The sequence below is a fragment of the Leptosomus discolor genome, chromosome 8 (genome assembly GCF_034619465.1).
Source record: "Leptosomus discolor isolate bLepDis1 chromosome 8, bLepDis1.hap2, whole genome shotgun sequence".
NCBI classification, from domain to species: domain Eukaryota; kingdom Metazoa; phylum Chordata; class Aves; order Leptosomiformes; family Leptosomidae; genus Leptosomus; species Leptosomus discolor.
This window is the reverse complement of record NC_141398.1, coordinates 58,702,621-58,772,312: the sequence shown is the minus strand read 5'-3', so window position 1 is coordinate 58,772,312 and position 69,692 is coordinate 58,702,621. Positions and strand designations below refer to the sequence as shown.

At 50.6% G+C, this 69,692-nt stretch overlaps 4 protein-coding genes across 4 annotated transcripts; 3 read left to right on the top strand and 1 right to left on the bottom strand.

Moving 5' to 3' along the window:
• The first annotated feature begins 1,161 nt into the window (after positions 1-1,161).
• Positions 1,162-4,221, top strand: FOXF1 (forkhead box F1). Its single transcript, XM_086469360.1, has 2 exons — positions 1,162-2,221; positions 4,061-4,221. The coding sequence occupies exons 1-2, from the start codon at positions 1,162-1,164 to the stop codon at positions 4,219-4,221; spliced, it is 1,221 nt and encodes a 406-aa protein (XP_086325486.1).
• Positions 4,222-16,322: 12,101 nt separating this feature from the next.
• MTHFSD (methenyltetrahydrofolate synthetase domain containing) lies at positions 16,323-30,938 on the bottom strand. Its single transcript, XM_086469122.1, has 8 exons — positions 30,911-30,938; positions 30,610-30,713; positions 29,015-29,128; positions 28,464-28,577; positions 26,263-26,353; positions 25,349-25,461; positions 25,035-25,160; positions 16,323-16,964 (listed from the first exon to the last, which is right to left on the bottom strand). Exons 1-8 carry the CDS (start codon positions 30,936-30,938, stop codon positions 16,461-16,463), a joined length of 1,194 nt encoding a protein of 397 aa, XP_086325248.1. The 3' UTR covers positions 16,323-16,460.
• A 6,688-nt stretch (positions 30,939-37,626) lies between these two features.
• On the top strand, positions 37,627-39,141 carry FOXC2 (forkhead box C2). The gene has a single exon (XM_009960715.2). The coding sequence runs from the start codon at positions 37,627-37,629 to the stop codon at positions 39,139-39,141; it is 1,515 nt and encodes a 504-aa protein (XP_009959017.2).
• A 7,398-nt stretch (positions 39,142-46,539) lies between these two features.
• Positions 46,540-47,451, top strand: FOXL1 (forkhead box L1). Its single transcript, XM_009957459.2, has one exon. The coding sequence runs from the start codon at positions 46,540-46,542 to the stop codon at positions 47,449-47,451; it is 912 nt and encodes a 303-aa protein (XP_009955761.2).
• The last annotated feature ends 22,241 nt before the right edge of the window (positions 47,452-69,692 follow it).

Sequence of the window (69,692 nt, the reverse complement as noted above, 5' to 3'; positions counted from 1 at the left end):
TCAAGTGGGTGAAGCTCCGCGCTGCGCCGTCGGTTCAGCGCCTCCGCGGACCTTGCGCCGCCCGCGGAAGCTCCGCGCTGCCCGCGTGGGGCCCTTCCCCTGTGATTTTGAGCTTGGGGGGGGGGGAAGGGGGAGAGAGGGTGGGGGGAGTGTGGCGGCGCCCCCCCCCCCCCACACGCAGCGCCGCGGTCACGCGTGGCACAACCCCGCATATACACGCGTCCGCGTCGTGTCCCCCCTTATCCCGCGGAGGGCAGGGATGCGCGGCGCAGCCCCCGGGGTCGGGCAGGGCGGCGTGGCAAGGGCTCTTTAAAAACTGCCCACCCGCTGGGAGAGGGGAGAGGAGGAGGGGGGACCGGGAGAGGACGGCGGAGGGGCCGCCCGGGAGGGGCGTGGGGGAGCGGGTCGGGGCGGGGATCTCCTCTCCGCGCTTACGTCTGTCCAGGAGCGGCAGCCGCCGCCGCGGCGAGAGATCAAGTAAAAGGCGAAGCGGCGGGACCGGGGACAGACTCGACAGCCACCGCGATGGGCAACAACTCCCCGCAGCACCGGCAACGCCAAACCAGCTAAAGCCGGGGCGGGGGTGGGGGGGGGGTAGGGGCAGGGGGGGGGGAGACCGGGACGACGACAACGGGGGACGGCGGCGGCTCCGGGAGCCCGGCTCGGGGCAGCGGGGCAGGCGGAGGAGGCGGCCGCCGGCTTCTCTCTCGCAGCAGCAGCCGAGCTCAAATCGCTTCCACCCGCTCCCCCCCCCCCTCCCCGCCCCGCCACCCCTCTCCTCCCCATCCCGCCTCCCTACGCGCCCCCCCCCCCCCCCCCCCCCCGGCCGCTCCCGACCCTCCGCCTCTCGCTCGCTTTTTGCAGCCGGACTCGGATTTAGGGATAAAGTAGGAGGAGGAGGGAAAGGAGAGGGGGGGTGGGGGGGTGGGGGGTGTCGTCGCTTCCATTTGTTTATCCACGGAGGGGTGAAGTCTCCCGGTGGAAAGAAACCCTGCCGGGGGGCCGGGAGGAGGTCGGGGGTGGTGTTGGTGGTGTGTGTGTGTAGGGGGTGGTGGGGGGGGTGAGTGGCGGCGAGCCCCCAGCAGCGCGGCCTTTTGGGGGGGCGCGGAGGGGAGGGTGGCGGAGGAGGGCCGGGGCTGGCCGCCGCGGACCTGGCCGTAGATGACTGCAGAAGCGCAGCAGGCTCTGTCCTCTCAGCCCCCTCCTCCTCCGGTGCAGAGCAGCTACGGCCCCATGTCCTCCGTGGCCGAAAAGCAGCCGCAAAGCTCGGCCATGGACGCCGCCTCCGCGGCTCCCGGCGGGGCGACCGGCAGCGCTCCGGGAAACGGCGGAACCCCAGGGAGCGGCGGTCCCAAAGCGAAGAAGAGCAACGCGGGGATCCGGCGGCCGGAGAAACCGCCTTATTCCTACATCGCCCTCATCGTCATGGCCATCCAGAGCTCGCCCTCCAAACGCCTGACCCTCAGCGAGATCTACCAGTTCTTGCAGAGCCGTTTTCCCTTTTTCCGAGGCTCCTACCAGGGCTGGAAAAACTCGGTGCGCCACAACCTCTCGCTGAACGAGTGCTTCATCAAGTTGCCCAAGGGGCTGGGACGCCCGGGTAAGGGCCACTACTGGACCATCGACCCGGCCAGCGAGTTCATGTTCGAGGAGGGGTCGTTTCGCCGCCGACCCCGCGGATTCCGGAGGAAATGCCAGGCGCTGAAGCCCATGTACAGCATGATGAACGGGCTCAGCTTCAACCACCTCCCCGAGAGCTACGGCTTCCAGGGCTCGGCCGGCGGGCTGTCGTGCCCCCCCAACAGCCTCTCCCTCGAAGGGGGTTTGGGGATGATGAACGGGCATTTGTCCAGCAACGTGGAAGGGATGGGCTTGGCGGGACACTCCGTGCCCCACCTGCCCGCCAACGGTGGGCACTCCTACATGGGCAGCTGTACCGGCTCCTCGGCGGGGGACTACCCGCACCACGAGAGCTCCGTGCCCGCCTCCCCGCTGCTCGCCGGCGGCGGCGTGATGGAGCCCCACTCGGTTTACTCCAGCTCGGCCTCGGCGTGGGCACCCTCCGCCTCGGCGGCCTTGAACACCGGCGCATCCTACATCAAGCAACAACCCCTCTCGCCCTGCAACCCCACGGCCAACCCTCTCTCCTCCAGCCTTTCCACGCACTCCCTCGACCAGTCCTACCTGCACCAGAACAGCCACAATACCGCCGAGCTCCAAGGTAAGGAGCGGGACACGCGTGGGAGAGACCCGAGACCACCCCCGCGGGGGGTCGCCCGGGGGCTGCTGGCCAAGCGGGCGAGCACCGCGCGGCCACGCGTGGGTCCCGACCGCCCCGTTTTCGTGGGGAGGGTTTTAATGCACTCCCCAGGGAGGAGGCCACCGTGTGTGGGGACGGTTTTAATGCCACCGGGTGTCCCCGTCCCCGCTCCTCGCCTCCCTTCCCAAGGGCAACCGGGCAACCGTCGGGGCTCTCCGCAGCCGCGGGGCTGGGAACCGCCGGGCCAAGGGCTCCGCTCCCCCCGGGGCGGCTGCTCTGCCACCGGGGCCGCCCTGGGCCTAGGGCCGGTGGGCTCCTGCAGGCGGGGGGGAGCTGCGGGAAAGCCAGGCCGGGGATGGGCCCGAGGGGTCTTCCACCTCCACCGAGGGGTCTTCTTCCACCTCCACCGGGACCCGGAGGACTCCGGAGGGAGAAAAGGCGGGGGGAGGGGGGGATTTTTTTTTTTCCTCACCGGGGTGTCCGCCATCCGTTCCCTCCCATCCTCGGTCCCGTCCCCCGCCGTCAGCTCCTCTCGGGGATGTGTTTTTCCAGGCCCATCGCCTCCCTCCACCCTCCGCTCCTCCGCCAATGCGGAAGTCGGTGGCTCGGGCCCCCCGCGCCCCGAAGCCCCCGCCGGGCCACGGAGCGGCCGGGGGTGGCTTTGCCCCGGCTCCTGGAGCGGGGGGTGGTGGTGATGGTGGAGGGGGGGAGATGGTGTTTTGGCCGGGAGGAGGCCTCGGGAGAGACGAGGCCGGCGCTTGGCTTTATCCCGCGGCCCAAATTCACCTCGGGGTGAGGTGGATGGGGGGCTCGCAGGGTACGGGGGAGCCCTGGGAGCTGTGGCTGGGTGAAAGGGGCAGGGTTTGGGGGTCCTTGCGCATCCCCACGGGTCTTCGGGGGAGCGGGAAGCGCCTGGCAGAAAGGGGTGTGAAACGGGTGAAAAAAAAAAAACCACGAAGCGAAGCGGGGAAAAAGCATCAGCCGGGCCGGGCCGGAGCGGTCGGGCCCGGGGGCAGCGCCCACCCGCGGGCACCCTCCTTGCCCCCCGGTCGGTCGCGGCTGCAGGTGGGTGAGCGCACCCAAATCCGCTGGAAAACGGGGCAAAAATCTATCCCGAGGAGCCACCGGGCCTGTACGCGGCCTTAACCGAAACGCTCCGGATTAACACCCGAATGAAGGGCGGCGGAGCGGCGGGGAGCGCGGTCCCCGGGCGGGCGCTTCTCCCTAGCGTACCCCAAATTTACGGGGGGGGGGGTTATGTCCCGAGGTGACGGGTAGGAACGGCGGGGACAGCCCCGCTCTCGGCGGCGTTTCGCCCTCGGCCTCTCCGCCCGTTCTCTGCCGCCGGCCCCGGTGAACGGAATGTTCCTTCCCCGCTGCGCACCCCGCGGACGTTCCGCGCTGGCGGAGGCGATGGGAAAAAGCAGCCTGCACCTTCAAGAGGGCAAAATGGGGGGGGAAAAAACCCCAACCCCCCCCAAATCCAAACCCAAACCAAACAAACCCTGAGCCCAACCCAAGTCAAATCCCGTTTCCTCGAAGCGTCCTTGGGCCTCGCCGCCCCGGGGCTTTCCTCCGCCGCACCTGTCCGCGCCCGCGGAGCCCCGGGAGCGCGCGCGTGTTTGTCCGCATGCAAAAATACACCCAGTTCCACGCGGCGGCTGCAAGGGGTTTGGGTTGGTTAGTTGTTATTATTATTTTTACCCCAAACGGCGGTTTTCTCCCTCCCGCGCTCACCCTCCTCTACTAAATGTAATTCCGATGGCTGACACTCTTTCCCCCACCCTCCCCGTCCCGCAGGCATCCCGCGGTATCACTCCCAGTCTCCGAGCATGTGCGACAGAAAGGAATTCGTCTTCTCTTTCAACGCCATGGCCTCCTCCTCCATGCATTCGGCGGGCAGCGGCTCCTATTACCACCAACAAGTGACATACCAGGACATCAAGCCGTGCGTTATGTGATACGGGGCGGAAAAAAACACCTCCTGGGGCAGGCAAGGCCTGACCCGGGCACCGAGCCCCCCCGTTCCCCCCGTCCCCAGGACCCTTTCGGTGGCAGGGGGGTCTCTCCAGACTGGTTTTGTTCAGGAGATATAGACAGGAGCCCCGGGGAGCGGCGGGGGACCGGGGCTGAGCCTGCCCCGCAGCTGAGCATCGGCCGGACCCGGCCTCCAACGCGGGTCTTTAATCACAGACGGTCTCTGCCTTCTTCTTCTTCTGCTTCATCGCTTGGGGTTGGGTTGAGAAGAAAGCAAAAGCAGCCCTCCCCACTAAAACTAGGAAAAAAAAAAAAAAAAAAAAGAAAACCCGACTGCGAGTTTGGGTTAAGGGTTTGACAAATGAGGTTTTGATGCTTCTTTAAAACAAAACAAACAAAAAAACAAACAAAAAAATTAAATTACGGATTCAGTTTTGTAATTAGCATTGAGTGATGCCACCACCGCGGTTGGTGGGCGCGGAGTCGGAGGGGGCTGGGGGTGGTTGGGAGGGGGGGGCGTGAAAGGAGCCCGACCCCGAAACCGGCGCATCCCGCGGCCCCTCCGCGCTGCACCGCGGGGAGGAGCGGGCTCGCCGCCGGGGTCCCCCAGCCCCGTCTGTCCCGTCTCACTTCGAGCCCCTTCTTCCGAAATTTTTTTTTTTTTTTTTCTTTTTCCTTTGGCCGGCAAACACCCACCGGGAAAAAAAAAATCTCTCAGAGGGATTATTTTTTTTTTAGCTATTAATATTTTTTGTTTTGCCTGCATAAAGACTGCAGGATCAGACCCTATGCAGAGAGAACAAGGCACTTTGACAAGAGACAGCCATGCTCATTCTGTTATTTATTCTACATTGTTTTTTTGTTGTTGCTAATAATCGAGACACGAGTAGTCTCAGTTGATCAGTATTAAATCGGTGAATCTCTGTTGGCAATATTTGCCATATAGATTTTTTTTTAGTTAACCTTTGTAAATTTTAAACCGATCGTGGTCTCTGTGTAAAGACAATCCTCCATATGTTTTTATAGAAATATATATATAATGAAGGATTATTCCCCTCCCTCCCCCCTCTATATTTTTTTTTTCGCCCTGACTTTGTACAGTTCGGTGACACCTATTTTAATTCTTTCTGCACTGTATAAAATTGTAATTATGTGGGGGTTTTTTTTTCGCCCTGCCCTTTTGTGTACGTTTTGTCCCTAAAGAAAAAAAAAATCGAACCGAAATAAAACATGTATGTTATTTGTACATGGGCTTCACGATTGTATCAGCAGCAAATAAACGAGCATGCGGTGTAACACGCGTAATTATATCTGAGGAGTCTGTGGCCTCCGCCGGGCTCCGCGGAGCGCTCCGCACGGCGCGGAGGGGCCGCGAAGCGCCCGGCCCGGCCGCTCCAAACCTTCGTGGGTTTGATGCAAAAATTCCCCATTTCGGTGCAGACCGAAAAGGGCCTTTTTGGGGTTTGGCTGCGGCTTCCGAGGGGTCCCCGTGTCCCGGGCTGGTTACGCCTTTCGCTGCGCGGAAATATTTAAAATAAGGCTAATGAGACGAGGAGGGAGGAAAACCGGAGGAGATTTTTATTTTTACCTTTTTATTATTAATATTATTTCATTTCCGCCCCCCCCCAAGGAGACGGTGAAAGGCGGCGTTTGCGTCTTACTCGGCGTGTGGCCGCAGGGATGGAGCTGCGGCTCCTTTTCTCTCTTCCTCCACCCCGGGGCTGGGAGGGGACACGGGCATTTTTCGGGCACCCCCGCGGATCCGCACCGCGCTCAGCTCCGCGGAATCTCCGCTGGTAACGGCCGCGCCGAGGAGAGCGCTGCAAGATCCCGCGTTTTGTTTTGCTTTGTTTTTTCCCCCGCGTGGAAAAAAAAAAAAAAAATCATAATAAAAATCTAGCAGATGAACCACACCAGCACCGTCCTGCGCTGGGCAGCGGTAAGTCCGCAGCGAGGGGAGAGCAGGCAGCGGGGACACAAGCCCAGCTGATCTGAAAAAAAAAGGTGGTTTTCTGCAAAGTTTGGGTGTATTTGGTCTAATGAAGGATACTACCATATCCAGGAAATGTTGCTTTAATCCGCGGGGCCGTATGTCTGTATCAACCTCATACAATGAATATACACATACATAAAAAGTAGAGACACACAAATTAAGGTGATGACTTGGCTGTGCTTTTCTGTCTTTATATGGAGAAGGTAGGTTACTGCACCCTCATTAGCCCAGCTGTGTGTAATCAGCTTAATTAAACACAAAGTTAGCTGGTAACAACAACAAAAGAATCTAATTATTCTTTTAATTAAGGCAGGTGGGAAAGGCTTGATCAGAGTTGGTGGAGGCCTTTCTCAGAGAGTGGGTTTTTTGGTTCTCTTTTTTTTTTTTTGGGGGGGGTGGTAGTGTTTTGTTTGGGGGTTTTGTTGTTGTTTTGGGTTTTTTTTTTTTTTTTGAGAGTGGGTCTGTTTAAGCCAGCGGCAATCAACCTGCAGTATGTATTGAGGTTTCCCTGTTTTCACATCTTGATGGGTTGATCCTTCCCTCCATCGCCTGCGCTGCTGCCCAGCCCTGTTGGAGGTGAGCCGCGTCGTGACCGTCCTTTTTACGTACAAGCTGAAGACTGAGGGGTTTTTTTTTGCTCCTGAAGCACATATCTGCGCTAGGTGCGGCTGAGATAAAGGTCCAGGGTTAGGAGTTTGGTCTCTGCCAAGCTGTTCTTCCTTGCTTGAAACCTCCCTGTCACTCCTGAGGTTCATTTTGATCCTTCGGATTCATTTCGGAGGCATGCGTTTGCCTGCGGTACTGATGCCTTCACCGCTTGGCCTCCGCCGGGCTGGGAAGGGCAGGCAGCACCTTGCAGGCCTCAGGTCCAGCTTAAAAGGGTTTGATATCTGGTCCCCAACAAAGGTTTACGTGATTCATTTTTTTCTCCCTCCCGTTGGTTTCCAAACCTGGAAAAACAGAACCGCCGCATACCGTGGACACCACATATTCCTCAAGCCAGTGAGCGCAGTCTAAACAGACAGCTCTCCATCTCAGACACCTCCGTCAGGGAGGAGAGGATGAAACCCCACAGGCTCCTGCCCCCAGCCCTTCTTCTGCACAAGACCATCGCGGTTTCCCCCTGCCTATATTGTCCCGGGGGGACAGCAAGAAACCCAGCCGCTATCACAAGCGGTGCCTTTGTACACGCTCCGCTCATCCGTTCGCAGGATCGGTTGGGCTCTGGTAGGAGGTGAGGAGGAACGAGCTTGCTCAGAAACGCCGTGGGAGCCCCGTAAGAGACAGAGGCTTGCTCAGAAATGAGGTATTTGCTCACGTAACGGCCCAGCTCTGCCCGTGGTCGGCTGCTGTGGCTCGGTTCAGCATCACCGATCCGCTCTCCGCTCCTCGTCACCCACTTCCCAATCTGTAGGTGATACAATGCCACAGTTTGCTTTAGGGTTTTGAGTTTGGTTTTTTTTTTGGCATTTCTACTATAGGAAAGAGTTTCTCATTGCAGATGCCCTGTCCAGGCCCGTGAGTTTTTCTCCACAGCTCAAATTTGGGAGCGTGATGAAAACCAGGGCCTGGTGCCTCCAGCGGGGTTTGGCACCAGACGTACCGCCCCGGCTGAGGGTCCCCAGGCGCGCTGCACCCAGGGCCGGGCCTGGCCACCGCGAGGCTTCGGGTGGTCGAGGTGCGTTGGCAGCCTCGATGCTTCCCTCTGCTCCTCCCTGGGTGCTTGTCCCATCCTTGCAGGACCACCACGGAGCTGGGGCTCTGCGCCTACCGCTGTCACCTGCCCCTGGGCTTGTGTCCCCCACGGGCGCTTATGGGGGTCCCGCGGAGGGATGAGGGAGCGCGGGGTCACGGTGGGATCGCAAAGCAGGGATATGCGAAAGTCCCTGCAAAAGGCGATGTGGGACTGGGTCCCCCCCCCGGCAGGGGGGATACACACATTTGGGGGGGTGATGACGGCACACATTTGGGGCGGAGGGGGGCAGTGGCGGTGATCTCCGGTCCTTTTGGGGGGGCATCATCTGGGCAGGGATGCCGTCAAGGTGAAGAGGAAGGAGGGAGGGGGGATTTGGAGGGACCCCGGCGGGGGCAGCGGGAGCCGGTCGGGGTGTGGGGGCGTGGGGGGAGCCGGGGAGGGGGGTGGGGGGAGCCGGGGGGGTTGGGAGGGGGGTCGAGAGGCGCCTTTCCCTTGGCGACAGCGCCACCTGGTGGCGACCGACCGGCACCACCCGCCCCTGCCCAGCCGCGATTTTCCCCAAACCGGGCTTAAAACCCGAGCGTAGGTTCTAGAGGTTTCTGACCTTTTCTTTTAAAAGTTTGCTTTCTTTTTTTAAAATTTTTATTTTTACTTTTTCGTTGCTGTTGTTGGGTTCCCCTCCTGCAGCCGGAGCTCTGGAGGGGAATGTCCCTTTTAGCGGATTCAGCGTCGCGATGGATTTTTTCCATGGGCTGCTGCTGGTTCAGGCCCGTTCCGCACCCCGGGTGGGATAGATGGGGGTACTGGGCGTGGGCCAGCACGAAGTAGCCCAGGAACACAGACACCCAGCACACGATGGGGTTGGTTACCCAGAGTAGCAGAAAACTGGGAACCTTGGAGACTTAACTGGTGGGGAGACACCTTGAATCTTAAACGGGTATTTGGAAGGCCAAGTTCTGAGTTCGGTACCAACTTCTTAGGCTCAGCTCCATCAGAATAATCGGGTGCCTGATTTCTCCCTCAAAACCTAGTTTGGGAGTTAGTTGGGGGATGCAAGGCCCTGTTCTTGTCACTTTTGAAAAGGGGACTTTGAGTTCTGCGTCACCGAGCTGCTTCTGGAAGAGCACACCTGAACGTTTGTTCCCTTCCCACGCATGTTTCCAAGCACAACCGCTGCCTGACACCAGTCTCTGCAGGAAAAGACAGTGCCGGGCTGCTTCTGCGGACTTCGCATCGGCACATCCCTGCCAAGAAACCTTTGCCGCTGGGAGTCCTCCTCAGGGACAAAACGCCTGATGCAGGTGAGCATGGATCTGCCTCAGGGAGCCCCCCCTGAGGAGCAGGAGATGCCCCGAGTGCCAGCAGCAGCTTTGCAATCGTGAGCTGATGTTATTCATAGAACCAGCTCTCAGAGTGGCTCAACAAGTGAGGAAAGGCTCAGTTGGGTTTTTTTAAAACAACATTCCCTGCAAGTATTCATCTTGCCCGTATTCATCCTGTAAGAAACTAAAATCAGACTATTATTAAGGAAAGATAACAGAAGGAATAAACCTTATTGTTATTGAGCTTCTGGGTCGGAGATCTATTTGCACAGGCTCGTTGAGACCAGTTCCTACTATTAAAGATCCATCAAGCTTCTGACAAATGTTTTAACTCCAACCTCAAAATAAGCAAAATTTTCGCAAGGGAGGTGCAGATCCTTCAGAAAGTTTCACTGAGGTGAATCGCCGTGTCATAAACGTGAATTTCCTCTTCTCAGACACTTCTCACAGGTCCTCTGAGGGATCCCAAGAAGCCTGCAGGCCACCGGTGCGAGCGTCAGAGAGCAAATGATAATTCTAGAGGTCAAACCATCTCTGCTTAATCACGGAGAGAGACGCAGGGACACTGGCAGCGCCACTTCCCTTCAGTAATTCTCACACTGGTGTAAATGTACGAGCTTGAGCACAGGCGTTTCTTTATTTGAAGCAGCAGAAGTTGAAAAACCCGGAATGGCACAGAAAGTGCAGTTCTGCGGCTCAGCTCAGCTTCAGGCTAATTACTAAAAAAATAAGCAAACACACCTGGGAAAGCAAGAGGACACGGCCTGGAAAGTTTTGCAGGGACTTAAAGGACCAAGAGTTCACTTAGAGCAGAACTTGCCGCAGCAATTGTGTTCCTCTGCGGTGGTAACGAAAAGCCGCCGCAGCAATCGCCTCCTTCAGAGAGATGGAAACGCCACGCTTCGGCGCCTGAGCAGCGCAGGTGCCTGGAAACACTCTGAAAACACGATATCCCTCTGGAAAAACGTAAGTATTACTCTTGTCCGAACAATTATTCACTCAAAAACACTAAGGGGCGGCAGCAATGGATACACTAATGCCTAGAAATGTAGACGTTTCTGCAGCATTTCATGAATGTTTCCCTTCTTTCCCTGCCTTTTTTTTTTTTTTCCTCTCTAACAGGCCTGTATTTTGCCTTTTTCCTTGAAGAAACAAAATCACCCTGGTTTACCTCCACGTGCTCCTGCAGGGGATGGGTGGACCGTAACACACTGATGTGACTTGCCAGGCCTCTGGAGGAGGCACGTTTTGGGAAAAGGATCTCGGTTCCCATCTCATGTTTTGTCTCACAAGGCGAGAGCGCTGCGGTCCGTGTCCCTGGACTGGTGCGGGAGGCTCTTCCGGAGCACGAGGACCCACAGGATCACGGCTCTGGGCAGTGCAGAGCGACCGCGATGCTGCAGCTCTCCCTTGGGAAACGACGAGATGCCCGTCTGGGACATCAGGGACCTGTCACCTAGGGAAGTCCAAAGGCCATCACGCCGTGGGGTGGTTTTTTGGAGAGCTTTGGATGAGTTTGTTCCCTCCGGTTGTTTTCCAAAGCGGTAGGAATGACCAGTTGGATCCAGTCTACCAGGAGCCACCTCCGCCTTCCTCGTTTTCCCATCTGTGAAACGTGGATGTTCCTGGGGCCGCTGTAAAGATGGACTAGATAGGTCCGTATCCTGAACTCATTTCTCCCAGCGACTTCAGTGGGATGCCCAGCCCAGAACAATGGCAGGATACACGACCCTAAACATTTCTGCAGTGCTTTGAAAGATGAAAAGCGGTGGCTTTTATACCTATGTCAGCGTAGGGGCAGGGCAACGTTTCATGATGTTTATAGCAGACATCATGGACGTTACACATGAAAACATGGGAAATGGTGCCCTTTTCTTGGAGGGAGATAATCTTTAATAGATGGCAACGAGGAAAGAAAAGCATTTGTACACAACAGCCTACCTCACGGAGGGGTATGTTTGCCTGAGCACCACGGCCGCAGCCACAGATGTTTCCTCCAGAGCCAGACCTGCTGCATGGGGCTGTTCCTTCTGAGGAACCGGAACGAGAGAAATCCCAGCACACGCTTTTCCTCCCCCTCCTCACCCCTTGCTGCAGGCGTGGAGAAAAATGCAGCCCCAGTGTTAGGTTTTTCAACGGAAACATTCTCCTAAAAACCGTTTGTTTCTCCCTTTGGAGCAACAGCAGATAATAAAATTAAAAAAAAAAAAACCAAAAAACCAACAAAAAACATGACTTGAAGATAGTATTTAACCATCCCTTTTCTGAGCTATTTTATTGGTCTCCAAAGATAATGGGCTAAAGCCTCTGTCCTTAAAGACTGCTTTCTGGCAGGGGACCAGGGACTGATGTGGCATGGAGACGCTGGATGGGGACCTGGCTGTGGGATGCAGGAGAGGGCTTTGCTCCCTTCCCACCCTGATGATAAGGTTCTGGGTTGTTTTTTTTTTTTTGTTTTTTTTTTTTCCTTTTTTTCTCTCCATAGAAACAAGCAATCTCTGACTCTTGTCACTTGGAGAAGACTACACAGCAACATGGCTTGTTTACTCGCTGTTGTCTTCGGTGGATTGAAGCTGTGTGGCCTTGTCCTGGTTCCAGGAAATGCATGGACAGAGCTGTCTGAAGGAAAACCCGAGTGATTGTATAGCTTTCAGCGCCGAGTGGCAGTTAGCCACCTCGCTTTTATTGGTAACAGATCACACTGTTGCCTCACTGCTCTGTGCCACACACCACGCTGTGACTAATATCATCCAACAAAAGAAAATCCCCTCCAAAGTGACCACGTTCTCGAGCCTAATGGATCTGGTAGAGGCTCCATTCACCCGATGCTGTTCTCTCTCCGCATCTCTCCCAGAAGCGAGGGTAGGAAGAGGGGCGCAATTCCCCCCTCTGGGAAGCTCACGTCCATGATGTCACACCTAGGGTGGTCGCTGCTGGATCCCGCACCCTCCCAGCTGTCAGGAGAGCGGAGCTGGGTTTGCTCACACCGCCCAGCCTCGGGAGCTTGTTCAGCATCTTTCCCCACCGAACCCTCCAAAAGAGGGGTGTGCAGTAACAACATCCTCACTTGTTTGTGCCATGAAAGGAGCTGGAAAGAATGCACCGAACCACATGACAAGCGAGGACATCGGGCTGCTCAGAGAATAGAAAGACCTCGTTTTTAATTACTTCTGAACAAAGTTGGCTCAGTAAAGTATTTCCCATTGTACTGCTGAACTTTTCTTCTCATCACACAGCAGTGAAACGCGGGCTCCTCCGCTGCTGCAAGTGAACTCAAATCAAGTCTGCGTTAGGGATCACTTCAAGCCCTATTAAAAGCAGACTACTCATCTATCACCAGCGTTTCAGACCTTTCTGCAGCATCCAGGCATCACTTTGTCACTGTAGTTGTTTTTATCATGAGAATCTTAGGAAGCAAGGCTGTCCTACTGTCCTCAGGGAAAGAGTCGGGGGTTAAGTGCTCAAAGATACCTTCTCCCCACGGCTCCAGGCACGAGCGGTCACTGAAAGGCCATTACAGAGAACTGGCTTGGAGCACTGAGGCCTCTGAAGTCCTGGATTGGTGCTTTGGTCACAGCAAGTGGGGATGTAAGGGCTGGTATTCATGAGATGAGGCACAAACTGGCTCTACCTATGTGCTAACAGCAGGGCCACAACTACAACAGGTATGAAATGAAGAATTATTACTTGAGTAAAGGTTCTCATCTTTAAAGCCTGCTAATTCAGACTGTAAATTCTTCGGGGCATGGACTTCATGGTTTGATTGTTGATAAAATATCTTGCATCGTCTTGGTCTGGGCCAAAGTAAAACACAAGCAGGCTTCAGTTCCTCGAGTCTCATTATGAGATCAGAGTCCAAGGAGTCACTAAAATGCACTGCATTTCAGAGTCCTGTGGATTTAGAGAACAGTCAGAAGTGATTCATGTGTAACTGATGTCTTCCTGAGCATGCAGAGAGCCTGAAACAATAGATCTGAAAGACGCAGACGGCCCCATTCACTTTTTCTTCAAAATCTGCTGTTTCCTCAAGTAGGAACTTGGTCAGCCCACAAGAAAAAAAATCCACATCATACAGCTAAAGACACCAGAAGGCCATGCAGGCGTGCGCCTTGGGCACTCTTGCACGATTTAATTAAACAGCAATTTAGCATCTCGCATTGGCACATCTTTTAGCTAAAGACGAGTGACTTCCCACGCAGCAGTAAGGGCCCCATCCTCATCACTGCTTCCCTTGCTGCCAGCGACAGAGATCGCACCGATCGCGGACAGGCTCCCGCTCCTGCTGTCTGGGCACGTGGTGTATTTCAAAAAGCATGAGCTACACCCTCCTCTTCACCGGTGAGCCCATCGAACGGCTTTGCTGCAAGTCCTGCTGCTTCTATTTTTTATTTTTTGCAGAATATAAAGCTCCTGTTTTCCCGATAGCGACCCCAAGGTGATTTCTGAAGCCTACTGTTTTGCCTCCATGTAACTACGAAGCCTCTGCAGGAGCTCCGAAGCCTGGTGAGCCTCCTGCACCTCCAGGCTCCATTTTCAGCAGCTGCCTGGGCTAACTCCTTCCCGGCAGGTCGTTGCTCTTGAAGCAGAGAGGACAGAAGTGACCTTGGACCTGCACTTCAGTTGCTACCGATCCGCTGAAGCTGCTGGTGCAGATGGGTTTGCAACAGGCTGCCAAACTCTGACCCGGAGCAGCTGCTGCTTTGAGTTAAAAGCACTCTTTAACGACTTTAAGACGGCAAGGCCCAAAAGACCTTGCCATTTATTAATAACCTGAATCAAAAAGGACTACTGAAGTTGGAAATACAACTATTACAGCAGCAACACCATCACTCCAGCCCGTTCAAAATGCTAATGAACGGTGCATTAGCTTGAGCTTAGAGTAATTGTTTTTCTTCTCTGAGTCTAACCACAGTGACACACCTCTGCCCAGCCAGCACCTTCTCCGTAGCGTCGTTTGGGCAGTTAATTGCCTGTTGGGAAAGCAACAAGCCATCAGGTAGTACTGTGAAATGTGGCCTCCATACCTGACAGAAAAAAGCGACAGGCTGGAAGAGAACCGCCGAGATCTGCCCACCTGGATCCAGACCCAGCCCAGCTCACCCTGCGAGAACCACCACTGCAAAGAGAAAATCACCCAGACCTGTTTGTCCAAACAAAAGCGGCCACTGACCGCGTGCAGTGCTGAGAGCGGAGCGAGCGAACGTAATCTTTCTGTCACACACACACACATCTGCGATGAAACTTCACGTGAAGAAATGAAATAAGGTAGAGGATGAAATTCCCACAAATTTGACCAGAAAAGGCTGGTTCCATCTGTAAAGCACCAGGGGAAGTTGAAGATGCTGGAAGCTTTCGCTGGCAGAATAACTGCATTTTAACGGCTGAGGTCACCTGGGCATCTCCACCAAAGCAAGCGGCACGGCAAGAGGCAAAAAGACCATCAGATGATCACGTTACTTAACTTGCCCTCATCTGGAAGGGGAAGGCAGTGATGTACAACTGGTTTTTTGCTTTTCTTTCCTCTGCTTTCTAAGCTCATGATGTCATGAGCATGTTTAAGCAGTAACATAACCCCTGACTCTTACTCTTGAAGTGCTGCAACAAGACGCAGAGGACTCCGCAGCGCTGATGTTTGAATTCCGACTAAGTGATAGTGAAAATAATTTTCAGCTGGAGAAAAAGAGAGCATTTTAGAGCCTGGCACTATTATTTTTCAGAAACCTTTCCTTTGTTGACCTTACAAGAAGCTGAAGCAATGCTTTCCTTGAGCCCCTCTGTACACAGTACATGATAACGATGAGAACTTTTTATTTAATACTGTACGAAATGTCTGACCCTTGAGGCATAACAACGTGCTTAAAATATACTTAACGGTACCCTTTGGCTAAAAAAAAGTTTCCAACTCACACTTAAAAAAATATCCCTTTAGATGCTTACTTTGACTATGTGCCCAGCATCAATGGCAAAAGTGCTTCTGTTTAGAAAGGATGGTTCAGCCAAAATTCAACTTGTTTTTCAGGAATAGGAAACCAAAGGAAAAAAAAAAATGTAGTAAAGGCCATACCAAATAAATCAAGTGAATGATCACATGTGGGCAAATCTTACTGTTCAAGCAGGTACTTGACAGCACTTTCACAACGAAAAGCTGCCGGTGCTGCTGTCTCACCCTCGTGGCTGTCTGATGCTGCGGGTGCAGGAAGAGCGCACGGGTGGTGACAAAGGCACAGCAGGAACAGGCCTTGCTACTATCCCCAGCAACGTTTCAAACAACTCCCTACCAGACCAGTCACCCACATGTTTTGACCGCGGACTGTCTGCTTTTCATTTCCACAACAATGATCAATATTAATGTAATTTCATGGAAGCACTGGAATCACACCAAATTATGAGACAAGACAATCAGGAAGAGCATCTCTTTTCTAATTAGCTGCATCCACGAAAAAGGGACCTGTAGTGTTCTGGGGAAAAACAGAGGAGAAAACTGATCTTCGCTTTCCTCGGTCACACTGAAATCAGAAATAGGAGGTTTACAAAGGGCTGAACTAACAAAGCTGACCAAAGGGCTACCCACCTCTTCCACCTGATATTAACAGCTATTACCAGAACTCAGCGGCTGAGCCGGTGTTTCCACAGCCATTCTTCGAGAGCACAAAAAGGGGAACCTCTCTCCCTCCGGCCATTTTTATCAAAACTATATCGAGAACCCCCAACAGGCAAACCCCATTTTTTAGTAAACAGAACTGTAACCCTTAAGACAGAATTTCTGTAGCTGACTTTTAACTCACTGGTACAAATGTGCAGGTACAACCTTTAAAGGAGAGAACGTAAGCACCTACACGAGGCTGCACACAGCTACCAAGGAGCAGGTTTTTGATCCAGGCCTAACAACCGTACACACCAGACAGCAAACCAACCCCTGGCCAATGAAAACCAAATCCAGGGAGTGTGGGTACTTCGTGGGTCACCGTGTAGAGAAACTGCCCCTCTGCCATCTGTCTTGACAAACACACGTTGCAGGTACAACTGCAGGAGCCGGGCAGGCAAGTCAGCTGTGAGATGTGTGCCTCATCGGGGTTTGACAAGCTGGCTTTGCACTTCGTGGTTCAGCTTGCAGAAATCAGAGGATATGCTAATATCCTTGAAAACTTAGGTTGCCTTCTCACAAAACAATGAAAACATGCCTATTTCCCCCCCCTCCTCCTCTATTCATATTCATCTCTGACTATTGATTTCTACTTGCCCTTTGTTTCTCTGGTTCTTGGCCAGCTCAACTCGCAAAGTATTACCCCCGAGGCTGAAGCCTTTCAAAGAGGATACAGCGCTCTCTGCGGTTGCTTTATCCCTGTAATCGAGAAAAGCCCTGCGCTGCGCTCCTTGCCAATTCAGTCGTAAAGGAGCTGCATGGAATTCCCTCAAAGCACTTTTCAGCTCGCTCGCTCTTACGCTGGGAGGTATGTTCCCCACATACACAGTAGTAATCACGCCAGATCCCTCTAATCTGGGACTTAAAGCATCGCTTTCAACATGATGTTGTCCCGTTTGAGCTGAGCCTACGGCAGCCTGCGGTCTGGTATTTTCAGCCATCGCCTTCTCTGGTGTGTTGGCATTTGCCAAGTCCGAATGTTCATCTCTGAGAGTAACATCCTTGCCAGCCTGCTTCTCTCTGTATCGAAGACTCTTTAGGATGGGGATTTTTCCCAGCATCTCAGAGCTGACCTAAAAAGGAGGAAGACAGATACAATGATGAGATTTCTCGCCTTCCAGAAAAAGATGAAGGCCATCAGGACCATTTGTGCCATAAAAAGAGAGGAACCTTATTACACAGCTACCATTCAGAGTGCGAGAGCATTCAAAATGTTACCAACTGCTGGCCTGATTCTGAAGTTGCTCCCTAAATACACACTGCAGGACAAAAATAAACACTAGTTACTCTTTAAGCAAGCAGCACAATGTCGATCCAGCAGGAAAATCAAAACCAAACTCAGAACTATTCGATTCTGACGTTTATTTATCAGAGCGCTTTCAGATTCGCCTTCTCATTGTTATCCCTTAATATTTGCTTTGACCGAGGGCCTGCGCTCCTGCTCTGGCAGAATATTACATGCCTCCAATTCATCAGACACTTTCATTCTGCAGACCTCCTCGTGCTCTTTTCTCCCCAAACAGGATATCCCGTAGGCTGGGTCATACAATGGAGAGGGACGACAGTGTTAAGTTTGCAGCTGGGGAGCGTGCCTTGTAGCGGGGCTCCGATGAGTGTGGGCCCAGCTGGAGGCACGTTCTCTGGTTGTGGCCCATCACCGCAGCCTCCCCTCTTGTCATTCGACCTCACACGCCACCCGCAGCTACTCGTCGGATCCCACATCAGCCTGCTGGGTTGGATCACGGAACGGAAGAGCGCCTGGATGCTATGCTTCAAAACCGTGAACCCTCTGTCCCTTCCATCCATCCCCAGCTCACAAGCAGCTTTTCGGCAAGGGCTCTTCCTCTCGGCAGCTGAACCCTATCCAGCTCAGGCATGAGATGCCCCAGGCTGCACTCGGTGACTGGCAGGAAACACAGTGGTTCCCTAGCTCATGCGGTCTAGCTCTTGGCTCGCAGGCTGCTGTTGGAAGGAGGAATAATTCGTCCTTGGCTGCTGGTCAAGCAGAACATCCATCAACACCAGATCCAATTCTTAAATTTAGGGAGCAAAACAGAGCCTAGAGAAGCAATGCCTGAGCTAGCAGAGACCCAAGCTAGTAGCCCACACAGTGTGAGCAAGCCACTCTAGCAGGGTGCTGCGCCCACGCTTAGGAGCCGCTACTTCTTGGCGGGCTGTGCTGGACTAGCACCAGCACACCCTGGCTAGGATACACCTACAGTCTCCCAGCTCAGATCTCTCTCACCTCAGCGTCCCTGAATTCCTGGTTCTACAATTACAGTCAGAGTTCGGATCTGGCTGTACCACATAAATTTACAGATCTCTAGCTAGGGAGAGCAGCCCAGCTCTGAAGCAACTGGAGTAAAATCAAAGCCGGGGTGGAGGCAATGTTACATTTAGGTAACAAGACAGCCAGCAAACAGAAGTCTCTTACATGTTCCCAGGGCTCCTCTTCTGAGGAGCAAACAAGCAAGTTTTATTTCAGAATGAAACTAAATAAAAACATAATTTACATAAAGCCTGTCCGAGCTCTGTCTTGTTAATATAATATCAAACAGCAGAACAGCACTAACCAGTATGAGCAGAGGTCACCTCCAGTCTGCCACCCTGCAGACCCAGAGCCAAGGTGTTTGGGCTCAGGCCCTTTAGACAAGCAAACTTTACAACTGAGAACAGGTTCTGGACAAACCTGGCCTGATCTGGCAGCCAGTACAGAGAGGTAAGGACTTCCTCTGGGGGTCTGGGAGCCTCCGCGCTCTGAAAGGTACATGCCATTTTCAGACCTTGAAGAGTCATTGCTCTGTGGATTCTTGGGAGCGATTCGTTTTTCTCGGCTAAGAATTCAGATTGCTGCATTTGACAGCGAACTCCCCTTCCCTGGGCAATACACCACCAAACCAATGGCTGAAGCCATCTTGCTGTGTTTTTACTGGCCAACAATTAGGAACATTTGTTGTCCTCTGTCAAATTTCTACGTGAAATGTAAGCTCTATGCTAATTAAACCAAACAGGAAAAACATTTTTCTATTCTCATGCAACTAATCACTCCTGGGCCCAAAGCAACGACCTCAACCTCTTACCAAGTGTACGTACAGATCCTTTCACCCTGAAATTAAACTCCATTCCCAAGGCAGGGACTGGGTGTTGAGTTAGAAAGAGCAATGATACCAAGGGGAAACCCTCACCACTTTGCAGATTAAGGGAATCAAAGAGATGGGCACTGAGAAGTTGACCTCTGAGAGGATGATCTCTGGAACTCGCAGTCTTTCAAGGACAAACCAAGGAGAGGATTTAGATAATCCACGTGCCAGTATACTCCCTGAGAGACTTCAACTGTCCAGCCTTCAATATTGCCTCTCACTAAAGTCACCAGTAGTTTTTGGCATCAGACCGGAGCTCTCAGAGCTACTGTTTCAGGCTCCCTGCAAACTCGGGAAGATGTAGTTACAACAGCACAGACATCTTCCTAAGGGCTATGAACTGTTGGTTTCGATAAAAGCTGAAGCTCTGATCAAACACCACCATGGACTGAACCTATCATTACCTTAAATTCAGCCCTGTGCAGATATAACAGTATCGAAGCAACACAGGCAGTTGATTCAGCACTTGGATTTTCTGGTAATAGAAAACATTCTGTAAAAAACCTACATGAGACACTGCCAACCGATAGCCTTCTGCCACAAAAGAGACGGAGGATTTACCTTAAGGGCTGTTTTCCCTGGAGTCTAGGAGAATCTTTCAGCTGGGCCAAACCTTCCAAATCCTTCCTTATTTTTCCCAACTTTCAAGGAAAGGCCGAACCCTCAGTTTGGGATTTCAGAGTTTTAATTCAACGAACCAATTCGCTACCTTTTTTGGGGCGCGGGGGGGTGAGAGCCAAAAGGGCAAAGGGGGCAGTGGGTGGCAGAAGAGAGGAAAAAGCTTGCTCCGCTCCACTGCAAAACAGAAAACAAAAGAACTCTGTGGTAGTACAATGTGTTGCTAATTACGATCATGCAAAAAGTTTCTTTTTGTCTTGTGAGCTGTGGAGGATTGCAATGATTTATTTCCCTGCGGAGAGAGGCCAAAGATATTCCTCCTCTCTTTCAAACAAGCTGCACGTTCCTTGGTCCTGTGCTGGCGGGTCCCTCCTCCCTAGCCTTGCCTACTGCTCTAGGCGAAGCCAGGATGCAAAGGACTCAGGTTCTACCCCGAGTCTGGTTGATCCAGTTATGCGGACCTGGGCAAACGCCGTGGTGGAAGCGTCTTCCCTTGCTCCCCCCATCCGTATAAAGTCCAGGCCAAACCATTTATTGATGTTTGTAAACTTTGTATTGAGCGTCGGGATTTAGCTAAACGATCAGCTTTGGCAGCGAAGCCAGCTGAAGAAGTTTCCTATTATTCCCTTGACCACCAATTCCCAGGCCAGTTCCATACTTCAGCCCTCTGGGGTTGGCCAACAGAAATGCTTGTGGGTCTGTGCTATAAACTCAGTAACTGAAGCGATTCAGGTTAAAAATAACTCCACCAAAGGCAATTAATCATTTAACAATCCTGCCTACTCCCTGCCATAGCAGGGAGAGCCTTGGGGAAAGAGGACAGCGGGGTAGATGAATTCTTCTGGCACACAATTACCGGGCTATGGGAAAGGAGCTGAGAAGGGAAACGTGGCCCCTTTCTGACAGAAACCTGAAGAAAACAGAGTCTCGGATGCTGAGTGCCAATACAAATCTCCCAGCACTTAACCCTGAGCATCCATCCACTCCTACGACACCTGGTTTGGTCCCAAAACAACGTAGGGGCAGATGGACTTCTGCAACGTCTCTGCTGGAACATCGGGGCTCTCTTCAACCTCTGTTATTCCAGATCAGTGAACGCAGCCACTTTCAATATTTTGCTGGGGAAAATGAAAGATGTGTTTGTCCTCTGACAGAATGAGTAATGCTGACCCCTGATACAGCGCAGGCCAAGCCAAACACCGCGTTGATTTCCCTGGCAGCAGAGGCGGTGCGGTTCTGATGTAGGGCAGATGAGGGAAGGACAGCTATAGATGGGAGAGCGTGCCAGGTCTGCTGTTTCATTCTGCTTCACACAGCTACCCATCTGCACAACCCAACTGATGTAAGAACACGTGGCTCGAGATGGAGACACATGATGCTGCTGCCCTGCCGTGGAAGGCTGCGAACAAAACCAAACAATCTTCAGGACAGCAGATCCACCAGCCCCTCCACGTGTGGAGGCTGGTAGGTAGAAGGTGTTTGAAAGATTCATCTTTGCCCACCCTGACCCAAGGCTCCTCAGAAAGGCCTCCAGGACAGAGCCCACTTCTCATGTTGTCTCCTTAATCAGCTGCCTGTTTCAAGGAGCACTGATCTCACAGGGGATTAAAGCACAGACAAAGCCAAGGCAGCTAGAACGGCCCAGCGCAGTTGAGCAGTTTATCATTCATTTGCACAAAATGTCCAAATATGTGCACACAATCTGAGGGCATATTTCTGGGAGCTGGCAGCCCGTGAAGTCTGCTAGTGTCCCTCAGGAGAAACTTATGCAACCCGCATTTGGAATCCATCAGCAAAAACTTGATTCCGTGGACTCTGAAGCAAGGGTCAGATCGGCAAAGGTGTTGAGATGTTTAACCACGCGTGGAAGCACGCCCTGCTCACACCATCCCTCCAAAAAACCAAAACAAAACCTTGGCTAATCTAACAGCAATTTTCTTCTGACAGCAACGCTGCGTCCCTGCTAAAGGTTTTGCCAGCTTGAATGTGGGACTTTTTTGAGCTTTAAAGCAACATCACTTTCCTTTCCAAACATCCTATCACAGACCCGAACCAAAAGCTGTTGTCAGATAGATCCATCTCCGCCATTGCACACTAAACTCAACATTGGACCCAGGGATTCCCTCCAGTTCATTTCATTTTGGGAAAAATCTTTTCCTACGTCTATAAAATTCTCAGCAAACGAATGACTTAAAAACCAGAAAGAAATGACTGCTAGAATACAGTGATTTTTCCACCAACTACTCTCATTTCCCTCTTCAAGACCTCAAATATTTTAATTGGTCTGTATAGTTTCAATTTAAAATAAGCACAGCACAAATAACTTCATAATTGTGACAAATATAATAGACAGTGTCACAGATAAAGATCACAGCTACCCATACAAAACACTAAATGAGAAAGTAAGTCGTTGCATGAATTTAGAGTTCCCAGAAACAATGGGTTAGATTGTCAAGACAGATGAAGCCAAATAATTCTCTACTGGCATCCAAATAAAGTTCTCCAGAGGGCTCAGCTCATAGCAGCTCTTGCTGTCCTCCAAGAGCACACACTGATTTCTCAAAAGCCCGAACTTGGATGCAGAAAACTTGCCCATACACACACTCCAGTACTGCCTTTGTATTTAGAAGGGTTTCTGGAGTGCCTAGCACTGACACTGATAATGCTTCTTTGGTATTAATAATATCGTAGCTTTTATACTTCCTTGGAAGTCTTTAAATTGGCATTTCTGTGACAAAAATCACTGCAAGTAATTCACATCTTCCCGTTTGGAAAAACAAACTACCTCAACAGCAAGAAACAGCTCAGCTGGGAATTCTGCACTGAGCAGAACTGAAAGGAGGCAACAGAGGGCAAGTCGTGCCACTTACCCCAAAAGTGAATCACTTACTCACAGATGAACACCTATTTACCCCGTCCCCACACCTGACACACTACTTACTTCCTACGCAGCCCATAACAAACAAAAACACTCCAGGAAAACACAATACCTCTTTGGGCACAGAAATCTACCCTGGAGATATGCATTTTGTTTGCAGCTTAAGTACCTTCTTACTGCTTTCCAGCTGAACACAGAGTGTAGGTATTAATGGCTCTTTAATCCAACAGCTTCAGGAAAGCACATCCCTTACAACAATGCTTAGCTGTAATCCCATGTTTGCAAACACCTTTAATTTCAGCTCTTAAATCATTGTCTTGGCTTGATCCAGCCATGTTCCTGAAGGATGAGCTTTTTTGCAATGTAGTTTACACATCATCTTAACAATAAAGTTAAGCTACTTTCTGTTGACAAAACACCATGTTTAGAAGTGGGTTCTTTATTTACTCACTACCTCTTGGTTCATTTAGTTTTGCTCTGAGCAACAGGAATGCACCAGTAAAGCCAGGATTTGGAGGAGAAAAGGATGAGGAGAAAAGGATGTAGAAACAGCCAGGAAAAGTCAAAGGACAAACACTTAAATAGCCCGTACCAAATCCTGCGTTTTAACACCCCGTCGATTAACCAGACCTCCCACCTCCAAGACCCTCTTGCAGAGTTGAACATACAGTTACCACCACAAACACAAACAAAACACACGCAAGTCGTTCAGCTCCCTGTGAAAGAACAATGCCAACTTCTGTCTTCTTCACACAGACACCACACTTTGTCCTTGTCCCAAAATAACAGAACTGTAATGATGCTCCCTGCTCTGGCGAGTATCCTCCAATATTCTTATCTAGCCAACATACGCTCTGAAGAACAGTCAAAAGCAGCTTTAGGTGTTAAACCAACATTCAAATATTCAAATAAAGGCTCAGTCATGTGATGTGCTCCACTCTCAGTGAAAGCTGTAGAAAATTCAGCCAGAGCTGTATTTTTCAGACACCACTAACAGAAGAGTTGTGGCAGATACATCACTGGTTTATGAGGTGTATAATACTGATCTTGATTTTTGGTTTTTTTTTTTTTTTTTTCTCTGAAAAGCAAAGAAATGCAAAGGTAACACGGAATCTGACACATCACTTAGGACTGACGGACTTTTCATGAGTGACAAAAAGTTTCACAAAAATTCCATGGCCCCTGCAAGAGACCGTGTTCCCCAGACCTTTGAAAAATGTCGCTGCTAAAGGGAGCCAGACAGGGGAAAAAAAAAAAAAAAGGAAAAAAAAAGTGTTAGCAAGGCCACTTACTGAGACTGAAGTCTGACACTAAGACAGACAGACTGTGATCTAAAGTATGTTGGCAAGATGGATGGAGCACAAGGGGTAAGCCTTCACAACAATTACATTCAATAATATCCTAAAAAAATTATGATTCAAAAATAATTCAATGGAAAAAATGCACTAGTACAGACAGAGCTTTTATTTATTTATTTATAACCTCAAATCCTCAACCACAGGCAGGGTAAAATACTCTTCCACCACAGGAATAAAAATAGTTCTGGCCAGAATTGTTTGTTGTAGATACCTTACCTTAACAAATTTAACTCTTTTTGCTGGCTGGCAAGTGCTTAACAAACCACCCCTGATTTCCCTAGAAGTATTCACCAGTAATTCCTCAGCGGTTTCTGCAAGCCATGGGTAACGCTATTCCTCATTTCAGTGCTCCTGCTGTTCCTCAATCATGTGGGATTGCGTCTGCTCCCTAACTGGATGATTTTAGGAATGAAAATCTAATGACAAAGAAAAAGTTTTCCCAGCAGGAACTTCCAGTAAAACAATTCACTAAATGCTTTTCTGAAACCATTTGTGAAGCTGCTAAAGATTCTGACAATCTTGGGGGGGAAGCCAAACCCATAAAACAATAATTATCAATGAACAAGGATGCACCATTTAAAGCAGCAGAAAGTCACTATTCCTCCACCTGAAAACGAGCTCCAGCCACAAATTCATCTCTCCTTTGGAAGTAAATCCCATACACCCATCCACTACGTAAACAGAAACGTACCAGCCACCAGGTCATGCCCAGAGCAGCACATATGCCTCCCATTCCACACAGCCTGATGCCATCAAGTTCTCTCTACAGTACTGTCTCCAGAAAATGAACAGAGCCAATTTCGGTGAGCACTGAGGAATAAGACACAGCATGTGGAGAAGCCCCTCAGCCTACTTAGACTATGATACTGCAAGTGACTACAAGAAATGCTGTCTGTCTTAAAACCCCACAAACGATGTCTCAGTGACTCTCACCCTACAATCCAGTTGATACAGCAACCTCAGCTTCAGTAATACATTTCTCCTCCTCACCTTCACCACTTAAAAACTGCTGAACACAGATGCTGTTGGTTTGTTTCATCTGACAAACACATTTGCTCCTTTCCACAACAAATGGGTTTATACGTAAAAATGGGGACTGATCGACAGAATGTCGCCACCAGTGAGCCCCCGTCAGCAGAGGTAACTTGCCTTTTGCCATATTATTCCCTGAGGTTTTGGTCGTTTGCAGTTAGTCTTGATAGTTCTTGTTGGAGTGAGTATGTAATCCACAGTCAAATCATGATCATCAAGAAGCTCTTCTGCTATGTCAATCACCTACAAGGAAGAAAAGATTGGGTAAGTAGTTTAAAACAAATTCAGTAAAATTGAGCCCCGTTCCTGATGTCTCACAATGAATGAAAACGTGACAGTGGAACCAAAGAGGCCACACCAACACCACTGCAGGTCTCTTCTTCAGACACACCATTCAGCACCATCACTTGAGAGTGGATATTGTAACGTACCTGACAGTCGTGCACAATAGTGACTACAGGTGTATCCTCCTGCACTGCACCCATCGACACCATCATTGCGTATTCCATGTCTGCATAACCTTCCCCTTTTCCAATTCTCCAGCCTAAAACACACAAAAGCAAACCCAGAAATAGTGGAGTGGAAAGGTTGGTCACTGCCAAAAGCACGCAACTAAGCAGTTTGCAGCGGATAAAGTAAGCACAGAGCTGTAACTGGGGAAAAAATCAGATCAGTATCTCTCACAAAATGCAGCTTGCCTTGTAACCAGCACTGAAATGAAAATAAAACATTAGTTTCAATAAAGTCCTAAAGGATCCCAGGAGCCTCCCATTCAGAATAACCCAAATTTAGTCTAATTCAGTTAACATGGAAGCCTATTTGCTCATTGTAATTAGAACTCTCTATCCATCTCAAACATAGGTTAACTTCACGTGGGTAAAGTGGAGTCTGGGTCACACACAAAAAGCACATTATTATATGGAAAATTTTTCACCACCAGCAGGTCGTCAGAATACCAGAAAACACAAAATCTGACCCTAAATAGGTACTGAATCAGCAGCTGTAACACACGTCCGTCCACACACCCTGTGAGAGCAGAGCAGATCCTCTGAACAGGAAGCCTTCTGAGTCTTTACAGAAAAATTTCAAAAACAGCTTACTGAAGGCCAAAACGCTGGCCCACACGCTCCACACCACATTGCAGCCTGCCATAAAGCAGACGTTGGTTCCTCCTGGTTGGATTGGGATCAGTGACTGGTCACACAGAGGAAACAGAGCTCAAGACCGTAACGCAGTTCCAAAGATACGTTCAGGTCTGCCAGAAGGAACGCACAGCGCGGCCTCCTGACACTGGGGATTGTGACTCAGGCCCTCCTCCTGAAAAGCTGACGAGGCTTCAGCTTACCTTTTTCAGAGACAGCCACTGATCCTACAACCACCAAGTCCACCCGTGCTTTCCCGTCAAGACCTACGGGCACGCTGTATTCTTTTATACCCTGCAAGAAAAACATCAGTTTAGGTACGCAGAGTGCAGAGTCTTCCACCCAGCGAGGCAGAAATCCAGAATATTTTGATAAACCCAAGTAAGTCCCCACGTTTCAGTGTTTCTTCCATGTATAGCTAAGCTGTACGTGTCTGGGAAGTTATTCTCCAGGGAATCCTAGAATACATTCCCTACTACAGTGACAAGAATTTTGGCAGGCTTCAAGGAGAGCTGAGGGAGGTGGGCATTTTTCTAAGCAAGGTTACTTATTTAGGATAAAAAATTGTATTTTGAAACCCTTTATTGGACATCCATTTCTAAAAAGGAGGGCAAATGACACTTCCTACCCCACTACTACTAACTTAAAGTCGTAATACGTCAATTCATGCCCATGAGGAATCCCAGAGCACTGCAAATTCTCAAGTTAATTCTCACATACTAATCACAAAGTTACTTTAGACACAGCTACACACAAAGATGTTAAGCTGCTTGCCTGAAGTCACACAAAACGCTTTACTGAAGCACGACCAGGTACCCAAACTGGATCACTCTCCATTTCACACTGCACTCCCAGTCTCTCCACACCTGTACCTTTAAAAGCACCTTCCAAAGCTGCCTACATGTTCCCTGAGATGACCTTCCTCAACACTCTGCTGCGTGACCATCATGCAGGATGTGCCCGTGCCAAGCTAAACTAGCTTTACCAAAACCTTCTAAGACAGTAATGAACAGAAAAACACACCGCTCCTGACAAGTGGAAAGAAAAACCTCACATAGCCCTGCCACCCTTTTTTCCTTCCCCTCTCTCCCTGCTGATCCCCACCACACCCCCTCTTCAGGCTCCACTCCAAAGAACGTACCCTAACAAAATCCTGTCCAGAGCTGCAGAAATTAAAAATGGTGTTTACTTGGGCTTTCAAATATCAGAGGTTTAGAACTTTTAAAAGGATATATTGTGATTCATTCAGTCTTAATATATGTGTACCGCATAACGTAAATCCTCCTCGCACCAAGGCAACTCCGTGCTCAGTTAAGCCTCACAATAAAAAGCCAAACATTTTCTGCGTGGAGCACAAACCCACAAAGATCAGTAATTTGTGGCTATCAGCAATGATGCTCCTTATCCGCTTCCCAGCGGCGTGGTAAGAACTGTTTGCAGGGGGCTTTGTCAAGCCAAACGGGGAATAGCATTTAGGCAGGAGAATGCCTGGTTGGGGGGAAAAAACCAGACACATGGCAGTAAGATCACAGCTCAGATACCAGGCCTGAAGCAGGTCAAGAGAAAGGTCTCTTTCAAAAGCGCTCTCCAACCCTGAAAAGCTTAATTAGTTAATGACTTTAATAGAACTTCCAACAAAGAAAGTTGCTGCTAATTACAGCCCATTTACAACCCTCAGTTGTATCCAGGATTACCGTGGAACTTTATTGCCTGTAGCAGGGGGTAAAGAACGCAATAACACCTATATAGCTGGCCTGTTCGTTTTGTACAAACTGCGTTTTCGTGTCAAAATAAGTAAATAAATAAATAAACCAACACAGGTTTCTTTGCCAAATGACGGCAGCCGTACAGTATGACATGTGAGCACCAGAGGGCAGCAACACACCACACTTGAAAGGAGAACGGTGAGCCCATTTTTGCGCCTCAGCCGATGCAAATGAGTTAATGTTTCTTTCGAATTAGGATTCTAAACCAACCGATCTGTCCTACTCAGTAAAACCTAATATTTTATTGATCAGATTATGCAAAACCTGTAAAGACTAAAATACTCCTTGTAGGGTTCACTAGCTCAAAACGGCAGAAAACAGGAGCACTATTTATTAGAAATCTAAAGATCTAACTCACTTATCAAAGCTGCTCATGTTCCAAAAAGCACTCACAAAATATTGACACCATTCTGCTAATAAAACATAGCAAAAAAAAAAAAAAAAAAAGACTAGATTTCCTCACGATTTAAGTACCAACAAAAAAATTCTTAACAGTGGATGTGTACACAAACCCCGGGATAACACACTAACAGAGCAAGATTTCAGGTGGCATCTGGTTTTCCAACTTCTAGTTGGACTACCACAACACAACGCTCTCCTACAAGGTAATTCAGACCTCTCCCATTTTTCATTCCTACCTGAGACGTAGCACATCTTCGTAGCATCTCCTTAGTTGCCCCTGAAGGTGGAAGGATCTTATTGAACAGCCCCGTTCTCAGACGCGGTGTGGGAACCAGCAAAGTCTTCCTTGCCTGTGTAACAAAAGAAGTTACGACGTTACAAGGAGGTGGGCCACTGAATAAGTATTTTTACTGTCACATAAGTGTCCGTGTGGTCAATCATCTTACTGGCTACAGAGCAGCCAGCATTGATTGTGCGGTGCTTGTAGATGAATCCCCTCCCGTTCAGCAAAATTCCAGACAAGATTTTATTTACGAAATAGATGGTTTTGGGGAATAACAATACAAAGAGAGCGAAACCACTGCAGAAATATATTCATTTCCTCAAACCCTACCTGCACCTTCACTATCTGGCAAAAAGGCAAAGACATCCTCACGTGAGCAACCTCATGAAGCTTAGGGACTGGTGATGCTCCCGTCGGTGAAAGGGCGGGCATCGATGACGAGACGCTGCCGAGCGCTGCCCTGCTGTCCCACCCGCCCCCTCAGGGGTGCAAAGGTGCCGTTACCTGCAGCGCAGCCAGCCGAACACCTTCCAGGGGTTTGTCAGGGTCCACTTTAACCTCACGGGCTCTGCTGAACACATCCAGCTCTTTAATGGAGCAGCAAGCCTGGTGAGACCCCTGCATGAGGAAAGGAATCAAGAAAGAAGAGAACCCGGTCACTTACTTCCAGCGTCAGAAAGCGAGCGTTCTTCTGGGGAGCGTCGGGATTTATTTTTACAGTACTGGCAGCTTTGAACTCCTGTAAACCCAGAAGCCTTGTCGCAGCACAGGAGGCACCCTGTTTTCATAAGACACCAGCGCATCACCAAGGAGTTCGGAGCAGAGATGGGCAATTTATACAATCTTTCATCCCATAGAGAGGCTGGCTTCCCCAGATTTTAAATAGGAGGGACATACGGCTAATTTTGGGATGTTTTCTATGGGAAACTCTCACATGGCAGCAGATGCTGAGCACTTGACTACTATCTTGCAGGCCTCAGAGAAAGAGAGGATGCAAGTAGAGTCACTTTGCCTGGCTTCACCCTCATTCACACCTAATTAAAAGCTGGAAAACAATCTCCCTTTTTAGTCAAGGAATACAGATTCCTTTAAAGGCAAGACATAGTCAGGGATTCTTTTAAGTCAAGACTTGCTGGACAAGGCTCCCTCTTTACAGAGACTACACTGAACTCAGAAGATTCCCTTCCTAACCTAGTAAAGTGCTCAAGCTTAGCAGAGCACGAACTCCCCCTGTAATTTCAGCTCCGATATCCCCTTTCTTAAGCGCATGATAAAGCCTCCGGCTTCCTCCACCTATTTTACCCCAACGCCAAACTAAGGCAGAACGTTTCTGCCAGGCCCTTGGTCAAAAGCAGAGCCAACCTCCTAACGCTGCTCATGGCCCGAAACCCACAACACTATTTCAGTCATTGTTTCTTCAACATGTGGCTGCACACCTTGAGCTTGGATTAAAACACACAGATGGTAAAGCAGCGGCCTGAGTAAGTGAATACTTAGACGCCCTCTTATTTCCTCCTCCCACCCATCCAACTGGGGACGCAATGAAGCCAGAGCGGGAGGAAGGGTTCTCCCACCACTGCTCAGCAACACTTGACCAGCAACAGCTTGGCCACCACTCACATTTCAGCAGGACACTGCATGTTCTTAGGCTGTCCTACAAGATGGGTGACCTCAGCTTTCCACCCCAATGGACCTGGGGGGGGGTTGAATACCTCCGTTTCCCCATCCATAAATACCGCATTCACAACGTGGTTTTGTGCCCTCAGATTAAAACACAGCACACGCATCCCGTCAGGTACAGACACCTGCGCTTCTGTACTTGCTATGCATTATATATGTGTGCTGTTTGCACCGTGAAGTGTTTTCCAGGGCTCTGCCACCCTCCACCGCCACTGACCAACCGCACGGTTCACAGCTGCCTGTTTGAGGGCTGCAGCGACGGGCAGGGAGCAGGCAGGGGAGCTGGGGCGGGGGGGGGTGGGGGGTGTCCCCTGCCGGCCTCGGCTCCAGAGCCCGGCGGGGCCCGAGGCTGGGCGGGGTGCGTATGTGTGGGTGGCAGAAGAAGGAAGCGGCCCAGACCCGCAGCCGTGCCGCCGTACCTTGAAGTTGGGGATGCGGCGGTGCACCGGCCGCGGGAAATCGGCCAGGCCGCTGGCCTCCAGGTAGTCCCACACCTTCTCCCGGACGTCCCACTTGGAGGCACCTGGAGAAGGGCGGAGCTGAGGGCACGGCCGGGCGCCTCACGGGGGAGCGCCGGGCCGGGCCGGGCCGGGCCGATCCCGCCATCCCGCCTCCCTCCCTCAGGCCAACGGTCGCCCCGTAACGGCCGCGCTCGCGCTGCCCCCGCGCCGTGACGCTGCCCCCGCGCCGTGACGCAGCCCGCCGCGCCGCGCCGCTCACCCGCGCGCAGCCGCACACCCCCCTCCATAGCGGCGCGACTGGCGGCGGGGAGAGGAGGAGCCTCCGCCTTAGCCCCGCCCCTCTCTCTCGCGCCGACGGCGGCGCGGAGGGGTCAAAAAGGCTCGAAGGCGAAGCGGAGGAGAAAAGGGGGGGGGCATGGTGTGTGGTGATGGCGGCTGTGGGGTTCATCTGGGTTGGGGAAGAGCCGCTCTTGGCCTGCGTTCGCCTGGGCGAGGCGAGCCCCGGGGAGGGGGAAGGCCGTGCTCCCACTGGGGGCCCCCCCTGTGCACTGTAAAGGCCATGAGGGAACCCGGGCCTAATAGAGGGGCCTTTCCTCAGTGGGTAAAACCCCCATGGTTTCACACAAAGCGAGTGGCTGTGGCGGTCTGGGCTGCCTTCTCTGAGCGTCTATGTTCCAGAGACTGCGAAATGGTGCCCTGGGGCAGAGGGCTGCGGGGCATCTTCCTGCCTGGGCTCTGGAGGAGCCGTGTGAGGGGTCGCACCCCCCAAAAATCTGCAACAGCAGCGCCGTTCTTTGGAGAGTTACATGGAAAAGGTCATGCCATACCGTTAGCACTGTGAGAGTGCTCCCCAAGGGTATAGAAATACCAAGATCCTTCAATCATGTGTTATAGCTGGAGGGAAACACCCCACTTTTCACCTGAAAATCAATTATTTTTCCATTTAAAATGGGCCAGTTGTGACTAAAGCAGTACCTGGCCTTTACGTGGGCTTCCAAGTCTGCCAGCTTTCAGAAAGTACGCTCCTTGCTTGCGTTTAATAGGATGGTAGATGATTTGTTTGCATGATTTATTATTTGTAGAATTAATGTATTTGACAATTACCCCAAGAAGAGGGAGGACGTTGAGAATCCCGACATTCCTGAGCGGAGTGGGACGGAAGGGTCATGGGAACAATGAAACGGAGGTTTATTTTAAAGTGTGTCGGGGAAGGGGGGGGGGGGGGGGGAAATGGCTTTCGAATTTGGGTTCTAATCTGCTTGGCTTGGATGCTACCGATACACATCCACCGTCAGAGCTGACTGTTGCTCTGCCAACCGAAAAGCGGAACAAATTCGGATGCTCTTCTCTGAGTAGTTACAGATGTAGCTGGGCAGATGCAAACGCCTTTTCTCTCTGTGGCTGCTGTTGACTGCTGAACTGGGATGGTTTTTTTTTTTTTTTTGTTTGCAGTGTGAATCAAAGGCCAGGACTCCGCTGGCTCCAGGAGCCAACCCCTCTGACTCTGGGTGTTTTTCAAGCTCGGTTTAATATCGATGTATTGGGCTAAACGCCGCGGAGCAGCTGCGGTGAGCCTGAGGCTTCACCTTTCCACCGAAGTCCCTCGTAAGCATTCAGAGAAAGTACTTGGAGCCCCGTTTCTGCGAGGGGGGAAGAGCCTTTTCACTACCTCAGAGTGCTGCTGGAGCCAGTGGGAACCCATCCAGGCATAATAGACCACCCATGTGGAGCTGGGCCTAAATGTTTGAAGCTCATTCCTCCACTTCCTACTCACGGAAAACTCCCAGCGACTTGGATATCTCTGTGGGGAGTTCAGGATCGGGCCTTTGCTGAGCAATTTACAACCTCTCTGTAATTCAGCAGCGCGATTCGCGCTCCTGGGCCGTGACAGGATGCCGATGCTGTCCCCCAAAATGGCCTCGCTGCAGCTCGTGGGACTTGTTTCCACCCCGTTACATTCTCTTCCTCCTCTCCTTTGAGGAAGGGAAAGCGAGTGAGGTAGCAACAGGGCCATTAATTAATACATTAACAAGCAAGAAGGGGCTGAGATCCTACCGGACCACCTACATCTCCCTCCAACCTCCATGGAAGACGCTCAGTAAAGCTGTTCCTTCCGTGGATTTGGCTTCCAAAAAAAAAAAATAAAGAGGGCCTGAGCTGGCTTTCTAGAAATCAGGGTACTTCTCCTTAAGCAAATGAGAAGTTTGCTAATAGGTGATGTTTCTTCTGCTGGTTCCCTGCTCTGCTTTGATTCTACAGGTCTGAAATTTGCTCCAAATTCCTTTTCCAGGGTCTCTTCTATCAGGTGCAGCATCAGCTCAGGGCGGCTGGTACGGGTACCGCTGGAAAGCCTCTCTTTTCAGCGGGAAGCAGGCAGGGCCACCAACATCCCTGTAAATGGAATTGGTCTCTTGGAGGTGCCCGAATCGCTTCTAATATCCATTTTACCAAATCGAATAAAACGCTCCAGGGAAAGAGATTAAAAAAGGATCCTGGGGTTTCATGCAAAAGACAAAATGCAGCTTTTGCTTGGAAGACCCATGACTTGTGAAAACACCTGGAAAAAGGGAGTGCCAGATTCACACAAACCCCGTGAACAGTGTGGACGGAATCTCCTTGTGCTGCAGGAATCATTTCTCCGAAATGCAGGCTGAACACACAAGGGCAGCCATGGAAAAAACAGGCAAAATACACCCAAAGAGGAGCGCTGACCTAGCGACAGCACGCTGCTGGGGTTTCCGTGTTGAAAACAGGCCACGAATTTTAAAGGCAACAGTTTTTAATGAGCTTTTCATTCATTCGGCATATCAGCTGGGTACAAGGAACTAGTCTTTCGGCCCACTCTGAAATGGATTTCCACGTGTGAACGAACAATGTGTGACCAAATTTTTGTGCTTAGGGAATAACCTGGCGAAGGAGGCACGTGAGGGCAGGGGGGGCTCGCCCGGGCTGACCTGTTGGAGCCCAGCAACAGCGCCTGCTGCCGGGAAATGGGCGCGGGGTTTGTGTCAGCCCCCTGTAGCTGGCGGTGGGCGCCCGCTCCTGGGTCGGTCACCGGTCCAGATGCAAAACTGGTGAACAGGCAGTAAGCTGTGGGCATCGGTGCATTTTAGCTGGACTGAGGCCACTGTTTGCATTGCCAAGACGTAGCTTTTCCTTTTCTGTCTGTCTGTCTGTCTGTCTTTCTTTCACCTGTTCTTCCTCTCCTTCTCTTCTGCTCTCCTCTCTTCCTCTTTCTTTACTTCTCTCTTTCCTTCTTTCTTCCTCTCTCTCTTTCTCTCCTTCCTTCTTGCCTGCTTTCTTTACCTCTCCTCTCCTCTCCTCTCCTCTCCCTCTCCCTCTCCCTCTCCCTCTCCCTCTCCCTCTCCCTCTCCCTCTCCCTCTCCCTCTCCCTCTCCCTCTCCCTCTCCCTCTCCCTCTCCCTCTCCCTCTCCCTCTCCCTCTCCCTCTCCCTCTCCCTCTCCCTCTCCCTCTCCCTCTCCCTCTCCTCTCCTCTCCTCTCCCCTTCCTTCTTTTCCCTCTCTCTTTCTTTTCTAGCTCTCTCTCTTTCTGCCACTGATGCTTCCTTGCTCTCTCCTTCCCATTCCCCCTTGTCTCTCTCACACACTCCTCTCTCTGCCTTTTTTGTCTGCTCCCTCTCTTCCACCCTCTGCCTCTTTCCCCTCTCTTTCCCCCTTTCCCCCTCGCCTCCTTTCTCCCCAGCTCTCCTTCCCTGCCTCCCCGTCCCCTCTCCTCTTCCCCCCGCGCAGTTCTCCCGCACAACCGGGGGCACCCGGTGCCGGTGCGGTGCCGGTGCGGCGGTGCAAGCCCCTCGCTGTCCCCTGGAGGGCAGCACACCCCGCGCAGAGCCCCCGGGCCGGGCAGGTGAGCGCTGCGCCCGCCGCCGGGACCGGCAGCCGGCACCGGCCGCGCCGAGCACCGCCGCACCGGCAGCGCCCAGCACCGGGGAGCCGGCGTGGGGAGAGCCCCCGAGGAGGGGAAGGGGCCGAGTTGCTGCTCTCGGGTGGTCGCCAAAGGCAAATAAAAGCTGCGGAGGGAAAACCGCCGCCTCCCCGCCCGTGGCTACTGCGGTAACTCGGGCAAACGCCGGTCCCGGAGCCCCGCGGAGGAAGGGAGAGAGAAACGCGCCGTGCCCGGGGCGAGGGAGCGTTTCCCCCGGGCAGCGAGAGCGCTTCCCCCGTGCCTCTTGCTCTCTTGCTTGAAAGGACTGCTCTCTTTGCGCTCCCCCGTTTGGAAGCTGGCGATTTTTCATCGCGATGATTTTTTTTTTTTTTTTTGGGGGGGGGGATGTTTTTCTTCCTGCGATTTGAAGTTTGGGCTTTCCCGAGCCCGTTGATTTAGTCTTTGTTAAGTTCCCCGCTGCAGCAAGCAAAGACCTAGTGGTGCTGCTTGGTTTTCTGTAGAAATTCATCTCGGTAAAGTTTTCAGCCGAGGGGAGGTAAGATGCAATCAAGGTTATTTCTCGAGAGCGGAGCAGGCTTCTAGGAAGGGACAGCTCTGGGATGCCGCAGGGATGGCTTTGGTGAAGCTTTTGCCTTTAAAAATTCTTGCCTTTTAAAAAGCGATATTGTTTAAGAAATCCTGTGTGCTTGCGTACGCTAAGAAAACGCCCTAGTTTTTATATGAAATATGATTTCTTTGAAAACAGAAGATAAAAATCTAAAGTCGTTCTCAAATTATTCCAGGGTAAAAAAAAAAAAAAAAAGTTTTCTCGATAGTCGTACATTTTACATGAAAAGTATCAGCAGACCTCAGAGAATTTACTATTTGTTTTCATAAAGAAAAATCCCCCGGACGTTTGCTCGGCTGATGAAACCCTCGCAGAACATTGTACATTTATTTGCATCAAAATCAAATAACAATTTCGAAGCGTCCGGCGAAGCTTCCCAATCGATTTTTCCATCGCAAATAATTTTTAACTATACCTCCTTGTAAAAGAGCTGCCTCCTATTTTTTTTAATTTTTTTTTTCCCCCAGCTATGGCATAAAATCGTTTCCTTTCTTATGAAGAAAATCTCCGGTAATTAACAGCACCGCCGAGTTCCCACGGCCGGAACCGGCTGCGGTCCCGTCCCCACCGGCGGGAGCGGGGAAGGGACCCTTCGTACCGGCAGCCGGCAAAAATCACAGTCTAGGGGAGGGAAAAAAAAAAAAAAAAAAAAAAAAGAGAAAAAAAATCTTTGTTTAAAGCCTTACGAAGCCACACAAATTGCAAGGAGGGAAAGGCAGAATTACAGTGTAAGAAACCAAAAAAATCCCCGCTTAGAAATCGGAGCAGGAGCAGCCGGGCTGGGGGCAAGCAGCGGGAAGGAGCCCTGCCGATGTGACAGCTGATGAATTTTAACCTTATCTTGGTCTCTCCGGCCTCGAATCGATTTTGCAATGACGATTTATTTTATTTTATATTTTTAGCGGAGGGGCAAAATCGTTGTTTCCCACCTTCGTTTTTTCACTGGGCAGATCCCCGCTTCCCCCGGGTGGGAGAGGGCAGCTCGCAGGAGTTTTCCCCAATATCCGAGTTTACCTTTGGCCACCAAGCGTCCCTAATTGTCCCGCTCTGATTGCCTCTAATTAAATCATTAGAGAAAAGGCAGAGGGGCGGATTTCACAGGCACAAGAAAATCCGCCTCAACGGCCGGAACGAAAAAAAAAAGCGAAAAAACCCCCCACTGAAGTGCGCTCACTCTTTTCTCTTTTAAAACCAATTATAATAATAAAATACCCTCAAACTCCCCCAAAGCGGAACCTCTCAGCCCACAGCGACGGCGGGGCCGCGGGGCAAAGCGGGGCGAGATGCCACTCGCCAGCGGGCGAGCAACGCGGGGAGGGACCCGGTGGCCCTTCCCGGCGGCAGGCGAGGAACCGCCGGGCAGTTTCACTTAAAAATAAGTCGATTTAGGAAAAACGGGGAAGCACATCGCCCGGCACAGGGGCACCGTTATCGCGGGGCCATGCGGGGATGTGTCGCGACACCCGCCGTCCTTGAGACCAACCTGGCTCCAAAAAAAAAACCCAACACCAAAAAAAAGTGAAAAAAGTGCTTAAAAACTGTGCTTTTGGGTGGCGCGCGAGGGAAGGAGCCGCGGGCGGGCAGAGCCGCTCGGCGCTGGCTCCCTTTTGGGGCCAAAACGTGAAAATTACAGAAAGGGGGATGTATATAATTTTTAAGCGTGTATATATAATTTTAGAGTAAGGCGAGGCGGCCGCGCGCGCGCACGCGCGAGCGCGTGTGTGTGGCGCGTGCCCGCGCGTGATGCTCGCCAACGCCACCGCATCCCGCCGCCGCTCTCCCATTGGTCGGGGCGGCGGGTGCGCGCTCCGCCATTGGCGGGCGGTGGCGGCGCGGGGCGGGGCCAACGGGGAGTAAAAACGCGGCGGCGGCGCGGGGCGAGTTTTGAAGCTCCGCAGCGGCGCGGCCGAGGAGCTCGGGCGGCTCCGCGCACCCCCCGCGCATCCCCGCGCACCCCTCGCCAGGAGCCGGCGGGGCCCCCGCGGGCTCCGGAAGATTTCGGGCCGTTGTTTGGTGACAAGAACTGGGTTTCCGCAAGGCTTTTTTTTTTTTTCTTTTTTCCCCCCCCCCCTTTTTCTTTATTTTTTATTTTTAAAAAATTTTTTTTTCATAATTCCTTTTTCCTGCGAGAACAGCCCCCCCCTCCCCTCCCCTCCCCGCTCCCCGCCTCCCGCTCCGCAGCAGCGCCCGCCATAGGTGTGTATACAAAAATCACAAGAGGGAGGGAGAGGCCGCCCGAGACCCCCCCCTGCCCCCGGCGACCCGAAGGATGCTGCTGCGGTGCCGCTGCTAGAGGACACGCTGGGATTTAGCTCGTCTCTGAGACTTTCTCTCTCTCTCCACCCTTTTCTCCCTTTCTCCCCTCTTCCTTCTCCGCAGAGGGGTCCGGGACGGGGGGGGTGAGGCCCTTCCACCCTCTTCCTCCTCCTCTTCCTCTCCTCCCCGGCCGCGGGAAGCCCCTCTCCATGATGCAGGCTCGCTATTCCGTCTCGGATCCCAACGCTCTGGGAGTGGTGCCGTATTTAAGCGAGCAGAACTACTACCGGACGGCGGGGACGTACGGCGGCATGGGCAACCCCATGAGCGTCTATTCGGGCCACGCCGAGCAGTACGCGGCGGGGATGGGGCGCTCCTACGGACCCTACCACCCCCACCAACCCGCCGCCCCCAAGGACCTGGTGAAGCCCCCTTACAGCTACATCGCCCTCATCACCATGGCCATCCAAAACGCTCCCGACAAGAAAATCACGCTCAATGGGATTTACCAGTTCATCATGGACCGTTTCCCTTTCTACCGAGAGAACAAGCAGGGCTGGCAGAACAGCATCCGTCACAACCTCTCCCTCAACGAGTGTTTCGTCAAGGTGCCCCGCGACGACAAGAAGCCGGGCAAGGGCAGCTACTGGACCCTGGACCCCGACTCCTACAACATGTTCGAAAACGGCAGCTTCCTCCGCCGCCGGAGACGCTTCAAGAAGAAGGATGTCTCCAAGGAGAAGGAGGAGGCCCGGGAACGGCTGCTGAAGGAGCAGCCCAAACCCCCCGGGCTGCCCGGCGCCGACCTCCCCAAGGAAGCTTCCTCCTCCTCTTCCTCTTCCTCCGCCTCGGCTCCGGCTTCCGAGAAGAAGGTGGTGATCAAAAGCGAGACGGCATCCCCCGAGCTCCCGGTGATCACCAAGGTGGAGACGCTGAGCCCGGCTAGCGGCGGGGCTTTGCGGGACAGCCCCCGCAGCGCCGCCTCCCCTCCAGCCGCCGCCGCTTCACCGGAGGCTTCGCTTCCCGAGCATCACCCCGCCGCCGGGAACGGGTTACCGGGTTTCAGCGTGGAGAGCATCATGACCCTGCGGACTTCTCCCGCGGGGGATCTCAGCCCGGTGAGTGCCGCCTCTCAGGGCAGGACGGGCACCGGGATGCCTTTGGGCTACCCACCGGGGCAACCGTCGGGCTACAGCGCGGCGTGCAGCCAGGCCCTGGACACTAGTGGGAGCTACCACTGCAGCATGAGGGCCATGAGCCTCTACAGCGGCGAGAGGCCGGGCCACATGTGCGTCCCCCCCGCGGCGCTGGAGGAGGGTCTGGCCGAGCATCCCACCGGTGCCCCGTCGCCCCTCGGTACCCTGAACCTACCGGCGGGGCAGGAGGGTGCGCTGGGAACCGGGCATCATCCCCACGGAGGAGGAGGAGGAGGAGGAGGTGGTGGTGGTGGTGGTGGTGGGGCGGCGGGGGGGCAGCCCACCGCCTCTTGGTACCTCAACCACGGGGCTGAGTTGAGTCACCTGCCCGGGCACGCTTTTGGGTCACAACAGCAGACTTTTCCCAACGTCAGGGAAATGTTCACTTCGCATCGGCTGGGGATGGAGAGCGCTTCGCTCAGCGAGCATCAGGTGAGCAGCAACTCCGCCTGTCAGATCCCCTACAGGTCCGCGCCCTCCCTATACCGCCACGCCGCCCCCTACTCTTACGACTGCACTAAGTACTGAGTAGCCGCTACACCCCCCCTCCCCGCCTAGGGCCATCTGCCAAAAAAAAAAAAAAAAAGGAAAAAATTATTATTAATAATAATTATTATGAAAAAAAAAAATCAGGATCGATAAAACCACACCAAATACTTCAGATGCAGGAAAAAAAAAAAAAAATAATAAATTTGACAGCTTCCCCGTGGACCTGGGAGCCCCAGAGTTTGTAGATCCCAAGCCCCGTTTTGGGCCTCCTTAATGCCAAGCAAGTAAATTCTACTTGAAAAGGGGGATCTTTCCTAAAAAAAAAAAAATTAAAAAAAAATTAAAAAAGGAATAATTCTATATATATATGTCTATCTAAAAGTGGCAAATTTTATATGCTAAAGTATAGGGGGTCTCAGAAAAATAAGTTATGGACCAATATCACAACGACCATTTATACGTTTTAAAAGAAAAAAAAAAGTATATAAATATATATATATATAAATATATGTCCTGGGTATTTTTTAAGTTCTCTGTTGTGCTGTAAAAAATGTGTGGATTTCTGATCAGGCTGATTTTCAGAGCCATTAATATAATATTTAAAGTTGAGTTCACTGGATTATTTTTGTCTCGCCCAACGATTCCTAACTTCCAAATTAATGACAAGTGATTTCTTCTTCTTCTTATTCTGTGTACAATTATGCAATAGAGTTTCTTTCGTTTTAGAGCTCTTCTTTTCGCAAGACGAGGAAATAATTTATTTTTTGCTGGTGGATTTTTTTTTTTGAAAGAAAAAAAAAGACAAAGTATCTGATACTTTTTTATTATTATTTACGATGTGTGACGTTTTGTATAATAGACTTCATCTTGACCATTCCTAAGGACTATTTGCTTTAACCTGCTTCAAAGTTCGTTTGTCTTATGTGGTCCTAATTGTTGTACTTACCTTAAAATAAATCCATGCTGTTTTTTTCTGCTCCAAGTCTGGCGCTTGTCTGTGTATATACATAGGGGGTTTTTTTTGCAGGTCTTTTTTCTCCCTTCACCTCTCCTTCATGCGGAAAACTGCTTTGTTTTTAAAACAAAGTCGTTTTCCTGGAGCTTAAAGGTTTCTTGCGATGATGATTTCTTTGATACGAGGTTGAGAGCTGGGAATTGTACAACTGCGGGGGGAAACGGCTCAGGCACCGCGGGGGCGGCGGGGTCTGCGCACCGGCTCTCTCCCCCAGTCCCAGACCCTCTGCCAGCTTGAAATTTAGGGAAATTTCTCAGGCCTCCGATGGGGAGAACGGGGCGAGGGTGTGTGTATGTGGGGGGGAAGGAGCCGCGGGGAGGGGGGGATTTCTGCTCCCCTCACCCCGTCCCTGTCCGCGCAGGCCTTGCGCGGTGCTCCGCGCGTCTCAGCGCCCGGAGCCGGCTCTTCCCACGACAGAAAACAAACAAAATCCTCTTTTATTTATTTTTTTTAAAGGAAGCCTGAAAGGCTGTGAGTGGGTGCGGGTGATAAGAGCGATCGTTTAAACCCGGACTTACTGCGGAGACTAAAAGAAGGAGGAAAGTTCGGTTCAGAATTACTTTAAACTTTGAAATCCTCTCCCGGGTAAGGATTTGGGCTGATTTGAACCTTGTTTAAGTTTCTCTTCGCAATGCCGGGCACTGACAGATGTTGTGCCTTTTCCTCAACCAGCCTTAACCTGGGAAAGCGGTTTTACCCCAGCCCCGAGGTGCGGGGGAACAGCAAAGCTGAAGGAGGGCAATGCCGGTGAAGCCTGAATCAAGCTTTAGGAGGGCTCTTTGGGAGCTCGGCTCTTTTTCCAGCCGCTGCAGAGGCTCAACCGTTCGACATTTCCCTGGGACATTTCCCAGCCGTCCCCCCCTTCCACCTCCCGCAGCCACCCAGTAACCCCCGTAGCCCTGGCTGGGGTAGGGAGCAGTTATACCCCTGGCAGGCTGTTAGAATCGATGATATAAATTGGTTTTGATCGGGTGAATTTCGCTATGTGCTAGAAAGCTGGCAAAAAGCACTGAAACTCTCGGTTTAAACAAGAAAAAAATGTCCGAGTCTTACTTGATCTGTATTTTAAGGAACATTCTTGTAAAACTCTTTGCCATTTTTCCTGGCTCCCAGAGGGTGGGTTTTGGTTTTGTTTTGTTCTTTTTCTTTTCTTTTATTTTCTTTTTTTTTTTTTTTTTGTTTTTTTTTTTGTTTAACGCAACAAAATCCAAACTGCTATTTTAAAGAGAGAAAATAAGTAAAGGGTAAAAAAAAAAAGAGGTTAAAAAAATTGTAGCGTAAAAAAAAAATTATAAGGTAAAAAAATTAATGGAGTAAAAAAAAAAATCAATAGAGTAAAAGGGTAAAAAGAAAACAGTTAGGCTAAGAGCGTAAAAAAAAACCCCAAAGCGGGTAAGAATTCTTGCTCCGGTTCAGGCCCCTTTCCTCGCGTGTTTTCTCCCCGCGTGGAGCCGGCGGTGGGGGAGCGCCCGGGGGGCTCCTGCCCTGCCAGGGGTGACTGAAGTCAGGTGGCTGCTCTGGGTTTTCCCACACGCCCGGAGAAATCCCGGGGCCGCTGATGCTCCCCCGTTTTCCCACGCCGGCTAAGGCCGTGGGCACACGGAGCCCCTTCTCCTCGGCGGTGGGCAGGGGTGCTGGGGGGTGCCGGGGGGTGCCGAGGCTTCCCCCCGGGGCTGTGCCACCTCCCCTGGCCGCTGCTGCTGGACAGTTCCTGGGGGGGCCCGAAGCTTAAGCCAGGCTTAAGGGTCCCCCTCCCCCCATAACCCCTTGGTGGTGGGGTTTTTTTCCCCATCCCATCCCTGTGAGATGCTCCAGCGAGGGATCTGCGCTGCTCCCCCTCCCCTCCCTGCTGCACTCCGGCTTCGGAGGTGTCAGGATTTCAGGAGTTTGGCAGAAAAAGAAAAGCCCTCTTTTAGGCGCTGGCCTTCCCACCCGCCGGGAACCGCAGCCGGGGCAGGGTGGGCATCCAGCCCCACTTCCCAGGGGCAAGGGCTGGGGACCGAGACCCTCGTCCCTTTGCTGTGCCCTGTGCTGGGGCGGGGGGGGGGCAGACCCCATCTCCCTCTCTCCGTTGAGCCCCAGTCGCCCCCACTATCCCGAGGGGAGCTCTTTTGGGTGGGCTGGTTTCGCGGGGAAGGCGAGAGCCAAGTGCGGGATTCAGGGATCTTTCCTTGGCTCTATCGAAAAGCTGAGATACAGAGGTCGATAATGCGATAGGAATCTGTCGCGACAGGTGACTTCAGCCCGGCAGAGGGAGAGGAAGGAAGGAAGGAGGAAGGCCCAGGGTGGCTGCTGCAGACAGTCGCGCCGGGATCGGGCCCCCCCAGACCCTCGCAGCTGAAGGTCCAGCGTAACTCCCCGCCCCCGTAGCAGATCAGGAGGGCCAAGCCCGGCCGCAGCGGGGGCTGACTGAAGCTGCTGCATGGCCAGTTGCACCGGGACGGGGCCCAGCGTGGCTCTGGGCAGTGGATGAGGATGGCGGATGGGGGGTTTTGGTTGTTGGGTTTGTTTGTTTGTTTGTTTGTTTGGTTTGTTTTATTTTCTGTTGGTTGGTTGGTTTGTTTGTTTGTTTGTTTGTTTGTTTTCTGCGCTGTCATTAACCTATGGGTTTACAAATCTGCCCGAAAGCCCAGACAGCTCCGGGTTTCAGGAGGAGAAGGGACAGCGGTTTTCCAGCTTGTCCCCACCGGGAAGGTCCCTGCGTGGGATGTCCCCGCAGTGAGGCCAAGGGAACGTTTCCCTGGTGCTGCAGGACCCTGGTAAAACACAATCCCTTTGGGAAGCCCCCCCCAGACCTCTTCACAACCCAGGCACGGGGGTCTCTGTTGTCCTCCCAAGCCATCCCACCTCCCCTAGAGCTCGGCAACGCGCCGTAGGAAGGCACAGAACAGGAGTGTTTTTTTGGAGAAGGCCACTAGCTTTTCTGTCACTTTGGAGGGGACTTTGCAGACAATCCATACCAGGCGCTGAAGGGCAGGGAGAGAGAGAAATACACCCGAAATCCCGGGTCAATATCGAGCGACCTCGCAACTGTGCAGCGCCGTGCACGGCGAGGGGGAGACGGGTGCGCAGCTCCCACCGGGCCCCTCTGGGTCGTGTCTAAGGGAGCCCAGGCCAGGCTGCGGCGGGAGTGGGGAGCAGTGATTTACACCCCCTCTCCTCACAGGGCCGAGATGCAGCGAGGAGTGGGGAGCAGTGATTTACACCCCTCTTCTCCCGGGGCCGAACTGCGGCGGGAGTGGGGAGCACTGATTTACCACCCCCCCCCCCCCCCCGCTCCACCCGGGGCCAGGATGCAGTGAGGAGTGGGGAACACTGATTTACACCCCCTCTCCTCACAGGGCCGGGATGCAGCGAGGAGTGGGGAGCACTGATTTACACCCCCTCTCCCCCTGGGGCCGGGATGTAGCAAGGAATGGGAAGCACTGATTTACCTCCCCGCTCCCCCCGGGGCCGGGACGCAGCGAGGAGTGGGGAGCACTGATTTACACTCCCCCCCCCCCCCCGCTCCACCCGGGGCCAGGATACAGTGAGGAGTGGGGAACACTGATTTACACCCCCTCTCCTCACAGGGCCAGGATGCAGTGAGGAGTGGGGAGCACTGATTTACACCCCCTCTCCTCACAGGGCCGGGATGCAGCGAGGAGTGGGGAGCACTGATTTACACCCCCTCTCCCCCTGGGGCCGGGATGTAGCAAGGAATGGGAAGCACTGATTTACCTCCCCGCTCCCCCCGGGGCCGGGACGCAGCGAGGAGTGGGGAGCACTAATTTACACCCCCTCTCCCCCTAGGGCCTGGATGTAGCAAGGAGTGGGGAGCACCGATTTACACCCCTCTCCCCCAGGGCCGGGATGCAGTGAGGAGTGGGGAGCACCGATTTACACCCGCGCTGCCCCCGGGTGGGAGCTCTCCCCGTTGCTGCTTTTAAAGGGGTTTGTCAGCTGGAGAGGAGGGGAAACACGTCCAGGAGCGCCTCCATCGCCGGCTCTGCGGTTTTTTTTTTTTCCTGTTCAGGGAAAGAGCGACGATAACACCACCACAAACGCCCCCTCCGCCGAGTCGGTCGCTTTCCCGCCCCCCCCATCCCACCCCGCAGCCGTCGGAGCCGCTCGGAGCGCTGCTCCCGGGCAGATAACGCAGGGAGCTACAGCGATGCCGCTGGCAGGAGAGGGACAACAGGCAGCACATGAGCTGGAAAGAAGGAGCAGAGAGAAAAGCCGCATCCCCGCCTCCAAGGATTTCCTACCGCCAAGAGGGGAAAACACGGAGGAAGAAAGAATTTTACTGGGGGAGGGAGCGGGAGCCCGTGTGCCTGTCTCTTGCCGTACACGCGAGTATTTATTGTTTTAATAATCCGGGCTTGGAGTGTCCCAAGGAGCGGGGGACTCCCCGAGGTGGGGAGAGGAGGGGGTTGGAGCCAGGAGGGGGGGAGCTACCCTCGACCTCGGCAGGCTGCTCTGAGGATGCGGCGGGCGGGTTCGAGCAGCCAGGCTCTGTCCCATCCCTCCTTGGCGAGGATGCTACCGGGGGGTGTGTGTGTGGTGGGGCTGCCCAGGAGTGCTGGTCCCCAGTGTCGAGACGAGAGGAGGCCCCCCCCCCCACCCCCAACCCCCTTCTTTTCCCTCCCCTTTTTGATTTCTTTGGGAGTCTATTGCATTGATGGCGCGCCGGGTGGGTCTTGCAGCTCCCGGGGGCCGGCGGGTGTGCGCACCGCGGGGGAGGGATGCAAGCGCGGTGTTAGAGGGGTGGGTTTCCCTCCCACGTGTGGAGCAAGCCAGTAAGCGGGGAGACCCCCCCCCCCAATCCTGCCCGAGAAGCCGCCTCCCTCCGCACCCCGCAGGACGGGAGAAGTGGGCGAGAAACCCTCCGGGTGAAGGGGAACTTGCAGGGAGATTCGGGGCGGCGGGAGGGGGCATCGCCAGGGCCGGACGGTGGTGGGGGGGACCCCGGAGTCCGGCTTTTACCTCTTCCCCTGCCAGGTATAAGTCCCACCACGGTCGTGGGAGCTGCACGGATGGGATATTTCTCTCTGCAGAAGGAAGGAAACCCCCTCAGGCCTCCTCTTCCCTCCCCCCGGAGAAATGATGCTCCACGGAACCGGGTCTCCCCGTGGAAGGGGGGGGGGGGGGGGGGTTGCTGAGGAAGCAGCCGACGCCTCCAACTGCACCGAAATCCCTCGGGGCCTCGGATTAAAGCCGTTACATCAGCGTATTAAAAAAAAAAAAAAAATAAAAAAAATCCAACAACAGAAAACACAGCCCCAAACCTGGACGTTTATACAGAAAAAGAGCATCACAAATTCCTAATGTAAGCACCGGCCAGCTGTGTGCACTTGTAAAGTTGTTATAATCCCCCTCCTTGTTATAAACAGGAAAGTACATAATATAAAGCAACAGGCCCGCACTCACAAATACTGGCCCTGCTCCCCGCGCCTGCCAAATTCCCCTTTTCTGAAGCTCGCTGCAGCCCCCGGGGGTCTCCCTGTCCGGGGCTGAGCCCGGCGCTCGCCCTTCGTCTGCTCCCGGGTGGCCCGTCGCGATGCAGGGCTGGGGACACCCCCCCATGCCACCCGCCCCCCCCCCCCCCCCCCCCCCCCCGGCCGCCCTTCCGAGCCGGGTCCCCGCACGGGGAGGTGCAGGCTGCGGTGGGGGAGCCCCTCCACACCTGAGCCCCCCCCTTCCTGGGGACTCCAGACAGTCCCTTTTCCTTCCTTCCCGCCGCAGCGCTGCCTTCTCCTCTCATCCATCCCTTTTTTCTTCTTTTCTTTCCATTTTAGCGGTTTTTTTCTTGTTGTTTAATGCCCCAGTTTTCCTGCGGGGATCCTTGCCCGCTCCTCCCCGAGCTCCAGCAGTGTACATCCTGCTCTGCTGTGTGTGCTTACAGCGTCAAAGGGTGGACGTGATATTTCAAACATCAGATCAGTGCGTTTATATATTGGGTGCCCGGAAATTTTTCCAAATAAACACAGCTTGATTCGACTTGGGTGGGCAGACTTATCAACAGACTAATTCTATAAACAAATGAAGGAATAACCCGGAGACCATTGGCTGGTACCAGCAAGACACGTGGAGAGAGCTTGGAGTTTTGTAGCAATGAAATTTTAATTAATGTGGGTGGGCTGAGAACACAAACGACTGTTTATCAGAGACAATTTATTTTCCAGTGCTAAGTCAACATATAATAGCAAACTTACAACAATTATTTAACTTTTTTTTTTTTCTCCTTTTTTTTTTTTTTTTTTTTTTTTTTTTTTTTTAAGAGCTATGAAGCAGGGACAGAGGCAGAGCGAGCTCCTTCAGGCAGGGCTGGGATCTGAGCTCGCACAAATAGCTCCCCGGTGGACTCGTCCCAGGTTCCTGCCCTTCCCCGTCCCTTCGCTCGCCTCCGAGGGGGAAAACCCGGAGCTAAAAGCCCTCCGGCGATGAGCCACATCTACGGCAGCCACCTCTCCCCCATGGGCAGCCCCTCCATGGTGTATCTCCCGGCCGCCCTGGGCTTTGCCCCCAGCGGGGCGATCTCCAGGCAGGATCCTCCGCAGAAACCCCCTTACAGCTACATCGCCCTTATCGCCATGGCTATCAAAGAAGCTCCGGAGCAGAAGGTGACCCTCAGCGGCATCTACCAGTTCATCATGGACCGTTTCCCCTTCTATCACGACAACAAGCAGGGCTGGCAGAACAGCATCCGACACAACCTCTCCCTCAACGACTGCTTCGTCAAGGTACCCCGGGAGAAGGGGCGACCCGGCAAGGGCAGCTACTGGACCCTGGACCCCCGGTGCTTGGACATGTTCGAGAATGGCAACTACCGCCGGAGGAAGAGGAAGCCCAAAGCCCCGGGGCCACCGGAGGCGAAGGGCAGCGCGGATGGCGAGTACCCAGGGCCGGCGACTCGCCCCGACGAGCCCAAACGGCCCAAAAGCAGCTCGACGGCCGACTCGGGCGAGGAGGGGGTCCCCAAAGCGGGTCGGGGGGAAGCGGCTCTCCCCGGGGGTCCGCCCCGTTGCGGCGGAGCCCCGGCCCCCTCCGCTCCCCGCCCGCCCGCCGCCGCCCCGTCGCACAAGAGCGCTCCGAGGGGCCGCAGCTTCAGCATCGAGAGCATCCTCGCCCGGGGGCTGAGGCAGTCGCCACCCGGGGTGACCCCCAAGACGACCCGGGAGAGCCCCGTGGGTTGCCTCGGCGAGTCCCTGGTCGCCAGCGGTGGCTTCGGCCCGGCCCTCAACGCCTCCCTCCTGCTCGACTCCCAGGGGCACGGGAGGCTTTACCACATCGGCATCCCTTTCCTCTCCTGCTTCCCTCTCCCTTTCTCCGAGGCCGTATTTAATTTGCAGTAGTTGCTCCATCACAATCCACCCCCCCCCCCCCCCCCCCGCCCCCCGCCCCTCCCTGGTGTCACCGCTCCGGGGGTGCGATGAGAGGGAGAGACCGGACTCAGACCTCACCGAGTGGGTAAAGACCAAACAAAAATTATATATATATATATAAAAATAAAAGCGGTGTTAAAGGTGACTCAGGATTTCAGGACGTTTTCAAGGCACGTCTTGCTGCGGAGCTCTCTTTAGCGATTGCCTCCCACCTTCCCCCTGCCAGATGGACTTTTAAAGGTAAAACCAGTTTTCTTTTCCCGTGGGCGGTGGAGGTAGATACAGAGGAAGGCAGCGGGGGGGGGTGGGGGTGGGGGGTGAGGGGTCCCACGCTGGTCTCCAAACCCTTGTCGGTGTGCCCTTTGCATCCCTCAGGTTGCTCAGACCTGGTTTCTGCCATGCCCTTCGGGTCTCTGGTTTTCTTCCTTTATTTTTTATTATTATTTTTTTTTCTTTTTGAAAATCAACCCCACCCCTTCCCTCCCTGGGGGAGGAGGCTGGGTTTTGTTTTTCCATTAATACCCACGGGTGCCTGTGCATCATAACACCCTATATTGCCCTACCAGCCCAGTCCTCTGAGTGGGTAAAAAGGCCGGGAACCAGAGCTGAAATAAGGGCAGACCAAACAATCCAGGCTCATTCTGCACAATCCTGTTCGCTTCGACCCAGCACTGTGTGTAACTCACGGCGTTAACACAAGCTGGTTTCCTGCCGAACACTTGAGCTCCTCAACTATTGCGATGGTGGTTCTGCCTCACTGATGGGACCAGGGAGAGGGGGACGGAGGAGCAAACACGTTGTGAATGTGGAGATGCGTCCAGATTCCACGGTTTGCTGGGATCAGTTGGTTCTGACTGAAAAAGACTGAAGTAGGGTTGTGGAGGCTGGTCTTGGCGTTTTGAAGTAGCTGTGTTAACAACCCGGATAACTACCAGGAAAAAAAAAAAAAGACATCAGTTGTGTTTCTAAAAGTTTCTTTTTTCTTAAAGAAGGAAGAATCCAGACACATTACAAGCAATCAGGATTTTTTTTTTCTTTTCTTTTTTTTTTTTTTTTCCATAAATAGAGGCTTTCTGTATATTAGTGGATAAATGCCCTTTTGGAAAAAAATGTCTATATTCTCAATTTTCATTATGAAACCAAACCTATATCCAATAAAAGTATTTTGTTCAGGACTCTGGCTGACGTGTTGTAAACCACCGCTTAGCTCGTGTGGCTGGAGGGCTGGTGAGTGAGGCCTGTTGCTGGATGCAGCAGCCAGCTCTGGTGCAAGTATCCTGGCCATGACACGAGGCACTCCGCTGCCAGGAGGAGGGAAAAGGTGGGAGAAGCTGAAATTAGGGGCCTGGGAAATTACCCATTCCTTGAGACTGAAATAATATTTCCCAAAACGATCCTGTTTCTCCTTCCCTTCCTCCCCTCCATCCCACCCTGTCAATTCGCACTTGGAATATTGATGATCTGGGTTTCTCAGGTGAGTTGTGATTCAGCTTTTGCAGAGGATGGCCGGCATCAAACTGCCTTGGCATTTGGACCAGGAGCTCAGGGGGGGCTCACTTCAACACAGGGCAAAGAGGATTCAGGTGGGGAAGCACAGAAAATCTCCAAAAGATGGGATGCTGAGTTTCCCACAAGAAGGATGCTCATAGGCGGTTCCTTGGATAGGCAGAGCTCCAGCTGCTCCCTGGATAGGTAGAACTACAGCTGCTCATTGTGAAAAAAGAACATAAAAAAGGACAGGGGGCTTTTTATATACGCTTGCAAGATAGAGCTTGTTTAAATGAAATCCCTTATATGCTTCCTATTTCTGACAATTCTTGTTTGAATATCTATTGAGCCCATTCTTTCAAGCTATGGCACTAATTTAAAAAAAAAATACACTCATAAAAGTGAAGATGTCACTGCCCAGTCGAAGCCACATGTGTCCCCATAACTCATAAAGCCACCTGTGTCCCCACCATAACTTACAAAGCTGGGCAAATGCTGAGAGGGTTAATGCTCTCTGGGTGAAATCCCGTGTCCCTGTAGTGCCACTCCTGTGTGTGATCAGGGACAGATATTCCAGCCAGTTAAACCAGCAGCCGCCTTGTGAGGAGGTTTCTGTTCAAGGCTCGGGGCTGACATCATCAGTCTTCTCGGAGTCCGTGTGGTAACATCACTCACGGGAAGCTGCAGGGGTAGGGAAACGATCCAGCTTGGTTCTTGCCCGGCAGAGACCTCGGATCAGCTCCCCATCCCCAGCTGCTTGCAAGTGCTGGGACTTGGGCACGTGTGTGAAATGGGAGGTCAGTGCTGCCTCCAAGGATTTGGGAAGGTGGGTCTCCATCCAGCCCTAGAGCTCGTTCCCGCAGGTGGGGATCCTGCATCCCTGGTCTCCCCGCAGCCTGGCCCGTAGAAGTGTTTTACCCCCAGAAAGTGATTACTTAGGCAGTCAGTCACGAGGTAGTTTATTCCTAGAAAAACTTTTTTTTGCTTCTTTCAAACCCCTTCCCTGAAGGCGCTGTGGATGTTCCTGTCAGGCACGGGTAGAGCTGTGCGGGGCAGGGACCGGTGCTGAGCAGCTTCACCATCGCCGGGTGTCTGCGTGCGTGCAGGAGGTGCTGGCAAGGGCGAGCGCTTGCTTCTGCGTGCATGGGGCGTGAGGACAGGCCCACACAAATTAAAATCCACTAAATCCCCCCTCCCCATCAGTTTTAACCTGTGTCTTCAGGCCCCTCTGCTTCCCTTTCTCCTAACTTGGCATCCCAGCTGTGATGCCCCAGTTTTGACCCCTCTCAGCTCCTGTTCCAGCTCCCAAAGCACCTTTTTGGACCTGCAAACAGGGCTTTTACTCCTTTCCTGCTCACACAGGTGTACCCCCTCCACCTGAGGGCCCTTTCTGTACAAGGGCAGCTCCTGGTGGCGGGTCTTGGTCAAAAAAAAATCATCTGAAGGAGTAAATCTCGCATTAGGACTGCAGTTTGAGATGTACACGATGTACATTTTTATCACACTCTCCTTTTTGAGATTCGACTTTTTCTGTGCAATAGGAATTTATTTTTTTTGGTGAAGCTTTGCTCATGGTAACGTTTGATTTTATTTCTGTTTTGTTGTAGTGGAGTGGGACCAAGTACAGCTGCAGTATTTAAAAGCTGCACTGGGCTTGATTTTGGTTTCACTTCAGAGAGTAAAATGAATAAACTTAACAGGCTCTGCACAAAAGTGACTCGAACTCAGAACCGAGTCAAGAGTCATGAGTGGCAGTTTGGAATTAATTGGGATCAAGCCATTGATGTAACTTGCAGGGGATGAATATGGAGAAAAAGGGTCTTATTGCCAACACGCAGAATGACTAAGTGCACACGGCTTTCGCACGTCATCTGTTTATATATAGAGAAGAAGTAGTGGTACAATAAAAACAACAGCACTTCAGTGCAGAGAAATAAGTGCACACATCAACACACTGGTACCTGCCATGGGGATGTAACTGAGCATCCTTTAATCCTCTACAAATCATGTGCATTTGGGTGCTGTGCGGTACGGAACGGGCAACGTGTCACACCAGTATAAAGGACCTGACAAGCTGCAAATAATGGATGTCGATGGTTTCACACCTGTTCCACAACCCAAAAAAGCAGCTGCCAAACACCAAACTGCCACCCAGTATTTAACTCATCCTTGGAATCTTCCCCCGCCTGGCTTTCCCAGCCTCTCGGGGTTGGCTATAAACACAAGTCTGAAATACTGAGAAGAAATGTAGAAAATAGCCTACGACGCAGTATAAACAGCATACTTCTTGTGTGGGCGATATATATGCCTTTCTGTTCCACTGGAGAGGAATGACCTCTTCCAACCGAGCAAGGTTTCACGTCTCTGAGGTCTGCAGCCAATTTTAACTTGTAGGAGCAGTGAGGAGCACACAGTAGAAGAGGCTCACAGTGGAGTCGTTTGGTTCACGGAGCGGCTTCGCTCCAAACACAGGTTTCCTATGAGGGGAATTGAAAGTTTGGCATATTAAAATAATTCAGGAATTTAATGTCTTATAAATGGGGCTTCCAGTCTTTAAATAGGCTCAGTGTGTGTTCTCTTAAAGTTGGTCCCATAGCATATATAAAAAATAATCAAATATTTACCCGTGAGCAGAAGCCACTTTCAGGACCCATCACTCAAAGCGCGTGCCTGTCCACGTCTGATTTCAAGGTGACAAAACTCTAAGGGACCTTGTAACCTCTTCTGCTTTCCCCCCTCACCCTTTTAACGGTTAATTCTCTTTCCGTCCTTTGCCAAGGAAGACACGTAATGGAGAGAGCATCCCTTTTCACACCGAAACCCGCTGGCCTCCTGCTAATTGCTCCTAAGCCTGATGTGAAGATCAGCCTGTTCCTGAAATGAGACAGGGAGAAGGATCTGCTTCATTACTTGATTCATAGCCCTGCACACCCAGAAAACAGATCTCCTGGGAGACAGTAATTGGGATATTAAACAGATCACATATTTGATTTTAAGTGAAAGAGCAAGGAGACAAGATCACAGAATTAGAGACGTTACAGATGGAAAAGGTCTATGAGGTTATGCAATCCATCAGTCTGGACATTGCATAATTGCTCCCCACAGTATATTTTTAGTGCTTTATCCAGACAAATCATTAAGTGCTTTAAAATGGGCCAGATTCCTCAAACGCAATGCGTGCTAAGTCACAGCTGATTTCACCGAGGCTCGTAGCTTGCAGTGTCTAACAAGACACCACAAGAAAGTTTCGTGTGGTCAAGGAGAAGAGAATGGACTCTTCCAGAAATAAATCTGGGTCTGATTCGGTATTCCTCACAGGAATCTTTCCTAAATCAGCTGATTTAGATCTCCTAAATCTCATTTTCAGATTTTACTGAGTAATACATTATTACTTATTCAGATGTTCACTTAGTCCAAAGTAAAACATTGTTAATGTTCATGCGAACGCAATTTGTTTTAAGCCAGCTTCAAAGCCGGTTCAGTAAAGCGTAAAGAATGTTTATTTAAAATGCAGTTGCTAAATTTAGCATGAGCTTGGTTAGCCTAAATCTTAGCGACATTTTTAGAGAGCACATTGCGAATCAGGAATGCATGGAGAAATAAATAAACTTTCCCACATTTTTGGAAATCGAGTAAGAATTTGCAAGTTATTTCTTGCACGGGCAATTTCTGTGGATTGGAAAGCGTTACGAATAATGCAAATTTCCCGCTGAACAGACAGTTGAAAACACAATGTTGGTAATTTTCACTGCAGTTTCATTTCAAACAATGCTCCCTCAAGGAGGAAACAATAGCTGTCAGCTATTGGTACAGAAATTACGCAGAGCATCGACATGTTTCAATATTTACTCAAGCTCTTTGCAAAGCACCCAAAAGCGCAACGGAGCTGCGGTTGGCTACGAGCCACATTCAAACCCCTGCAAAGGAAACCTTAAGTTTGAATTAGGTCCTGTGCCTCTTCCTCGTAATTCCAACGCTGGATTTTTACACTCACCTCTCGCGCATTGGTTGCCGATGTCCTCCGGCTGGATCCTCAGCTGGGTTAAATGCCAGCCTGCCTGTGGGCTGGGCACTTAGACAGAAGGCAGATGATCTTAAGCTTTTCCTTTCTCCCTGCATCACCTTCCTGAGTTTATGCAAGTAAAAGAGGCACATCTAGGCCATCTTTACGTTAAGTGACATTGCTGCAGAGAAAGAAGCACAGATGAGCCGACTTGAGATAGTAAACTGTTAAAATCTCCTTAATAGAGCCTGGAAATTATGCTCAGCTCTCATCATCTCCCTCCATCCTTTCCATCCTTTGGTTGGTGGGAGTATAATACCCGTTTCTTCTCCTAAGGCAGGAGGATTACAGCTGTGCTGCTCACAGGGCTACAAGGCAACAGGGATGTGGCCAAGTGTTCCCCAGTGTCACCAAAGATACCCATGGACTTTGGTGGGATTTGGATCAGCTCCTCACCAAGAAGACAGGTGAAATGAGGGGGCATGGAAGAAAAAACGAGGGGGTCTTTTTTTTTTTTTGTTCTCCAAAGACAGGGCTCTGCCACTTCTGCAAGCATTTTGGGTTCTTCAAGCATTTTGGCTTCTTCAAGCATTTTGGCATCTTCAAGCATCTCCACGGTTTTAGGCATCTTCAAACATCTACATCCTGATCTGAAGCGCCGAGCCCAACCTGTAGACCCATTCTCCCCAGCCGCCTCGGAGCTCCTCCGGCTCTCCAGGTGAAGGTTTGCAAATACACTGGCCCAACACACTAATTCCTGAATCTGCAGTGAGATGGACTCCTTAATTCTTCACTACCTCTCTTCAATTGCTTACTAAGTCGCTGTTTTCATTAGAAAAGCAATATGTAATAATAGTTGTTAAAATAATTGTATTTCTGTTTTTACATCTGTAAAGATTAAGTTAAACAGTATGAAGCCCATTAAACTATTTCATGTCATGCTGCCATAAATTTCCTCCATTCCCATTGCTACTATTATTCCAGAGTAAACTCTGAGATCAAGCTGCTGCCACGGAGAGTTATTTATAGGAGCTCATTCATCAATAAAAACTTCAAAAGAAATCTGTTACTCTTCTATTGGGAAGCCAAAGAAAACTAACATAAAGACAACCCTGTTAAGAAACAAAGCTAAGGAGACCACAAGACATTTAGTTAAGGAAAATCCTGATTTCTAACAAATACCATGCAAGAAGGGGAGGAGGGAAAAAAAAAAAAAGAGATTGTTGGCAACATGAGTCCTTTTCAGTTATTTCATTCTCATTGGATGGTTAAAATAAACTGTTAAACAGTTGTATTTGTGTTGGCTCAGCCCCCTCATTAGACTTCGTGTGATGGATTTGTGATCTCGCAGTGCGTAAGGAGCTCTTCGTCTCTCGCGAAAGCTGGCGTTGTCTTTCCACTTCTCTCAGCTGCTCGTACACCCATCCGTCAGCGCAGCAGGAACCGAATGGGCGAGATGCTGAGTAGGCAACTGTTAGCATCCACCTCCCTAAAGGCAGATATATAGAAGAGCAAAAGGATATATTTCATCACCCTTATTCTCTCTTATTTCTTATTGTGCCTTCCTCTGTACACTTGAGCTGTGCAGCATTGGCTTTGATGGTCACGATAGTTGGTCCTGCAGAAACTTCAATATATGAGGGGTTTAGTGCTGTGTTTTTCTGTGCCAGCACCGGTCCTCATGGATCAGATCAGGTCTCTCTTCTAGCAGGGCTGTTCGGAGCCACATCGGATCTCAAGACATTTCATTTATAGCATAGCAATTCACCATCGCTTGAAAAACTATCTCTTTTTTGTCCCTGTCTCAGGAAGAGCTCCACGGGAGTGAGATCTTCCTGGAGGTCTTTGCAGGAGCAGGGACGCGGTGAGCAGCCATGTGATGGTGACAGCATCCTCGAACAGTGGTTTTCCTGAGCTCAGCAGACTCACCTGTTTCCACCTCAAGGATCTGAGTCCTGAAGGCAATGTGGACCTCAAGCTCCTGGTATGCATTGCGTAAAAATACGGTAATCAGATCCTCAAACATCAAAGTGCAGAGGTGAGGATACTATTTCCCAGCGATTTCTTTACGTGTCTACCATTGCTTATGCAAACCTGGGCAGGGCACTTTGCATGGGGTTCATCTCAATCAAGGCTAGTCATCTAACAACTCAAAACCTGGTCTAAGCCATCTGACAAGTCAATGCCTGGTCTAAGCCGGCCATCAAAATTGTCTCCAGAATCTGCCAGGACGCAAAGCAACTTTAGAGGGTTGAACTTCCAATCCCCTGAGGCACAAGCTTCAGGGTAGGTGAAATTATCCTTTGATTATATACAGAGGAGCCGGATAAGGCCTGTGCTTTAGAGAATTAGGGGAGGTGAAATCCCCCTGCAGCAGATTGCATCTTCCAGACTAGCTGTCTGGTTGGTTGGCAAATGCAATTTTTGCCTTAACAGCATCCTCTCTAAACTCACCCAAAAGGCTCCTTTTCCTTACAAGCTGTTCTTGGTTGGATTGTGCTGCAGCAGAGGTAAGACAGCACTGTTTTTTTTTTTTTCTGCTGGGGATTTAGAGCAGGGACTCCCAAATCAACCACTAGTGATGCGACTTAAAAGTAGCCCGGTAGCTGCTTCCCCAAACAGAGGTACTAGATAAAGAAATTTGCAAAGACTGATCAAATTGTGGGCCAAATGAATCTCTTTCCCTATGAGATCTGAAAGCACTACCCTCCCTTTCACCCACCTTTGCTTTGCTACACGTTATGGCTCATGCACCCAGTTTTGCACTGATGTAATTACAGTCATTCAAAAAAGCCTGAGAGCCAGGTCAGTCACGTTGACTCATTTATGCCAACGAGAAAAGTATTTGGAACTGGTCTATGGACCCAATAATGACTAATAAACATGAAATGTCTCTGTATACAGACCAGATTGATTCCAATTTAGCTATACCTAGTGTTAGCAAATAAATATATTTGCTTTGTTATGAAAAGGGCAAAGAGAAGCCCTTAATTGTTGTGTTTGGTTTCAGATTAGATGCTACATAAATTCTAAGTAACAATTACAGCAGTTGTCACCCACTTCTTATAGAGTATTTTTCATTGATTTCTCCTCAAGTGCTTCGCAGGGGAGGTCAGTAGAAAGCCCCATTGTAAACATGGGGAAATCTCCTGATTATTTGTTTTGGATAGCTATAGAGGAAATTGCATATGCTTTCATGGAAAAAAATCCTCTATTATTATCCTCTGTCCTAAAAGCAGGGGGAAAAAAAGCCTGGTGACTCTGATCGTACTCTAAATTATCCTAAAGTAAATTCCTGGCAAACCAAATTAAGCCAGATGACTCTGGATTTAATGAGAGTAAATAGTAACAGACCAAGTTAAAGCTTAAAACAGGGCACCTAGCTGCTCTGCGCGCCTTTGCAGTGGGATGGGTCTCTCGAAACTTTTATCTGACCAGTTTTATTTTCTAAGCTTATTTCAGAGATATTTTACTTGTGTCTTGAGTGTCAGTATGAAACAGCAGGTCAGCTGTCAGCAAAACCAAGCGGAAAAAAACCCTGTAGCTGTAGTTTATATAAAATTAAGAAAATAATTGTGTTTAGAGTGTGAAGTGCAATCATGTAGCAAGGCATGCAAAACCACCTTTGTCTGATAAGGCTTGTGGCTGAACAGAGACAGCTCAAGACCAGACTGAGGTGTGATTCAGCCCTTTGAAGTCTCAGGAACTAATTCTTTTCATATCCATGTGTGATTTCTGTTGCTGGGGAAAAAAAAAAAAAACAACAAACTGAAGCCCCTGACAGAGGGAAAAACATGCATTTTAATCAGAGATGTCTCCTAGAGAACTCAGAGACCAGATATTTGCAGGGTGTGTGCAAACTGCAGAATCCCAGCTTTGGTGCAGACCAAACTATCCAGTTAAATGCATCGACTGGAAAGGACGGGGAGCTGGTCTTGAAGGTGTTTTCCTCCCACTCCAGATGCGGGGCTGGGTTGCTGGCCGTAGGAGCTACTGCTGGTCTGATGTCCTTGGGGCCACGGGCCAAGAGGAGCAAGAGGGCGTGTTTGGAGGGGAACTCTCTTTCTCCCTGTCTCAGGGCTCAGGCAAGCTTCGCTGAGTGCTTAATTTGCAATAGGTAGGTTCTGCCTGGGCAGGCGCCTGACAGGGCTTTGCTGGATTGGCCGCTCAACCTTGCTCTATCAAACGCTTTTGACAAGTCTTGAATCAAGACAGGACTAGTCATCCTCCACCCTGGCGGCTCAGCAAATGTTGACCTGTTGGCCTTTCCTTGAATTTCCGAAGGTGTAGGCACGGTGTGAGAAAAGTTCCTGGAGAAACTGGAAGGTGGGAGGCTGGACAAGTGGTCACTTCCCACTTGCAAACTGTTCCTGCCACAGAGGGTCCAAGCCTCTTGGAACGTCAGGCTGATGGGAACGGTGCACGTGTTGTCCAAGATGTGACTTCTGGTTCCCTTTGATCCTGCTTTGCTTCCATCCCAGAGTGGCCGATTCAACCTCCACCTTTTAATACACAATATAAACAGGTGGACAATGCGCATGAGCTGCCCAACCCTGCCCCACTCCAGAAAGAAAAAAGTAAATTATTTTCTCTCTTCTCAGGTGGCTTTAAGCGAATCAGTTCTGCACCAAAACTCGCTCATCTATCTAACCATAATGAGGAATAAGTGAATCCATGGCCCTTTCCAGTCACTCATTAAGATTTATTTGTGCTAGGACGTTAGCATCAAGTCTCCAAATGAAGTACGCTGCCTTGGCTCTTCTACTTGTGTGTATTCTTGCTGCTTACTTTAAAAGTGATCATCTTTTCTTCCATTAATAAAATAAATCAATAGGAGAAAAATGTCTCTCAAATATCTAAGAAATGGAGTTTCTCCTTGAGAGTGTTAAGCTACAGAGGAAACATAAAGAATCAACTTTGACAGACGTGACAAATACTGAAAGGGAGCTGAAGCTAAAAGGCAACTCCTTGAAGACTTTGGATCATTAAGAAAGTACACGAATGGGTTGAAATTCTTGAAAGAAAACCTATTCCAGACTTACTTGGTTGGATCAGTGCCAGGGCTGTGCTTTTGCCTCTTAAACTCTATCACAGTAACGATGTCTAAGGGAAAATCTATCTCCTCTTATTTCCTAAGGCTGGGAAGGATCTGTAAGCCAATGAACTGGGAGTTCCTGCGTATTCGTTTGTGTGTGTGCGCAGTGTTTAGAGCAGCATCTGTGAACCCATAAATCCTGGCTCGCTTGGCCCCAGCGAGGGTAAGACCAGCAGCTCTGTTTTGGCCCAAAGGGCGACCACTGGAGAGCTGTGCAGACCTTTCCCAGGCTCAGCTTCTCACTGGAGTTGAAAAGTGCTCAGATGCAAAACTAAGGTCGTGGTCTGCACAGAGTCCTGTGCAAACCTCTGCAGCGCTCTGTGTGTGACACAGAGATGTGAAGGGGGTGTTGTATATAGCGAGAATTGTATCTTCAGATGATACCCCCAGCTCTTAAGGGAGCGGCTTGCCCTGGCGTTGAAGGTGAAGTCACCCCACCTTGTGTCAAGGGCAGCTACGCCCTAGTCCCATCCTTAGCTAACGAGAGAACCCCTTGGGTCCTGGAAGAGGTTCATCTCTCCTGGGTGGCCTGAGAAGAGCCTGGCTGCTCTCCACCAGCTCTCTCTGGCTTAGACATGGTGGCAGACGTAGGAGTGGAGCCCCGCGTGGATGTCCAATCCAGGGGGTGACCTTATGGACCACGGAAACTTCACATGTGAAATATTCGAGACCGCCCGCCTTCCCGTGTCTCTGCACAGCTCTCACACAAAGCGTCCCGTGTCCTGGGCTGCACCCAACGCCCCAACAACAATTAGGTGACTCAGCTCCCCCAGCGCGGAGGTACAACCGAGCGGACCACACTCGGCTCTGCAAGGAGAGGGCGAGGGGAGGTTATTCGGGGAAGCCAGTTTGAGGGTGGTTTGGTGTGGGCACTCTGTGGAGAGGTCCATGGGTGTCTCAGCAGAGGGAGGGAGGCGGAAGGCGGCGGAGCGGAGCTTTCCCATGGTGGTTGCAGCAATTGCAAGTCATCTCACAAGATCGGGCTGCGCCTGTCCTGGCATTCACGCTTTAAAGCTCATTTCCAGCTAGTTTACTAGAAATAGCCTGTACGATGTGAAATATCCCAGGCTGGCGAGCGAACGCCTTGTGCTAGCTGCAATCTGCAAGCTCTGAATTTCACAGCTGCGGTGAGACAGTATTTAAAATCTCAGAGACAGAAATGGCCCTCTGTAAAGCAGAAATTATAAGTTTTGGCCCCGTCTCTAACCTTTGGAGGGTTGCCTGGCTTCTGACAGTCTGTGATGATGTCTCTGTGGAGGAAATCCTACGCTGAAGAAAAGCATGTTGCTCTCTCCCAAAGTTATATTCTTTCTTCCATTCGGCCACCATAAAGGACACTTTGTCATCTTGACAGATCCTAAATATTCCCTCCTAATTTTACGGGAGGCAGATATGGGGACAAAAATTAAGGATTATTCAGGAGTCTTATTTATGTCTGAGGATATAAGGGATTTGAATGGAAATAGCAATTACACTGAAGAAAAAATTCACACTACGGGTCACTGCAATCCCAACTTTTCCCCTTATGAACTCAAACCGAGGAGGTTTTCTCCCCCTTTGTGATTTAGGCTTTGCTAAACTTCTCTGAAAATAGTTCATATATCATAGAAAAGAATTTCCATGGGGAACATAAATACATCCGTGGAAAGAAGGGAAAATTTTTCCTTGTCCCTGGGAATGGATGAGAAAGAAAGACAGTTGACGCCAAACATTAATGATGAGTAGAGGAATCCATCCAAAGAAACGATCTATTGAGAATACTAAAACTATCCTAAAGTCACAGACATATAAAAATCTAGTACGGAACAACGACTTTTCCACTAATACAGGCTTAGAGTCAAGAAAATATTTAGGCACATGCTTAAGTCAGTCCCTGTTCAGAGCAGCCCTTAAGTGAATTGTTGAAGCTAACTTCAGCTTTATTGTTACATTTTTCAGCTCTGTGGATACCAGCTGGCATTAAACATGCCTACAGTTAAGCACATGCTTAAGAACTGGCTGGAGGGGAGCTGTTTTCTTCTGGTGGGACCACATAACACAGTTTTCAATTTCTTTGCTTCAGGAGCTCATAGTTGAGGGGACAGTGCTGAGGACACTCAGAGCTCACAGATTTTAATCGGTAGAGAAGGAAGTCAGAGCAAGCTAAAGGGAATGCAAACCACATCATTTAAATATTGGGTGATTGATTCGTACACTGATAGGTATGCATAGTTCTCTTGCATCTATGGGTATATAGAATCATAGAACTGTTTAGGTTGTAAAAAACCTGTAAGATCACTGAGTCCAACCATTAACCCAGCGCTGCCAAGCCCACCACTAACCCATGTCCCTAAGCACCACGTCTACACATCTTTTAAACGTCTCCAGGGATGGTGACTCAAGCACTTCCCTGGGCAGCGTGTTCCAATGCTTAACAAACCTTTCGGTGAAGGCATTTTCCCTAATATCCAACCCAAACCTCCCCTGTCACTTGTTACTTGGGATAAGAGACCGAGACCCACAACGGACATAATATGGACACGTACGTACCTGCACACGTGCTGTGCTTCACGCTGGCATCCAGAGGGTGACAGCCAAGGGCAGTGATAGAGGGACATTAATAGCTGGTCTTTTCTGTTAAACACCTGAGTGAAACTCTGCCCTAGACTTGTGATCCCTTCGCAGGCAGGAGCGACTGGAGCCTCCCAAGCAACGGAGTGGGGCAGGGAAACCTTCCTGCCTTTCTTTGCTGGATGGGAAAGCAGAGACACAGTTGTATCAGCCACGCATGGGCATGTTCAGGCAGACCCGAGCCCTCGTCCTGCTGCCTGCACGTAGCCACAGCTGGCGTGGTTGGTGCCACGTACGCTCTGCACCGTGCCCTACCGGTGGGCAGCTGCTGGGTTGTCCTGCCATCAACGCAATGTCGTTACTACACACGCTTAATCCCTCCCCTTTGCAGCCCACTTCCCAAGGTCTTGCACTGATGTTTCCCACCTCAGAAAGCCACGATGAGCTCCTGAGCACCTTCTGCCAAGTTTCACACGTGTTCTGACACACTTGTGTGCCTTCGCCTCCGTCCTTGTGACGGGGAGGAAGAGGGCAGCTAGCGCAGGTGGTGTTCACACATGACAACTTCAGATGCTAGCACTTCACCGCCTAATATGGCATGAGATCGTGTTGGTGCTGAGCTGGGGCTAGCTGTGAGCCACAAGGACACCGCTTCTGCGTGCTGTAACGCGGTACAAGAATTACAAAGCAAAACACACAAGCCTTCCTCAAGCAGTTGGATTTGACATAGCTGGCTGAACAGTTTAATTGGGTTATTAACACATCTCCACGCTGACTTCAAAAGCATTAAATGCTGTGTAAATAGATCGGGGCAAACGGCTCTGCCAATGTGCTGCAGGTGGGTGGGAACACCTCTCCCAAGTCCCTCTGCGAGCCCCATGCCTTGCTGCTCTCTGCAGCTGGGACATCCCTTGGCTGCAAGACAGAGGGGCTGGGAAGGCAGGAGGCAAAACCACAGCTACTTTCAGAGCTACATCAGGGTTAAGAAGAAGACAGGCAGGGTAGGGTTCACGCCAGCCTCGCCTGGCCTTACTTCTGCAGAGCATCCTGGGTGCTGTATTGAGGTATCCTAAAATAGTATAGAGATCACGTTCCTACTGCAGTCTTCCTAGGTGTCATCTTCAGGAGGTTAGATTGTCTTCATAATTATCAGCAATACTGGCTGCTTCTTCATCCACTGAGGTTATCACCTCTGCTGAGATTCCTCCTCCTTCGCTGCTCATGGCAGAAGCAAAGGGCTGTCTGTCTGGACGGGGGTTTTGGGGCCACTTTCTGTCCTGCGGCAGCTGCTCCTCCACCACTTTTGCTGTGAGCCAGCGCCAACATTTGGGTGAAGCGGTGCGGCTGTCACTCTGCAAACCTGTGCCTCATGTCCCGAGGGAGCAAGAGGATTAGCAAGGCACTCCAAAGCGTTGTGTAATTGCACTTTCACTCAACTCACTTGGCTTGTTTTCTTAATTTTTAAAAGAGATGTCAGGCGAGCCTCCAGGGACAGGCTAAAGGGTCCCTCTCTTGGTGACAGGGGTAAAACAGAATCTGCACATCGTTGTCCTCAGCATGGACGAGCCGGATCCAGGCTCATCTAGTGCCTGTGAAAGTGAGGGCAAATAAATCAGCTTTGCATTCAGCCTCTTTGGTCTTTCGAACTTGCAGCAGACAGCCCTCACTGCAGCTCTACCTTTGTGCTGGTGCTCCTCTCTCTGGCTGCAGTGGGCAAGAGTCAGGTCTCCTGCATTCCCTTTCCCCTTCAACCACCCCACAGGGATGCTGTGGTGGACTCAAGGCAGTTTTCTGCCTCCCTGACCTCACGTTTAGAGGTGATGCCTCTCTTCTCGCTCACACTGAATTACTTAAGGGACTAAATCCCTTTAGTCTGTTTACCACGCTTCTTCTGAGTGATTGAAGCTTGGGACAGAGGAGACTCTCTGGAGGTCCCACCAGCAGCCGAAGGATGGGTGCCTGCCTCTCCTTCTCCCTGCCTTAACGGAAGAGAATGTTAAAAGTTATAAATGCTCTGTTTCAGCTTGAGAAACCAGTGTGCTAGACAAGAAATCAGAGATAGGTGATGAATTCCCCTGGCTACTATCTTATGGCATACCAATAGTGCCTCCTTAATAGATTTACTGCTCGGTGTAACCTCACTCTCCTTTGCAGAGAGAGGCTCGCTCAACAGCAGAGCATGCTGGTACAATCACATGCTCTTCGTTTGTACACCCCTCGGTTTTCATGCCCGACACAAGTCAGATTATGGGATCCCTGATTCTTCACCCGGGTGCAGTAGGATTCACATTTTTGCAAGCTCTAACACGGAAGATGAATCATCTGCCTTTGGAGAAAGTTGTAGGCTTTTCCCCAAACAGTGCAGATTGTACTGCAAATGGCAGTGAGGGATTTCACACGGTTCACAGAGTGGAAAAAATTTGATTGTCGGGTCAAATTCTCTCCAAGCACAGTCAAACACTTCACGTCATCTTTTTCCTAAGCAAGACAACCCTATCTTAAACTTTCCTTGGTTTTTTCCCCCCTCTTCATCACTGTGGAAAGGCTCTGACTGCTAGAAATCATCCTCTATCTTCCTTCCATTGACGATAGTTAGCCTAACTAGACACTGGCTCCAGGGTTGTTCTCTTTTCCTTTATTTAATCGATCTTCTTTCTGGCAAGGGGATTTTGAAGAGAGAATGAGCTATTCATTTAGCAAAAATGAAACTGGTACATCACAGAAGATAAATATTGGGAACTGGTTTATCTGGTTTGAAAATATGTTCCGATTTTCTTCTCCCCCTGTTCCTGGTGAAGAGTGAACTGTCTTCTCTGACGGTGCTCTGGGCTCCTCTCGTCCTGGTTGGGACTTAGAAGTGCAGAAATTGAAAGAAAAAAAAACACAAAGAAAAACAAAGGAATGTTTTGAATGTTGATTCCTTTTGGTGTGATGCCAGTTGGAGGTGCTGGGTGAAGGCATGTGATTAAGCACGCTGCCTCGCTCATCCCTAGACATATTGTTCCTAGTAAATCAACCTTTGCTTCTGGTGAGTGTCAGGAGAACTCAAAGCTTGTCCTTAGAAATGCCGCAAAACCTTCTCATCTGATAAAGGCTTCCCTTGCTAGCTGGAATAAAATTCATAGCGTCAAGTCGCTGACTTCAGCTCTTGCCATTTTTACTTGTTAAGATGTGGAAATTTTGGGTCTGTCGGTGCATTAAAGGCTCTCTCTCTGCCTGGAGCACCCCTCTCAGCTGTGCATCCCAAACTAGGGGTCAGGACCCCACGCAGGTTTGTGGCATTTAAAAGTGGGCTTGTAAGCCCAGAAGAAGCTTAGCCATCGAGGAGGGACCTGCTGCCAAAAGTGTGCTGAACAGTGAAAGGATTTGAGAATTTCAGTCACAAGAACATATCCTTTGTGGTTTCCTGTTTTCTCCTTCTTCCTTTTCTCTCTTCCCATATACTTACTCTCTTTTCTCAGCCCTAGTGTTAATAAATTAGATTATCACTTGCTTTAGACTCTCGTCCTTCAGAGAGCTGTACTGGAAGCTGAAATGCAGTCCAAACTGGAGAGCTGTAACTTTTTTTTTAAGACAAAAGGAGGGGGAAATAATTTGGTTATCATTCTTTAGAAGATTCTTGTTTTAAGAAGTCAAAGGGTTATATGATGTTTTCCCAATTTCTCCCATTTACGTGGGAACAGCAGCAGATCAAGCATTACCCTGAGAGTCGTCAAAAGATTTCTTAACTTTTCAAATTCTGAACAAATTGGGGGGGGGGGGGGGGGGAAATGCCCTTTCCCTTTGTTTTTCTGGCCGGCTGTAGTTCACAGCATTTGGGAGCGGCAAAGAAAAACATCACCCTGCAGTCGCTACCAGAAAACACTCGCTCTCAGGGTTGGCTGCTTTCCTTCCCCACTTCCCGGTCTTCCAAGTCCGTGTGTCGGAGCTGCTTTGTGGGGTGCATGGGGCAGACGAGCCCATCGCTGCTCAGACCAGCCCTGGGGAGATCGGGCTGGTCACGACGTTTTCTCACCAAACAGATGCTCAGGTCAGTAAATAAACAGACTGGTTTTGGTAACTGAGCTCCTACGAAATGCAGAATTCACCAGCTATGCAGCTTTGTCAAATAGATGGGGTACTCTGATCCTGTCTGATAAGGTTAGAGTTTGTCCAAAACCAACACTGCCAGGTCTATGACCTCATCCACCCAACCAGGAACAGTGCAAATAAGTGAAAAATGAATATGAAAAGAGAGACAGGACTATCGAGGAGACAGCATGAATAAACCCTCAGTAACTCAGGAGTCACCAATAGTAATAACAAACCACGAAAAAACAAAGCTCCCCATTATGCGAGCGCTGATTCTGCTTTCCCTTCTATCAGTAGGAATCTGGCAATTGGTTTTGATGGCAGGAAGGTTAGGCTCAGGATGGGAATATTTTTGATCTGAACTTTTCACCTTGCAAGAGGCTGTTCACACTTCAAGAGAAAATGGCATTGCACAGACGTGACACTCACACGACAGCGTCACCTGCACGGAGAGAGCACTGCGCCGCAGGGGCTGAACATCCCAAAGCCCGTGTGCGGGAGGATGAAGCGGTGAATGCACTGCATAATGAGGACAGCACACAGATCTCCTTTCTCTTTTTCACTGCATGGAAGATTTTTTTTACCAAAATTTAATAGAACCCCCCCCAAACATTAGCATTTTCACATTTTGCAGTTCCGTGTCCGTTACTAGCTGTGGTCTCAACCTGCTTCTGGTTGCAGCAGTGACATAGCCCCGAGTTTACTGTTGAAGGGGAAGGAGATGGAAAGACCCGACTAAGGCCACATGGAAAACTGGTAGCAGAGTCTGGAAAGCAAGGCTGAAAATTGGTTTCATTAATCTGAGTTACAAAATCATCCCTGCACTTGTGCTTTTGAAACAACAGCAAGTACTTTTCCTCTCAGAGGTGAGTCATGACAAAACCCAGCAAATATTACAGAACCAAAATTCCTGAGACCTTTAAATATCTTATTAATCCTGCCCGCGTTTGTCACCCGTAAGGCTTCCATTTAGCATAAGATTTGTGCCACTCCTCCTAGTTCTAGGGAACGCTGCAAATAACCAAGTACATGTAAATACAAAGTAAATGAGAATTTCTAACGACACCCATTGTATTTTTCTAGTGTTTATATTCACCTCAGACATCCAATCAGACTTTGTGGGCTGTAAGTAATCTTTTGTTTATTCCTGATGCCTACCAGGGCATGAGGGGAATATGCAGCCAACAGCAGTGGATTATTTTTGCATCTTCACTTATCGTATTTGCTAAAAGAATTGTTGTACTGCAGAAGGAAACAGAAAACTGACATGTTTTGAGGCCTTCTGCACACAAGACAGAAAACAGCAGGAGAAGAAGGGTGGAAAGCTTATACAGAAATTACTTCTGAGAAACTGACACCAGGAAAACGAGAAACACATTTCCTCAGAGGAGCAGGGATTCGAATTTGCAGAGGACACATTGCGAGCACACCAATTTTAACAAGCAGCGAGGAAGAAAATGATGCATTTCCTGAAAAGAGAACAAAAACAAACAAGAAGTCTCGCTGCGACTTGAGCGAGAGTCATCTAAAAGCAACCATGAAAATAAGACATAGTTGTGAATTCCTCGCGGAGCGGCGGGATGGGGGGGGAAAGGACAGCTGAGTCCAATCAGCCTGGCCAGGGCTCTCGTGCTCCTCCTGTCACGGGCTGCTACTTGATGTCTCTTATCATCTGCATCGGCCCCATCTAGACGAGCTGTGTTCTTAATGAGCTGATATCTGAGACAGTGATAGCTGCAGCTTAAAGCTAATATTGTACCTTCAGAGACGCAATTTTTCAAACTGAACAAATGGCCTCTGAAGCTGCTGGTGACGTGGAGTAACGGATGATAAGTCTGAAGGCATTTTTTCTGTTTTTAGGTCAACGCATAGCAATGGCATGTTTTTAAATGAGCTCTAATGGGGGCGGCAGGTACGCTGCTGGGGCCCCGCGGACCTCGTGCAGACAGGCTGACCCCGTGTCCCGGCTGATCTCCATGCCTCGCCTTGGGATGAGCATCACTCCACGCCTGGGGACGTGTCCCACTGCAGCTCCTCGCTTTAAAAGCCGTACGTGGACAAGGACCCTGGGAGAGGTTGAGGAATGAGTAATGCCGTGTGTCCCTCAGCTTATTGACCTGCTACTCGAAATCACTAATTGGCCTTCAAAGGACCCAGGTCTTCTGCCTTGCATCTCTGCTGAAATGTTTCGGTGTCTGTTTCTGGGTGGACTCACTCCAGGTGTCCATCTCCCTCCTCGAGCACCGAGCCCTGGAGTGAACATCTCCACCAGACCAGAGCAGCCTTCCCAAATGGGGTGTCTCTGGAGCAAATGTGGATTTTAACTCTTCTGGAGTCCTTGTTTCTGAGCTCATGGACGTAGGGACTTCTCCCATACTAGTATTTGAGTATACTCCCTAAAGTATTTGAGCTGTGTGGGTGAAGAATTACAGACTGGTGAATATTTCCTTCAAAACATTGTGAAGCTTCACCCGGGTGCTGGAGCAAACACCACCACAAAACCTTTTGTAAGGCAGTTACCATGCAGTGCCTACTCGAGAGACGCAGCGTTATGGACACAGTTAATTTCCTTCCAATCCACAAAATTATTATAGTACTGGGTTTGAACAACATCAGGAAAGTGATGCAATGGATACAACAAAAGCTGCAGTTATCCTGAAGGGATTTCGATATAATAATATTCAGGCCGACATAATCAAGAGAATCTCTGAACTGTTCAAGTTTCAGCCAGCACTGGCAATTAAGAAATTGTACCAAGAAATGTAACTTAACTCCTTATTAGCACTTGGATCTGTATCAGGAACACTGAAAAAAAAAAAAAAAAAAAAATCCAAGAGTATTTTTCAAATTAGCAGCCTTGAGGGCAATATAATACAAGTTCAGCCAGAGCGAATCGAGCAGGAATAGTTAATTTAGCTCTAGGAAACTTAAGAATCCCTCATCTCCTCATCAGCAGTAACTTGCTTGTTAAAGGAAGACAAATGAAAATGTTAATCAGGAAAGATTCACACTAGGGGATTGCTTGGAATGAATCACTCCTACCCGGCAGCCCTGGCGAGGTCATGTGTGTGTAACCGGCTCCGCTCACTCAAAAAACGCTCCAAGCTGGAGAGATTTGACTTTAAATGTCCCGTGCCACAGCCTGCTTGGCAGAGAGGATTTGTCATATCTGGACAGGATGGCTCCAGAATTGAGACCAGGGCTCACGGTGTTGGCAATGGTCTGAGAACTATTTTTATCGCTGTACTTTTTTATCCAGCTCTTGGTTGGAACCGATGAATATGCCCTGTGTTGGGTTTGACATTGGGTCGTTGAACAGGTTTTGGCTGTGTTGCGAGCGTGTTGTGCATCTTGGGGAAGGGGAGGCAATGCCCTGGGGGGGACAGGAACGTGGCCAGGCAAGAAAGTCTAAGGAATTGCAGGACATTTAAAATCTTGTTCGTTTTAATTTTTTTTTTTTTTCCCCCTTTTATTTTTTTCTCTTTTTAACAGAACAAACAGCTCTGGCTTAGTTATATGGACCATAGATTTAAAAATAGCTGGGTTCCTTCCTGTCTGAGGTAGAGAGAAAGATATAAGCCTGATTTATTGGCTGTCCAGTAGACTTTATATTCAATTTCCTCTTGTCACATTCCTATCAAGTAACTGCAGGAGTGTAGCAGAGACAGGGTAAGCCTTTACAGAATAAATACATTCATTTACATGATGAATACCTATATTCACATGAATAAAAGTCCCTCTTCAAACACTCAAACAAATAAATACGGGCCAAACATTGTTAAAAAGGTGAAGAAAAGCCATTGCACATACTTGAATTCAGCTGCAAGCTGGGGTTAGCAAGCGTGTTTGTGAATACACTTTGGTAAAGTGTGTGTATGGGGTGCACTGAAACGAGTGTCCTGCCACATCCCGTGCACTGAGGGACAAATCCTGCTGCCTGGGACACAGCCTCGTCTTTCCTTTCCTCCTTTTTGCCTTGTGATGCCCATGGTGGCTGATGCAGCACAACGGTAACTCAGCCCAACGGAGCAGCCCTTGTGTCTGCGCTGCCCAGAGAGGGGTCCTGGGGGAGGAAAACCTCCCAGTGGGGTTTTACCTGGGTGCAAACACAGGACTGGCTCAGCCAGACTTGCTCACAAACCGGTCTGAGAAAGGAAAAAGAGAAAGAAAGGCAAAAAAAGTAAAATAAATGAGGTTTAAAGCTTCTCTGCAAGCTGGCATCGCGGTTTGAGCCAAGGTTCGCTAAATTTCTGCTGGGCTGAATGCAGAAGTGGGTTTCTCTTGTGGGACACTTCTACTGAGAGTAAAGGTTTGTTCCGTGTTCAGCGTTTCCACTCGGGCCATCAAGCAGAAACAACACCAAGAGCTCAGTTTTACATTTCCATGGGTTCCGGTAGCTGGCTAAAGCTTCCATAAACCTTGCATTACACATACAAATAGCTATTATTTATCACTTTCAACATATGCAAAAAAATGTCTTCTTTCCAGAGAAAACTTGGCCTTTTGAAAATAGTTTTACGAACTCACACATATTTATGGAACTGGGACAAACAGAGAGCTGACAAGAAATATTCGCAGGGCGACGGACGCTATCCTGTCTCCAGGGGAAAAATTAGGAACCCAACCAAGGAAAAACACTCTGGAAAACTTCACCTCAAACAAGAAAAGGAAGGAGCATGAAGAAATGAAACACATTTAAGAGTGTGAAAAGGGGTTTAGTTAATGTCTGAGTTTTGTCTAATGCCCTGGTGATGCCAGTCGGTGAAATCCGTGTGGTGGCACCCAAGCCAAGCTCAGGATACGTCCCAGCACGAGGCTCATTGTAATGGTCAGTCTAGGGCACCGAAATGTGTCCAGCTTGATTTGCTCCAGTGAATTCAAAAATACTTTCCCTGTGTTGTATGAAATACAAACAAAGCATTCACTTAGATTTCATATTCTCCCGTACAAGTATGTTATTTTAATTTCCCCCAAGAGCTAAAAAAAGAAACAACCTTTTTTATT

Bases quoted from the DNA above. Each gene is read 5' to 3' on its own strand.
- FOXF1 (XM_086469360.1), top strand. From the start codon at position 1,162: ATGACTGCAGAAGCGCAGCAGGCTCTGTCCTCTCAGCCCCCTCCTCCT. The intron at 2,222-4,060 runs GTAAGGAGCGGG...CCCGTCCCGCAG, and splicing joins CAATACCGCCGAGCTCCAAG to GCATCCCGCGGTATCACTCC.
- FOXL1 (XM_009957459.2), top strand. From the start codon at position 46,540: ATGAGCCACATCTACGGCAGCCACCTCTCCCCCATGGGCAGCCCCTCC.
- FOXC2 (XM_009960715.2), top strand. From the start codon at position 37,627: ATGATGCAGGCTCGCTATTCCGTCTCGGATCCCAACGCTCTGGGAGTG.
- MTHFSD (XM_086469122.1), bottom strand. From the start codon at position 30,938: ATGGAGGGGGGTGTGCGGCTGCGCGCGG. The intron at 30,714-30,910 runs GTGAGCGGCGCG...GCCCTTCTCCAG, and splicing joins GGGTGTGCGGCTGCGCGCGG to GTGCCTCCAAGTGGGACGTC. The intron at 28,578-29,014 runs GTAACGGCACCT...TTTGTTACACAG, and splicing joins TTCGGCTGGCTGCGCTGCAG to GCAAGGAAGACTTTGCTGGT.